This window comes from Pseudoliparis swirei, chromosome 10 (assembly GCF_029220125.1).
Source record: "Pseudoliparis swirei isolate HS2019 ecotype Mariana Trench chromosome 10, NWPU_hadal_v1, whole genome shotgun sequence".
In the NCBI taxonomy this organism is placed as follows: domain Eukaryota; kingdom Metazoa; phylum Chordata; class Actinopteri; order Perciformes; family Liparidae; genus Pseudoliparis; species Pseudoliparis swirei.
In genome coordinates this window covers 12099014-12170820 of record NC_079397.1, presented here as the reverse complement: position 1 = coordinate 12170820, position 71807 = coordinate 12099014, and the positions used below count along the sequence as shown (strand labels likewise).

The following is a 71807-nucleotide window of genomic DNA, read 5'->3' as shown; positions in this document are numbered from 1 at the left end:
GTGTAACACCGCAAAGATGCTATTTCCTTTTGAAGGGAAATGTGCGTATTTGCTTTCTTGAAGCCAGCTAAATATTAGGATGGACGCCACTCTGCAAGCCGCGGGGAGGAGCTGGTACGCTTAGCTTTGACTGAAGGCTGGAAACAGCGAGCAGATGACACATTATACCTTTCTTGTTTAATCTGAGTATCAATAAACTGTGGAAGATGAGAATTTGCATTTAATACATTTTGAATGCATTAGGACCAAACTTAGCAGACTTATTACGAACAAACTTGATTGGCCAACCAGGAAAGGAGAGGAGCAACCTGACGAGCGTATAGAGTGGTATATTAAATATTCAGAACCTGTTTGAGCCTTCAAAGTAATCCATGAAGCAAATAAGATCTTAGTCGTTAACTAAAATATCTCTGACACCAGTGTGGATGTCAATACTTACACATTCTCTGGAGATAAAGGCAGAGTTTCTCTGAATGTCCTCATACCAACAACCATCAGATCACCACGTCTGGTTCCTAAAGTCGCTTGTCCCAAAGCCCGGTGCAGAACCGGTCTGATTTACTGTCTGCCGCCTGTTTCAATTAGCTGCACGAGTTTATGGATCCACTGGGAACCAGTACGCTGCATGTGTCTGAATGTTTCCGTGTGTGTGTGTGTGTGCGGGAGGGAGGGGGGGTTGCAGACTGTGATAGAATAACTGACCCCAGGCATGAATAGAAATGTGGGTGCACGTGTGTGTGTGTGTGTGTGTGTGTGTGTGTGCTGTAATCCCCTAGACTGGGGGCCTCAGCAATCAAAGACAGCAGCTGCACACTTAACACACACCCTGACTGCCTGACCTCTACACACACTTTTACCTTCGTTGGATCCCATATAATAACACAAACACACAAACTAGTATATTAACATTCCCATTAGAGGTTCAATACACATCCTTATGCAGACTTTGAATGTAGTTTTAAACGACTAAGTGACCAAAATGTAATTCCAAGTTGAAAGCAAAAGGACTCTACAAAGTGAAAGCAGGTGTACACTGCCATCCCAATGGATCCGTCCTTATTCCTCTGGCTATTCTCTCCCACCAAGAGGAATATAATGTCACATCGTCTGCATTGCTTTGAGCCCACAGTGTCCAGGCTGCCATGAAGGAAGTCAGACTTTCTCACTCCTGAGAACGCGCTCCAGGCGCTCGTTGCCCTGGAGCTGGCGAGTGCAAACAGACGGAAACACACATTTGCGTCTTTAAACAAATATAGGGCGTCGGCAGCGCACCAACAAAGGGAAGAGGTTACAGGCAAAAGAGGGTTTGTCGTTCCATTGCCAAGCAACGCAATGCAAAGTACGTGCCGCTTGTGTGAGACATGGCGCGGTGGCTCGGTAGTCAGCTCCGAGCACCTGGGCAGCCTTGAGGTCGTCATCACGTATCAGACGTACCATCTGTGTGTGATGAGATTGTGATGTAGGCCTTGGGGTATTGTATTACTGTGTGTGAGTGTGTGTGTGTGTTCTGTGCCAATGTACATCTGTTGACATGTACCAATAGTCATAGAAGATGACAAATGACCCAATTAAAAGTGTTGCCAGATTGGGTTTAGTGCACCGCGTCGTTTCTTACGCCAACCCAAATCTTTTCCGAAACCCAACCATGCTTTTACAGTTGAAATAACATTTTCTATCGTATGGGCCCCATAAAAAGGGGCGAACAGTTTAGAGTGTGCACACAAATGGCAAACCATCTTTCTTGAGGTAAGGCTAGATAGAAAAATGTCAGAATAGCATTAGCAGCTTTTAAAATCTAACGAACTAAAGAGTCCAAACCCTCACATTCCCTTGTATTGTGTTTGTTGGACAGAGACCGAGAGGGAGGTTGGTTACCATGGATATTTGAAGGTTTTTATTTGATACGTCTGTGAGCATCCTTCAGATGACAGTCTCGTCTCACAGACGGAGGGAGCTGGTTTAATCAGAGAGATTTACTGCCGCCCCAAAGTTGTTTTTTCTTCCCTCTCTAGAGGTTAAAGGGACAACTCTCCCATCCCCACTGTTCCCCCTCCACAAAACACAATGGAGTCATCAAGAAAGTCACAGAGATGGTGTGAGCAAGCGGGACGAATCAAGCTCAAGGAACAGTCGGAAGCAGCATGCCTTTGCCGCTGAGCCTCTGCTGCGAGCTTCTCGCACCTGAAGGGGAGCGTATTGTAAAGAGTGTCCAGGTGTGGGAGCTCTTAGGGGATTGGATCCAATCATCAGAGACATTTCACAGCCCCAGACGTGAGAGCGTATGAAAGCGAGAGGAAACAGAAAAACGACGGGGACGAACAGAAGAGTGGGAGGTCTGGAGCGACAGACGGAGCAACGGACTGGAGAATAAGAAGACTTGTAAAATCTGTCACAGCGAGAGAGATGCCTGCCGTAGAGTTTGATTTATATGCTAATGCAGGGTTTCTGAAAGCTTTATTTTTGTATTATTAAAGTACTTTGTTACACGTTGTTATCCTGTCAAATCCAACTACCGGCCTCTTTCCATGAAGACACGATGATGCCATGTCACACAGGTGTAATAATACAAATAATTATGACTAAAGTCCATACAGCTGCATCAGTTTTTTGACATCGTGCCAACTGGCTACAGCGAACACAACAGTGCTGTCGTTAATGTTATAAGCAACAGCTACTATGGCGAATCTTGACTTTATCCAACAAAATGTGTCTTTGTGCTGTGGAAACTAGCAGCGGAACATTGTGTGGGCAAACAAAAAAAGATCTGATTCACATTTGATGTGTTGAACTCAGACTGCTGTATCCATATACACTCTATCTGAATTAGAAACCCTTTTGCATGAGAGGAGCGATGTGTATGTTGTCCTTTATGTCTTAAACTGGAGTCCTGATAGGAAGAGATCTGTTCACAGTAAGGAGAGGAAGAATTATTACAGAATATCAATTGTACATGTGAGCATATGATATATATGTTGAGAAAAGTCTTGAATAAATGTGCACATATCTTTATAAATAATAGGACTTTCCCAAAGATGAAAATATGAAGCTTGACAAAACAGCCCGGGGGGTTAAAGGGTTATTAATGTAAACAATACATCTCATGCAATGTCAGCCATTATAATGAAACACACAGCAGTGTTTGGCCTTGAGGGCATTTTGCATATATGGACACTGTAAACAATCAAGACAATCAGTGTTGGAGAGGAGATGGAGGAAGACAACAACAGGCAGCTATTGACACAGATGTCAGAGAATGATGTAAAGAGTAATTGGTCAAGACTTAGTTGTCATTGTGCATGTTTAGTAATTAGCGATTGTTTAAAAGTATTTCCCTTTATTCATTTCTCCCAAAAAGACAGCCAATAGTGAGAAAGATCCCAGAGGAGAGAGTCGAGCAGGAGAACGCCCAGGCTGCTCAACAGAACAGAGCTCAGTGTGACGTGACATGTCAGAAACACGTTGGGAAAATGCCCATGCAGCCGGCACCCGAGAGCCCATCTTACATGAAGGACCAACACAATGGGGGAGGCGAGGGAAAGACAAAGACGGAGACAGATGTAGTGTGAAGATGAGCGCAGAGCGATGAGAAATGGAAACGGGGAAATGAGAGTGCGGAACAAAAGGGGCTGGGAGGGCAAACAGTGGAGGGTATGGAGCTATAAGATGCCTGGGAGACGTCTAATATTGACTGAATAACTTCAACCGAACACAGGGAGAGGCAGGAGGAGGAGGAGGAGGAGGAGGAGGAGGAGGAGGAGGAGGAGGAGGAGGAGGGTTTGAGGCCTCCTAATATTAGTAACACCAGTGGAGAGGGATTTCTTTATGTGATCTCATTAATTTAGGACTCCTTCAGAAAAACCTTGTTCTCAGGCTGGAAGCTGTGACGAAGAAGCGCCAAGATAACACAAAGGCTGCTGAGACACACCACCAGGGCTCACTGCCACAGCGAGGTGTAGATATTACACCGGCTACATTCTGTTTGGCAGCAACGCTGTCACCAAGTGGGATTACTGGAAATAGAAACTCTTTTCTTCTTCTTCTTTTTTTTTTTTAAATGGTTCAACTCCACGTGGAGAGTGATGCCAGATTATCGTGTCAGCATACAAAATAAACAACTGTGCACACGTCTCACTCTTCTGCTCGTCTCACACCACACAAACAGAGCACGTGACCGCCGTGCGATCGGTATATCCTGCAGCAGTCGTGCGGCACAAGACTCTTTGAAGGAAGAGGAAGACTGTGGTGGCAGGCGATGACATTACTGAATGTGCTATTTTTAGAACTATGGTGTTTTTTTAAATCTTGGCTCTAATCGTCCCTCATGGTTTCTGTGCATCTGTAAATGCGTGTATGGATCAGGCATGTCCTCCTGACGGCACAGCAAACATTAGAGATGTTCTGATACCATTGTTTTATTGCAATACTTGAACTATATAGTGTATCATTACTGAGTTACGATCCCATGAAAATAGTACACACACACACACACATATAGGGTCCAGTTAGTGAGTGAAACATGTTGCTATTGGTATCAGAACGACCTGATATATTTTATTACACTCCAAAATCAGGACATATTGATAGAGCTTGATGAAAATTGTGTAACAGTTTAGCTCCACGCCTTCCTTTTTGTAATAGTTGTTTTCATCCTGTCACACCATCTCGTCAATCCAACTCCCCTCACCTGCCTCTGATCACCTCGTTAGTCCCTCATTCCCTTCACCTGGTCCTCACGCCCTTCTCACCTGCAGCCCATCCCCTCATTAGTCCCTCACTATTTAGCTCCCTCACTTCCACTTGTCCTCTGCCAGATTGTCTTGTGTTTTCGTGCCAAGTTCTCCAGCGTTATTAGAGTATATTCCTGACCTGCCTGTTCTGACCTCTGATTCTCTGCCCCGCCCCTTTTTGGACTTGTTTGGTTTTCGACTGATCTCCCGGTTGTGACCCGCCTGTTTCCAACCAAAGACAGTATTCTTTGTTACTCTTGTCTGAGTCGTGCTTTTGGGTCCACTCCAATAGCGCCGTGACATTTGCACATTATAACACAGATTCATTTAAAGTGAACCTCAGCCAATTGGGATTAATAGCATGATTTTTCAAATGGATTATGAACTGGCCACTTGAAAACTTGCCAAGAGAGGGTCTATTTTGTAGGGCTTAGGTTTGGAATAATTTAAATGAAAAACAACATTTCAGATGGGAAATCGTGAAACAGTTTGGTCACCATAAGATAACAGTGAGAACGGTGAAATGGTAATATGTGGAGAGTTCCTGATTGCAGCAGGATGTGATAACACAATGTGACTAATTACACTCCCCTTGGCAGTTTAACGAGATTGAATGTGAAAGCTCTACAAACACACACTTCACAAGACCAGCTAGACTTGATATTAACAGTCCACTTCTTGAAAAGGACTAAATGGAGCGCTACCCAAACAGCAGCATTATGCACCACTAGCCAGGGCTCTGGTGTTCGCTGAATGAACGCGTTTGTGTGCTTTCCTTTTTTGGGCATTTATACGTGCTGTATTTCTTTATGTCCCTTCAGGTCAAATAACAACTCAACAGCCCTTTGCATGGCTTTCTCCTGCCGAGCTTTTGACTTTGTTAATTGAGAGCTACGGAGCCAAGATTTAGAAGCCACACGCAAATGAGGCAATCCCGAACTTGAGACAACCATGATTCAGGACCTAACATGAGCAACACGAAACAAAGAGCTTGGTCTGATTCCCTTGGATGCTGCCATGGTTCAGTGACGTAGCGGCGTTGTTGCTTCCTTGCTGCGCTGCATCTATATGTTTAATATCCACGCCCAGACAGACTTCATTTGCATCCCACATTTGCCCCGATTTTCTTTAAACAAATTCCCAATGACGCAACATTGACCTGCAGTCAAATCGAGTAAACAAAACACGAATCTGAGAGGCTCAACGAGTCACATGTTTGCAATACGCTAATATTACTCTTGCTTTTCAAACCCTTCTGATAAAAAATATCTGTGAATAACAATCCATTGAGAAAATACTCTCTGTGTGCCCCATTGAACTCATAGTTTGACGCCAATGCTTACATCTATCATTTAACACCCTTACATGGCTTTTTGTAAGCCTGAAAACTAGACCCTCTAAAACATGTTTGATTACAATCAACGAAACCTCTTTCAGTCTAGTTTAAAGCCTCACTGTTAAAAGTCAATATGGATGTTCTGAGGAACAGACAGTAGAGATAAAGAACAACATTATCCCCTGTTTCAGCAGGCACAGACCTGCAGAATAAATGTGCCTCAGGCATGGAAAGAGATCTCTTCTTCCTTTAGACTTTAAAAGAAAGAAAAGGCATATGGAGGCCTCGGTCCAGGCTCAGATAACTGCAGCTTCACGTGTACGTAAAGCAAAGCTCTGAGACGGATCTACCAAAGTAGCAGTAAACACCAGCAGCTTGCCTTCACTTCATCTCTCATTGAGCTTGTGGCGGGCCGGACAGCATGGACCCGGCTGTAAAAGACGTTGCTACTCTAAAAACAGATGCAGCCTGTTATGTTCACCAGCCTTGTTTGATGAGTTTATGTTTGACTGTTATGTCATTGTTCATTGAAGTTAACAGTCAAACGATGAAGCCGAAAAAGGGAGGAAAACGTGATTGATGCATGAAAAGAAATCGTGTGTCTTTGTCTCATAAGATGTCCCTCTGACTGCTGGAACATTGGCAGAGCAAGATAAACAGAGTTAACCCACTCCAGTCCACGTTAATGAGCTGGTGAAAGATCACACAGCTGTCTAAAACCAGAGGCTTCTGCTTTCAGCAACACCGACGCCCTCCGGGCCCCCGTGGCTAACCCCGGGATCAATAATCTCATTGTCAACAGAACCCCGTGAGTTGACACTTGATGCCTGATACACACCATTAACCAACGTGTGTTAATGGGGATGCTCGTGGTGTTGGTCTCGGCCCTGTAAGGAAAGCCATTGTCATAGTAAATTATAAATCATGAAAAGGTGAAAGTCAGAAGAAATTGACAACAGCAGACAAATCCTGAACCTGATTCTGAGACAGTATCCCTTTATCGGACAGAACAAGGATAGTACATCCCCAATTATCCCAAATTCGACCCTCCTTCATGTAGGATTGTAAGTAAAAGTGACAAGAGCGGCAAAAGCACTCAATAATTCATCCCTCAGTATAGTATTTTGTGGGCTGACTTTGATACACAAAAGCAGCTGCAGGGCTTCTAAGCAAGAATATGTTTTATTTTATTTTCATGTGTGAGGGGATATAAATTATTTACTCATAATCTGTCTTCCTTGCTTGCAGTTGCACACTTACAAAACACCTCAGAATCAAATCCTGGACAAACATCTTACACTGCAGTGCTCAGCTATTTATTCAATGTGTGAGGCTTTATAAATTGTCGTTATGTACAGAAGCAGGCGTTGTCTATGCCACCTGAATTGTTGTACCGTAGACCTGAAGACCATAACCAGAGAAGGTATGAATGAAATACTGCAGGATATCTATGGGACCCTGCGCCATGGAAAGGGAGACCACTACGGGTCAGCAGTCACGTCTGCACGTTGAGTCGGTGCTGGTGTTACATGAAGCGCGTTCACATCCGCACACAATGTTTTTGTTGGCGTTGTAAAAACCCGTAGACGTCAGGGACACGGCAAAACAAAGTTGGGTAAAGTTGGAAAGATATTTACAGATTCGGACTTAGACAAAGACACGGGGACTATTTTCTCTCGGCTACTGAAATGCGAGACACAACATTTGCTCGCGACAACTATTTTGTGCTGAAAAGCAGCTTAATATTGACTTACTATTTACAATGTCGCACGCAACCGTATTATAAAAGCAATAAGGTACTCGAAGCAGTACTGTATCGTCAATAATGTCCATTTAGTATTGTATTTGAAAGCTGAATAATTTGTCTGAATGTAAGCTTCCAATCAAAATCGCCACGTCAGTATAACAACTGTCAGAGTTGTTTTGTTGGAGTTGTTGGAGTTGTTTAGTTTTTGAGTGGCACTCCAGTCTAGTGTTCTGGTTCTTCTTCCACACTTTTTTGAGAGTCTTTTACAGCTAATGAATTGAAAGCGTGTGACCATGTAAAACTACTTGTGTCACTGATCTCAAAAAACCGATCAGAAAATCTGAAAGAGAAGACGGAGTGTTCTCACAGTCCTGTTCAAGGGCCTAACTACACCCTTGAAGCGGACATTATTGACGATACAGTACTGCCTCGAGTACCTTATTGCTGAAATAAACCAATTCATTTAAACAAAACTGTTATTTCAGTAAGTCGCACAGGTGCATCATCGCCGGCCGAGCAAGTGACAGTTCATCCCACAGTTTTGGGACACTCCCTGAATACCCGATAGCTCGTGCTACCTGGTGAAGTGTTTATGTGCAGGAGACCAGCGTGGGAAAAGTATGTGATACCCATTTAAGAAAGTGGCAGCTCTCCCACTTATTAATGGGTCTTTTGTAGAGCGAATAACTTGCGGATAATATATCACAACGCCGTAATGGACGACCGGCTTGAATGAGCATATAACAAAGTGAAGGGGTTTCCTGTGCTTTAGAAAGGACACATTGTCGTCATCAATACCGGTGGTCTTTGAACCGTGTCTTCTCTTATTGTCTTCCCATCTGTATTTGCTGGCATATATTACCTGACTACATTATGTCAGAGGTTAAGGGGTCAAGTGATGGAGACAAACATGGACTGCGTCTCGTTGAAAAAGAACAAAACTCAACAGCACACAGACTGCCAATGGCTATACTCCCCAACAGTTCCATAAATCTAACAGAAACAACAACAAAAAAAGGTGAATTGTTGCTGCTCGTTGCCAGTGGGGTAGCAACCAAGCGCGGGGTAAAGGTTAAATGGGCTTTGTGAATCATGGATCAGAGCGGAGATTGGAAGAGAGATGGAGTGGGTTGAGGGTCAATACCAGCAGCGCGTCTATGGTGTGAAAATGCAGGGAAGCCACAGAGGAAAGTGCCGAGCCCAGAGCAGCCCATGGAAGTGATTGTGATTTATAGAACGTGGTGGATGTGTTCAAAAGTCATATTTGATAGCGTCATTTTACAATGGCACAACAAGCTTGTGTCCATGACATTTCAATTATAGAATTAAAGTGACGAATGTGTTTAATATCTTATGACAAGGTGAGTTCACATGGCTTGCAAACTTCTTCTTCTTTAAAGCTGTTCTAATAAAAAAAATTCTGGAATAACAATGGATCAAATGGCAATGTAAAATATGGAATGTGAATGAGTCAGTGACAAACCCACAGAGGTCAATCACCGGACAGGAGCTGATATGGTCATGATGCATTCAGCATTTAGTGTTTGGTTACATGTTTGCCATATTAACTATATAAAGGTGTTTACAGCGTGTTACCCTGGGCCCAAGTGGAACATAAATCAATTAATATAGGTTTATACATTTTGGTATTTAAAATAAGGAATCGAGACCCTTATTATGGGTGCAACGTGTCACACGTACAGACACTTTCATTCAATTTGCCATGCCCTTCGACATGAAAGGGGACAAAAAGACATCAGAGATTCATCTATAAGTCATATGGCGGTCTTGCCAAAACTATAGCTCCTGGCTCTAGGCCAAGTCATTAAAACTGTTAATTATCTGCAAAAGGATGTGAGGAAACAGCTCTATTATTAAAACAAAGGGTTAAGCAGAATGTATTTTGTAAGAGAGACAGTTAACGTGGCATTACAAATTGAAATAAATGATGTTCCAGCTTCCCCGGTGATCAATGGTTTTGACTAACAGATAGCACAGTTCTTATTGTCACACATACTGATACTTTTGAGTTGATTCATAATCAGGTGTAGTGTAGCAAGTGTGCCAGAAAAGCGCAAAAAACCTACGAATAAACAAAAACAATTAATAGTAAAAGACAGGCAGCAGCGTCGGTCATTGTATCCTCTCAGGCCCGACGTCTCTGTATCCCTTTGGGCAGGTGGTGTCTCTGAAGGACATCTAGCAGTGTGAGTATCAACGCTGTGGATCTCAGCAGTCTGTGCAGGGACATCAGGGTTATCTCTTCCCCGCAGATCAGACCCCGGGAGAACAATCTGTTCCTCCATTTGATCAGTAACAGCCGCAGAGTTTCAGAGAAGAAGAGAAAAAGATCCCTGAACGTTTGCTTCGTGCTCAGCTGGTATATCTACACCTTCAAATGATGTGCGGTCGGCTCATATCTCACGACCAACTGGAATAAGCTAAAGTGCTACAACGGCAGCCTGGCTCTGATAGGACAATACAGAGTGTCTGGCAGCCCCCCCCCCCCAAAAAAACCAGTCCGCTCAGCAGTTTTAGAGGTGAAAGAGATCGCGACAGAGAGGACAGAGTGTGTGGGGGGGGGCGGCATTACCACTAATGTGAACCGCCATTGACTTTTATGGGCCAACATCCAGAGGCATCAAATGATGCTGAGCAGGAACTACCAGGAAGGAGTACACAGCCTGGGCTGCATCAGGGTCTGTTGCCTGGTAACATATTTTGGCACATTGTACCATGTGTGTGTGGATAAATGTCGCTCCAATATTTATCAACGGTTCCTCTCAGCAGCATTTGTGGATTGTATTCTCTTCTCTGCTGAATGCGAATTCAAATGGATCGATGTGCCGTTTACAACTGAAGAGCGACTCATCATCAAACTGCCTCTTAAATCAATGCACTTTTGTTTACTCTCCCTTTCCAGTAATTCTGGCTGTCAACAATCTATACACTTTATGTTTGGCTCGCCACACATGAATGAACTCTCACTCATTTATATAACAGACGCAACTATTATTTAAATATTTACCCTTTGCTGTGATGGATTTTTTGTTGTTGTTGCATCAACCTAATCCACCATGGTAGTTGTGTGTTATGCAATGTCAGTGTGGCTTATCTTCTCAGTCCACACGCAATGTATGTACATTACATTTCATCTCTTTATATAACCCATTGAATCATCATAATTCCCTGGAGCAGCACTTTAAATACATGTGTGTCATGTGGAGGTTTCCCTCGAGCCTGCACCACACATGTTGATTATGCAGCTTAAATGAGATGAACAGGAAGAAACAAGGCAGATGTTGCACAACTCCTTATCTCTCTTCAAGGCCCATAAAGACGAGGATCTTTCCGCCTTTTAGTGGTCATCTATCAGTTAACAGACACGTCTGAAACTGATAGATGACTTTTCCGCTCTGAGAACCGCTTCTGTTATCCGTCCTCATCGTCCGCTCCCTGGCAAGTTCATTTCCCCACAAAGACGCTCATTCAGTCCGACCAGAGGGCTCTGGAGACGAGCCGGCCTCCGAAAAGGCCTTCTCTGAGGGGTCAGACGAGTAGGATCGGGGACACATGCGGGCTCCGTTGAACTGGAGACGCTTTTTCCCACACCACGCACACATTGACGATGAGCAGATGCTTAATAACAAAGTGTCCCGGGAACAACTGAGGCCAGACTGACGACTCGGGAGTTCCCCTGAATGACTAGAAGACGAGAATAAATGCTGCCGGGGGCAACTTTTGCTAAATATTTGGGAGACATTTATCGAAACACATGGTACGATGCGCCAAAATATGTGTCCAGCCTATTCTGCAGATACAAATGCCTCCTGAGGTGAGGGAAATGACACCAGATTTGAACCCAGTCTTGCGACAGGGAGCATTAGGGGCCCCCGTGTGGGTGTCGGCTTTGGGCCAATGAAAATACCTGAAAAAGCAATACATAATTACACACTCTACAAATCATGTGTAAAGGCTCAAAAGATACATTTCCATCAAACTAATCTCTATTCTCATGGCTGGGGTTAAAATATCTTCTACCGATGAAAAAAGAGAAGAAATCTGTTGAAGTGAAGATGCAGTCCTCCACAGAAAAGAAAAAAATATATATATATATACAGTATATTCCATAACTGACAGATTCAATTATGCCTCGTAAAAACATCGTTAATAACTATTGTTACGGCTGGTTGGCTCACACCCGTCATGTGCTGCTGGTGCCCTGAACCAATTGGATGTTTGGTTTGATAAGCGGAGCTCTTTAATGGCTTCTTTGACCCAAATCCTCACTAATCATTTTAGAGCTGTGACAAAGATTCTGGTGCATGGGGGGTACTATTATTTTTTTAAGCCTACTGTACAATGAATTAAGCTTCCACCACTGGGATTTGAACATTCTTCCTTTGTTACGCGTGTTAAAAAAAAGAGGATATATACACGTGTCGATACATAAATACATGAACCATATGCCTTTGATATCAGTGTAAAAATCATCTCTTTTTCTCCTCAAATGTCCCGTATAATCTTTTTTTTTTTTAACTATGAGCGTGTTAACGTGGTTGGGATCACCTGGCATGTTGAAAACAAATAATCTAACATGAAATCACCCGTTCAGACGGATATTTCCGATACGGTTTAACACTCAGCAAGTGACAGATACTACCAGTCTGGCAACTGCTCCGCTCCGGCCCACTCGCCCATCTGTTGTCCACCTGATCCACAAGCAACTCCGCCATCCAGCAGGCAGCCTCACACCTACCGACGCTCGCTGTTCAAAGGAGAGCGATAGGACTTTTGAAGCGTATATCATGTGTGAGTGTGTATGCATGTAGAAGGAAGAATGTGTGTGTGTGTGTGTGTGTGTGTTATGGGAGTGGCATGCCATGTCTTCTTTTATTAATCTCCAGTCTCTTGCTCAACAGATGCGGCCTGGCACAGCTGGTGATCACAGCTTCTCCACTCCTCTCCTCTCCTCTCCTCTCCTCTCTCCTCTCACCTCCTCTCCATTCTACTTTACTTCACTCCCCCTCACTTGAGCTCTTCTCCTCTTCCTTAGTCATTCCACACATATTTTTCTAACCCTTTTCCTAAGTGCTTTTCTGTCTTTATGTTCTGTCCTCTTTCCTTCACTTTTCTTTTCTCTCCTTTTCTTTTCTCTCTCCTCTTTCTTATCTCTGCTTTCCTTTTCTCTTATCTTATCTCCTCTCACACTTTCTGTAACTTCCTTTCCTCTACTCTCTTTTATTCCCTTTCCTTTCCTTTTCTCTCTTTTCGATTGCTCTCGCCGTCCCCTCTTCTCATCCCTCCTCTTATCCCTCCTCTCTTTCCCTCTACTAGTTTATAAACCTCCATTGGTGATTTAAAACACAATACAATACACCTTATACGTGTACACTGAGATACAGTGTTTAGTCAGGTTGGAACTTGCTTGCAACTTTTAATTTTATTTCAATATCAATTACCGTGATGATTATTACATTATTAAGATGATCTATAAAATGTGACACTTTCCAAGAGCCCCAAGGGGAAATATTTAAAATCATGTTTTATCCGACCAAGAGTCTAAAACCTAAAGAAGGTCGGTTCACAACGATATAAAACAGAGAGAAATGCTCAAATTGCAGTTTTTGCTTGAAAGATAATTGAAACAATCACTCAATACTCAGAATTGTTGCAGATTAATTCTCTATTGACCGACAACTTGATTACTCAACTAATTGTGTTAGCTTTGGCAGGTGTTTAAAAATCCCATTGGCAGGAACATACCTGGTATCATAAACCCTTATGCTGACACAGTAATGTGCAAAAACTGCCTCAGAGTCCTTCATTGTGCAGAAGCTGGGTCTCCAAGCAAAAACATCAACGTCCAAAAAAGAAACACACAACAAAAAGCCATCTGTCTTTATGGAAGAACAACATCTGCTCTTTCAGAAACCGACAAGCAGCAGAGTGTCACACTCCAAGACCGGCTTTAACTTTCCCCCATTTTCCAATTCATCAACCCTCAGCCAGTAATGCTAATTTAATGTGTCCCGGTCCCTTAATGAAAACAGCCACCCAAACATGTCCAGCTGTGAGCCGAGGGTGTGGGGGGGCGTTGATGTGCCTCCCGCCCCCGAACCCACCATCGTCGCCGCAGGGTGCTGATGCTATTAACCCAAAGCATACAGAAGAATATGATGCTAATTGTATTCATTTGGCTGCAGCCTCCACAGCGGTCTCTTTTTTTCTAATAAAAAAAACAGGATGGCTTCATTAACACGTGCACCTGCAGACTTCATTGGCGTTTGGTTTGAGTGAGCTTAACAAACTCTGGGGAGGAATTTAAAAAAAGAAGCATTGTGTCCTCGTAGCAGCAGTGCCTGGGGCTAATAACCAGATTGCAGCATTATATGAGGCGTTAAAACACACACAAAAATAAGGTATATTATGCGGCTAGAAAATTCAGCCGTGCAAACTGATTTTCTCACCTCCGTTAAAGTGAATAATTCCTCAATTAGTCAAGAAAAAGAAAATATTTGCTGGCTCCAGGTTCTCAAAGTTGGATTTTTTTTGTTTAACACTATTTAATGTATCACTGAATATTCAATATGTATCAGTTTGGGACTCTTGGTTAAAACAAAACATTGCATTTAAGCTCATCACGTTGGGGGTTCAGTACTCAGGATAAGCATGTTCCACTACTTAATTTTACACAGGTAAACAAATAATAATAAAAATATTTTGGATAGAAGAGCTGAGACAATTAATTGATTATTAATTCAACAGAACTGCTTTAATACTCGACTAATCTTTCGTCATAATTTACGGCATGAATGCCAAAATGTTTTGTTGTGGCTGGATTACTTCCTTTTTGGTCCATTCTGACTAATCTCTTAACCTGATGCATATAAACTTGTATCTCTCTCCTATCTGACTGCCACAGGATACTCACCCTCTGGACCTCAGTAATCAAACACCCACAGGACACAGAGAGTTTGGATCAGAGTTCAATTCACGTAGATTTATTTGTAACCAACAGTTTCACAAATAAACCTGAGCTGGGTCCGGCATTAAAGACAACGACCTCCCTCCACATCTGTCTTTCCCAACCCCCGAACAAACAAACTTTTCTATGCTTTATATTATTGTAAACTGAATATCTTTGGATTTTCAGCTTGGAAAAAACAAGCAATTTGAAGGCAGCACCAGGGGGATTCGGACATTGTGACGAGCCCAAATATGGTTCTAGATGTATAGAAATGTAACTGTTATTCTCTGTGTGGGTGGTGCTGTACTAACATCCTGGGCTCAGGTATAAAGGTATAAATCACTATTGTCTACAGCAAATGGTTTGGACCGCTGAGGCTTTAACGGACTGTTGTCGGTGGAAAGCAATGGACTGGGTTTAAAAGGTTGATGAAGCAAAATAAAAGGACTCTAGTTCTACAAAAATGTGTCTGTAAATGTTGTAATTAAACGCAACATAAATGGAAACCTTCATGTTCAACCATGTCAGCCAAGTCCCTCCTGGGAAAGAAAATAATGTCCATAAAAATAATGAATCTCATTAAATTAATGAATATGTTCATTTACTTTGCAGACACATCTTTATGGTCTGAAATATCTCGTGTCAATCTCCTCCCGAGTGAAAGGACAGAAACTTGAACTCAACCCTAATCTGTGAACAGACATAACAAAACAATATAATGCATCTCCCGTGTCCGGAAAATTGTGTCATCACTTAAAACGACAGAATGAGAATGAGGACCCGCCGTGAGCTCCATCACCTGACTTGTGTCTAATGGGCCGTGGGTAACTGGGGGAGCGGGAGAGTGACGATGACACTGCATCTGCCATGAGTAATGACGCGGTGCTGGCTCCCAAGTCTGGGGACTTGTCTCGTGACGTCTCATGGCATGCCACGGCATTGCATCACATGATGGGTCACGCATGATGGGGCGACTGTGGCTCAGAAGTGAGCAGGGTCGTCCTTTATTCAGGATCGGCGGTTCGATCGGCGGTTCGATCCCCGACCCCGCTAGCCCATGTCGATGTGTCCTCGGGCAAAATACTTAACCCCAAAATTGCTCCGGCAGCTGTTACATTGTGAATGTGAGTTAGTAGATGGGCAGGTGGCTCCTCCCATCAGTGTATGAAGGGGTGAATGATGTCATGTGGTGTTAAAGCGCTTTGAGTGGTAGGAAGACTAAAAAACTCGCTTTACAAGTACAGGTCTATTTACCATTTATTTTCTAAATTTGATGCAGTCCTTGTCATACTAATTGATTTATAACCCGTTTTGTTCATTTCAAATAAAATATACTGTATATTATACACTTTTCTTTTCTGTGATGTGTCTAATTTGATGAAGTATGCTTGAACGTTAAGTGATTTCTTCACACCACACATCTTTTGATTCGTCGTAGAAGGAAAAGCACAGCTGTTACTTGTTATATTAACGATGGTGCCGCTCAAAAGTCTGAATAGGATTCACCTTCAATTATTTTGATTGTTCACACCTGTGCTCGTCCCTCTGTGGCGCGTCACGATGTCGTCCGTGAGAACGGGCCTGTGCTCGCTCCGTGTCTGTCAATGTAACTTCATCCGACGGTTTCACGTATTTTTTTTTTCGAGAGGAAAACATAGGAATCAGTGAGAGTATATGGCATGCCTCCTCTCATGTCTCAGCTCATCCTGTACAAAAAAATACTGACCGGAACTTTGTGAAAGTCAACAGGCTGCACCACACAACAGCAGGCTCCTATAAAAGAGTATAAATACTTCATAATAAAGGGACCTATTTGCATAAAGTATGGCTGAGGGTCAAAGTCAACTCGCTGCAGAATGCCATCTCACCACATTGTGTTACAACAACAGCAGATGCTGGCTGTCAGATGATGGGATTCTTATGACATCACAAAGAGTCTTCCTATAGACTGATTTACACACTGGTCACATACCGTATACTGAAACTAGTTCACACTCAACACTGCGCTTCTTTTAGTCTCCAGCAATCCACCTGCCATGACATAGTTGAAACAATGGAGAAATAGGCAAACAGTCTGGGTTAAGAGGATAAGACAGCAGACTTTAGTTTTAATAGGCCACCTGGGCCTGGAACCTAAAGGGTCGCATTCAAAAGCCCCACACATCGATGCATGTATTATGATCATTAGATGTGAAAAGTATTAAATTATGTTACCATTCTAACTCATGATACCCTGAAATTACTTACAAATCACTTTAAAAAATCAACTCCGCTGTGTCGGCTTCTTCTTACTGTATACCTCAGAAGAAAAGAGAGAAGAAAAGATCAGCTGTAGTGTTGTCCATCATTAATTGAGCCGCTATAGCCGGATCATCCAGCAGCAAAGGGGAACTACAACGAGCCTGAAGAGTCCAGACGCTCCGCCCCTGCTGCTACACAGAGGGCTGTGAACTTGTTTCTTCAAAGTTATTTTTTTAACGTGTCGCGTGGCCAAATACAAATGGCTTCCCCGGCAATAAACCTGCCAAGTGTGAAGTAGACCAGAGGAGCGGTTCTCAAGATATGTGAAGAACACACGGACGGACAGGGATTTGTTTATCGACAATCAAACCAACAGCTGTTCTGCAAACATCCTTGTGGGAATTAAATCACCGGTATGTTTGTTGGAACGTCTCTTCCACTGAGCAACAGCACAACACAATATGTATTTCTTTAAATCATAATTTGGAAACAATAAAGGCCTTTCTATGTCCCATTCATATCAACTCAGCTTCTATGACACTGATTATAGATACATCATTTTGTCTATAGGCCTCGAAAATGTATGAAAATAGTCAAGTGAAGTCATCACAAGATGCTTGAACCAGAGACGTTTGGGCATTTGCTTGAAGATTGACTGAATTGATTTATTTACCAATCACTTCAGCACCAATACTGCACACACTGATGATTCGGTGAATCCTTAGCAAATTTTTGTTTCTTTTATATCCAAAAGATGAATCATCTTCTTTGAAGAAGTGTAACCAATCCAATGTTGACTCAAACTGCAGAGTATGCATCCTAAGTGTTATCCACTCCGTTCTGCCTGTTCATTTGGAGACAAGAATTTGTGAGACAACATTTCGAGGGGGAAACCCTAAAAATATCACAAAAAAATCTTCCATCATGGAACCCCCCAAATGTTTTTTTTATTTTTTAAGGATAGAATCGCTAAATATATTGATCAACAATGAGAGAATAGAAGGCTGTTGCCTCCACCCCATATACCGATCATCAACAGGCTCCTGCTGACTATTAATATCTCTACATAGAAAATATCTGCAGACAAAGCCTTCGTGCTGCCCGCCTTGAAGTCAAAAACACTTGGATTGACAGCTCGAGGGGCTGAGCTACATATGGCAGCATCCCCGGCAGACATCGCTGCTCTCAGCCCGTGGTGGGCCCGACTGCACCGGCCGGCGGCAGCAACAATAAGCTCAAACCCTGCTGCAACCTCCCTCTTTACATTCACTCAGCACAACAGCCGATCAACACATTGCTCTCGCCTAGTTGCTTTGATGGTTGCAGTGTGCAGTAGATTTGAGGCTGCACCGGGCTGCCTTTGATGCACAGCACAATCCAGATTTTTATTTATTTATTATTTAATTTGGTTTGTCTCTATAAACACGACAATCGGCGTCCATATTGCTATATAATTTGCACCTGGTCATCCTCGTGAAGCAGCACACCGTGCACATGAAGATGCAGACTTGATACATCCACTGCACCATTATTCTCCAGCTACATATGTTCACACTGAAGACAACGGTGGGGGAAGAAATGCAATCTCCATCTTCAAAAAAAAAATGAAAAAAGAGAGAGGCATATTTTAAACTCACCGTCTGCTGCAAACCGGCTGCTGCTTCCTCTCCCGGCAGTGAGGGTGTGTGTGTGTGTGTGTGTCGATGCTGGAGGAAATGATGAGGTGTGTGTGTGTGTGTGTGTGTGTGAGGCACCGTGCTTGGTCAGTGTGTGTCTGTCCCCCCTCAGCCGCTGCAGCAGCAAGCTGTGGTCCACACGGCTCCTCCGCTCTCCTCACGAGCTCCCCCGCCGCTGTCAAAAAACCAGCAGCCACAAAGATCGCTTATGCTTTTGTGAGGATGACGCACCCCTGAGAAAAAACCTTGCTCATTTGTCAAGACCGACTCGATATGTGTGTGTGCGGTGCCTTATTTATTCCTCGTTCCCCCTTGAGGAAAACAGACCAATAGGTACATATTTAGGACTACACGTTTTATTTTTTTAATGTTTTTATTTTTATTTTAGTTATATAATTACTCAAAGAGAAACTACATGCAGCTAACCATATGATGGCAGTTGGTATTAGACGTCTTCCAAGTATACCCAATGTACCACATTGTAAATGTAATAAATACAACAAAATATCTAAATAAATAAAGCAATATTTCTGTGGATCTGAATTAATAATAATATAATATGATTGGCTGGAAAACTCTAGTCTCTGATTTATTTCTGGTAGATGGAGATTATGTCAGAGTGAGATCTCTGTATCCCACTATCTGTCAATCGGTGCCAATCCGGTGCAGAAAGACAGAGGGAGAGAAAATCTCAACGACAGCGACCCCGTTTCAACAAGCGGCAGCAGCTAGACCTGCAGACCGAGAGGTGTGAAATAAACAATAACCCCGCAAATTCTCTGGTTGTTCCTTCCTGTATCGAATAAAAGATCTCAGTGTTGTTGAAATAAGTCCCATGTAGCGCTGTACATGTGGGGGAAGCGTGAGCACCGCATTGTGTTAACTAGTAAGAGCATGGACGGATTAAGAAACCACGGGCCCCTGGGCCTGGACGTGTCAAGGGCCCCCCCCCCCCCCACCCGCAAAAAAAAAAAATCAAATTTAAAAAAAATATATATAATTGTTTTTTTTTACATCGCTAACAAAACAGTCCGTATGGAACACCGATACCGGAGCTGAGCAGACAACATAACGCGAATTATATGACCATGACATGAATGACTTAAGCCTAGCATATACCGGCTATGGCGCATCGTGTCATATCATCATATCAATACAAAGTTAATAACAGCTACTTCACGCAGAGGCTCTGGATTAGGGGCCCCCTGAGCTCATGGGCCCCTGGTGCCGGTAGGCTCGTTCGGTAATCCATCCCTCAGTAGGACTATTGGGGCCCTGTTACTGACATGAATGACTTAAGCCCAGCATATATCGGCTACGGCGCATCGTGTCATATCATCATATTCATATCAATACAATGTTAATAACAGCGACGTCACGCGAGGAGGCTCAGGCCCAGGGGCCCCCTGAGCTCACGGGCCCCCTGAGCTCATGGGCCCCCTGAGCTCACGGGCCCCCTGAACTCACGGGCCCCTGGTGCCGGTAGGCTCGTTCGGTAATCCATCCCTCAGTAGGACTATTGGGGCCTTGTTACTGACATGAATGACTTAAGCCTAGCATATACCGGCATACGGCGCATCGTGTCATATCATCATATTCATATCAATACAATGTTAATCACAGCGACGTCACGCGCGGAGGCTCAGGCCCAGGGGCCCCCTGAGCTCATGGGCCCCTGGGCCTGGGCCCGGTAGGCCCGTTGGTTAATCCATCCCTGCTCACACCCCTCCCCTGGGAAGGGAGGTTTGGCCGATTCACAGAATGGCTTAATTCTAAAATGAAAAAAAGAAATAATATAAAACAAATGAAATGAATAAAAAAGGAATTAAATACAGTATATATATATATATATATATATATACATATGGGGGGGGGGGGGGGGCAGCGAGACGCCGGCCGGGGACGCCGGCGAGACGCGATGCCGGCGAGACACGACGTCGGCGAGACGCCCCCGGCCGGCGCAGATGAGCGAGGACCGAACCAGCGGACAAAAAATTCAACCAGCGGCAACACTTCAAAAGTAGCCCAATTCCGCGGGAAAACCGCGGACCTGGCAACACTGGTCGTCTCTCACTCAAAGGGGAACATACGGGGTCTCTTTGCCTCGTGTCCAGGGGGGAAACAGCGCCCCCAAAGACTTGTGGCCAAAGATATATCGCATCGGAACTACCATAGAGACGTCTTTGAAGCGAGCATTGTGACGTCACTCAACCCACCAGTTCTAACTGGTTCTGTGCTTTGAAGTCGCCTGTGACGTCACGGAGCAGCGAATCAGACTATGTAATACTAGTGATTTCTAGCAGGCGGCACGGATCTGTGAGTCCGTAGGAGGCAGTAGGAGAAAGTTCTAGGGATTTGCCTGCCCTCCCCTGAGTGTCGGCCATTGCCCACACACGTGGGGGGGTTTGTAGGCAAATTTCCTAAACTTTCCCGGGTGTAGAATCGCCTACACCTTCTGCAGGTGTGGGGGGGGGGGGGGGGGGTTCGGTTTTATTCACCTCGTGTGTCTCTGCCATAAGAATCCTTCACACCCCCCCCTGGGAAGGGAGGTTTGGCCGATTCATAGAATGGCTTAATTCTAAAGTGAAAAAAGAAATAATATAAAACACATGAAATGAATAAAAAAGGAATTAAATACAGTATATATATATATACACATGGGGGGCAGCGAGACGCGATGCCGGCGAGACGCGACGCCGGCGAGATGCCCCCGGCCGGACTTGACTCGGGCCGTGACTTGTGACGTGTCAAGCCCCCCCCCCGCAACAAAACAAAAAAAGACCAACAAATGTAAAAAAGAAAAAAAGATTTTTTTTTTTTAAAAACATCGCTAACAAAACAGTCCGTATGGAACAACGATACCGGAGCTGAGCAGACAACATAACGCGAATTATATGACCATGACATGAATGACTTAAGCCTAGCATATACCGGCTACGGCGCATCGTATCATATCATCATATTCATATCAATACAATGTTAATCACAGCGACGTCACGCGCGGAGGCTCAGGCCCAGAGGCCCCTTGAGCTCATGGGCCCCTGGGCCTGGGCCCGGTAGGCCCGTTGGTTAATCCATCCCTGAGTAAGAGGCCTATCTTTTAATCTGTATTGATTGTATATTCACATTTACCTCCTTCAGCATATAGGTATATACTTTCCTCCTCATATATATAATTGGATTACCGAGTTTGAAATGTTTTAAGCAAGCAGATTAATCACCGGTCCTTCTGCTATCTTGGAGGACTCGATTCGGGAAATACCTAATGCAGAAATGACCTTTGGCCACGGGTTTGGGGCACCTGTTGCCCACTTCCTGTCATCTCACAGGTGTTTCTCTACCATCAACACAGGACAGGTGCGGACACGGTGCTGGTGTCAAACGCCCCAATGCACATTATCATTACCGGCTCAGAGATCACCGTCACATTTTGAAACGCAGAACTCACATCACAGCTCTTTGTGTGTGTGTGTGTGTGTGTGTGTGTGTGTACACACTCCTAACCCCTCCCCCCTCCCCCATCACTCAATCCCAACCTGGGACAGACCAAGCATGTCTCACACACATTGGGGCCCCATCATCAACACCCATCAATACCAGTAATGTCCACTCTCTCTCTCTCACACGCTCTTTGTCTACCGGAGCAACTGAGTGGTTACAAAAATAATCTACCTGACATTTGTTTAAACTGCTTATTTTCACAATCATTTGGAATGAAACGTGACTTTTACTGCCACAGCTTATTCACACTTCAGGTCAGTGTATACGTGTAGTTTATTTGTAAAAAAAAAAGCATGCTACACTCATACAGGCCGAGGGCCATTGGCAGAGTAATGGTGGCAAGTCATGGTGGACGTCTGGGATTTAATGATATGAAAATGTGTCGGGGTTATGCAGGTTTCTGTAAATGCAACCTTTTTTTCCACGGGTGTGACTTTGAGAACTTTAGATTATCTTTTCAAACATCTTAATGTCAGAAGACTTTAAGTTTGCACAGTACAGACGTGTACAGGTGTTGTTTGACATTCACGCAGGGCTGTTGGACAAATAGGGTGTGTGTGTGTGTGTCAACACTAACCTGCTGCCAGAGATCTGTGGAGATCCACACCACTGTGTAAACTGTTCTAACGTTTCTTGTCAATGGGGAGACGGACAGATGCATTTATCTTTTTATTTATTTTTACGCCGTGACGTTCCAGGCTGTGGAGAGGCACTTTATTATGTTCATTCCTCCGTTTTTGAAAATGGTCATCTACTATGTATATTCCACAAGCTCATCATGCTGCATAAAAAAAACTTAATTGTGAGCTGAAGCGATTGTTGTTCCAGTATCATTTTACATTTTTAGGCTCTCCGCCAAGCTTTCCCAGAGCACTGCACACTTTAAACACAGTTAGCGAAGGCCAGGATATATTATATTACGACAATGTCTCTTTGACGGATACCAGCCTCCTCGCTGTTCTCATTGTCACACGACAGCCTTCCTAACTTGGGTAAGAGAGCCTCATATCCTGAGATGACCCAGGTAAGAAGTGAGGGATCAGCAGGAAGAAAAAGGGTACCGGATTGATTCTTCCTCGAGCCCTTTGGGGGATTTTGTCCTCTGCGATAAAAGAGGGTATGCTTGGGTCCTGTGTGAACTTCTCACACACACACACACACACTTCTAAACCCTCAGGGACTTATTTGCTAGTTTATTTGCATCATTGGAGCTTCTGTATCCTCCACGATTAAGATCAAGGTTTCGGGGTGGTCGCTTGTTACATAACCGTTTTCCTATATTTGCGTCCAAAGCTCATTTGGGTGAGGTTCTCACACGGCAGTGCATAAAAGAAAGAAGGAAAGAAAGAAAGACGATCAATATTTATGGAAACTTGAACATGAAGATTTTTTATTTTATTTTTACATCGACGAAAACGAAGAAGGGAAATAAAAAGGAGGTCGATTGCGTAACACATTTCTGCCAGATCAGGGACAATTTTAGGCAAACGTGGGCAGACATACATTTAGAGCATTGTGAACGAGAAGGGAACGATAACGGTTGCTAGGGAACACCGTAAGACCAGACAATCTAATTCTGCTTGAGGAGGAGCGACTGACAACTCTTGCCACAACAAGCAACTAATAGTGCTGTGGTATCTATCTATATATAAATCCCACTCCTTACGTAAACACAGCATGGCAGACCTCACGTTCACGCTCAAGTTGACTGCCAACAGGATGTACAGCGTGTGTTGATCTCATTCACCTCATTTTCCTCATAAATACAGTCGAGACGAAGAAACTCCAGTCTCCACACAGCCGGAGTGGAGACTTGAATAGTAGTTTGTGCTTTGTTTGTGCCGACAGTGGAATGTAATTCAACTTTCAGATCAACACCAATATCACCGGAAAAGCGAGCCGTAATACTCGGTAAGTGTGCCAAATAGACCCTTACCCACTCGGTGCTTCCTCTATCGAGAGCAGGGTCTGTTCCTGGAAGTCACTTCCTCCATGAGGCGTCTCGTCGCTCAGTTTCAGCTTTGCATGCCCATGTTTCAAAGTATACTTACTTTGAAAGTATCCGCCGTCTTGTGCCAATCCAAAACAATGTCAGTGAAGAGAAATGTGTTTGTGCTCCTTATTACCGTCGCATTGAAAATGCGGAAGGTCATGTTTTGATCGCCGTGTATTTATTTATTTATCTGTATGAGTATTCCTCGCATAACTCAAAAAGTATTAAACCGAATCGCATGAAATTTGGTGGGATGATTGGTTATTATCCGGGGACCATTTGATTGGATTTTGGGATCGATCGGGTCAAAGGTCAAGGTCATGAAGAGGTCAAAATCTTCTTTTTACCATAGCGCGGTCAATTTTTATCCAATTGGCATGCAACTAATGCCAAAATGTTCATAATTCAATGCCCGATCTTGTGATATGCGAAGGTATGCGCTCTACCGAGTGCCCGTTCTAGTTGATTATGCATCACTTCAACCCAACTCGTTGAGCTAGTGAAAGAAACCGTAGACTCAAACTACCAGCATGGTGAGGGAAATATATGTTCTTTTTATTTGGGTGAACTGACTTCAAAAAGGGTCAGATTAAAAACAAAAAGATTTACTCTTGCATCTTAAGCAATGCTGTTGGATCCAAGAAGTACCTCCACACACCGAAACTAAAATCTATTGTCACATGTGCTGCCATGTTGCCGGTTCTCAACCCAGATGCTCCAGAATCCAGTTTATTCACCCACTGAACAGACCCTGCTGGAGCGAGGTCAAGTGTGAGCAACACAGCCGTACATCAGACGTGTGGGTGAAGCTCAAGCTGGCATTGGGAAAATAAATGTGCCATCAATCTATCAGTCAAGCCAGTTCTAACGTTGACCGTTTGACACCAGGAGAGAGGCGTCAGTCAGGGCGTCTCACTCTCGACCTTCCTGACAGCCGTCGTTGTTGCGTGAGGGGTGGGTGTGAAGGTGTGCCTCCTTGTGGCGTATTGTTCACGTTGATTGGGGTAACAACTGTGTGACTGGGAGGAATGGCGCTGTGGAATTTGAGTGGATCTTGAATGGGATCAAAACAATAAAAGCAGAGAATCAATGTGTGGGATCGGAGAAAAGAAAATGCAATTCATCAGAGGACGACACTTGGCATTCCTTTGTGACAACTCTATTGTCGGGCTCTTTGAGAAGTGTGTGTGCGACGTACATTCCTGTGACGCATTCTATTCTACGTGCACTCAACTTATATGCAGCATTTTTAAAAATGAAAGAAATCATACAGAGGTCGAGAGAGAACAATATTTTATCAAGGTTCTGCAAACCCAAACTTTGATTTATTTTTTACATCGTTTGATTTCGCATTCAAGGAGGAAGGAATCAGGACAATTGTGATTCTCACAATGGAAAACGTCTGTCAAATGTATAAAGTGTGTGACAACTAGAGCCAGGGATGATGAAGTCAGGCTTGAGTCAAGTTAAAAATCAAAAGCGTGGAAATGAATATTTGACCAGAAAGGAGAACATGCTTTGTATCATAAGCAAAGCATTCTTTATCATAAGTATCTGAAACAGATAGTGCGTCTGCATCAATACAACACAGTGACTTTAAGAATCAGCAGGAGTTCTTTTGTCGTATTCTTAAATTCTAGCAAGACCAATCAAATAATCGGTTGAAATATTTGAGTTTCAAATATTATTTGACATTTTCAAAATTAAGAATTAAGTGCATGAGCTCTTTCTTCTGTACAATGTTAGAAATAGGTAGTCATGTATTAATTACATCGTAATGTATTCAAGTTACTGAAAATTACAATCAGCCATTTTTACAAAATAGTTGTATTAACAAAGTTCTTCATAATAGTCAAGTGTCATAATACCGTCATTGAAAGTTCAGTCAACACTTAACCATCTTAAAATTCATAAACGTATGAACAGTCAAAACTTCCTTAATTATTTTCAAAAGTATATAATTCAGGCTCAATTTTATCAACATTTTGTGCCACAATTTTTTTTTTTTTACATCTCACTATTATTTACGGTATAGTATAATCTTGATTAATAAATACGGTTATACATTTCTCAAATGACACTTTTAACGCTCGCTAAATGATGATCAAAACGTGAACAAAACGTGTGTCCAGTTTGCCCCGTAATGTTCCATGTGCACTCCATGTCTTCTTATCTTAAAAACTCACTTGTGGCCAAACTGTTGGCGAGTCCATAGCTACAGCTTGGAGACGAAGGGGAGGCCCTCGTACATGTTCGCCTTCAGCTTGACCCACTCGGCCAGCCTCTGGATGGCGCTCTTCTCCTGGCCCAGCACGCTGGCCGCCATCCTCAGCTTGGCCTCGTTGCGCTCCAGGTAGCGCTCGCCCTCGGCCTTGAGGAAGTTCAGCTTCTCCGGCCGGCTCTCGTTCATCGGGATGTCCTCGCTCAAGTAGGGGTTGAAGCGGAAGTACGTGTCGGGGGGCAGGAGGGCGTCCAGCATGGTGTGCACCTCTGAAAGAAGGATGGAGGCCTTTAGCGATCCGTGTCGGACACGAGCTGCAGGCATTTCCTCTTCTGGTTTATACAGCAAGAGACTTCACTGAACCAGAGGAATCGCGGTGCATCACACAGGGTTCATGCACATTTTGACCAATGGATTTCCATGACTTTTCCATGACTTTAAACCAAATTTCCACGACCAAACTGAAATCTCGGTATGAACAAGAACAATTTAGAAAATGTTGTGTGTTTTTGAGCGTCTTTTAAAAAAAAAAAAACATATTAATTACTTCAAACTCGGCGTAAATGAACATGTGAATATAAGAACATTTCCATGACTTTTCCAAAACTTTTATGATTTAAGTTTTTTCCATGACTTTTCCAGGCCTGGAAATGACCATTTTAAAATTCCATGACTTTTCCAGGTTTTCCATGACCGTACGGACCCTGATCACACTGCCTGTGACCACACACACACACACACCTCCAATCTGGGGTTTAGACATAAATGTGTGTGGGGCGTCAAACACATGCAAAGCACATTGTTGTGCGGTCCTACCCTCGGTATCTGTAGCGCTGCTGATGACGTGGCTGAGCTTGGTCTTGAGGCTGGTGTACGCCGTGCTGTTATTGCCCGTGGTCTCGTACCGCCCGGTGCCCAGAGACAACACGCACTGCAGCGGTGTGTTGGGCCACAAGCACTTACACTCATGGATGGCGAGAGCTGTGGGGTTGTTGATTAGTAGTCCTCCATCCTAAAAAAGAAAAGAAAAAACAGATGGAAAGGGAAACGATAAGAACCACCAATGTCATTCAAGAAGACGGACAATTTCCCCCATGATCATGTCTTCTGTCCACCGAGGCAGAACGCCACTTTGGTTGACGGGATTCCAGAAACTGTAAAGTCACCTTCAGCGCTGCATCAGTCAGGTTTGCTTACGAAGCAAGGTGAACGCACATGGAGGACACTTTGTACTTATAGAATGTACCTCAAGGTAGAATATGTGTGTCGTGAGACAAACGAGGGGAAGTGGACAAGCTTCCCCAGAGTGGTTCAGCTGCCGGGCCACAGATGTGCCGTTTTGGTAAACAAACCCTGTTTATTCAGAAGTAAACAAGTTGTCATGTCAGCGGCAATCAGCAGCTAAAATAAGTATTGTTTTTGGAATTTGGTCTGGGATTATGTTCAAAAAATAAAACAATAAATATATTACATTTGAGAATTGTAATCTTCATCACTTACTGTAATTCAGAAGCTAAACACAAATTCTGTGATTTTCCTCTCGATACTGTTGCTGGATTCATGAACAAGTTGCTGATCTCAACGGTGCCAACAATGACCCAAAGAGGACAATCAACCTGAATGGATGCCTGGACCAATTTAGTGCTAAGCGGCGCGCTCTTTCAGAGTCTTTCCCCGGGTCCAGTTTTGGACTATATCCAAGCACTGAAGGGCTTTGAGGCGGAGATTAATAGACATGGTGAGTGTGGCACACAAGAGGTCCGACCCTCCCCAGTCGAGCTGGGGTAAAGGTCAGTTCCCGCCTCTACAAGGGGGTGGGCAGTAGACAAGAAGATGAAAGGTAATGCATTCCTTGTTCAGGGATAAAGCGAATAACCAGGCTCACATGGATGCGTACAAATACCTGAAGCAATATTACACTACGTTTGATTTCATCTTGTTAAACGTATTTAATTAACCTTGAATAGTTAATAAATACTAGAATATGCTTAATATGTTGTTGTCAGTCTAGGGGAGACAAGTCCACTGCTGCCCTGGTATTGATCTGGGACAATACTGCCCAAAACATATCATTCTTAGCCGAATTGTAAAGCTGTTCACCCTCAAGTACCCTAAAGCTATTGAAACAGCGGCACCGTTTACATGTTTGAGACAGCAGGTTAATTGCACAGCTGATCCTCAGCTCTGACCCTCAACCTCTCACCCTGGGGTCTAACCCAGCCGAGTGGCAGCTCGCCTGCATCCAATGGCAACACAAACAAAAAGCAGGCAAAGGATTGCTACTGTCGAATAATGATGGTTGGCTCTGATTAAAAACTCCAGCTGCGGGAGAATATTTGAATTGTACCGACACATCGAGTCCGTGGGAATACGTCTGCTGGCCTGCAATGGCAGACTTCTCCTGAGAAATACCGCTGCTAGTGCTGAAAACTAGAGGAGTGGTGAGATGGTGGGTGGCAACGGGGGCTCATACTGTCGATGAAAAGCTAGGCAGGGAAATACAAACACACAGAGACACACACACACACACACACACACACAACTCATTCTCCATCTTTCCATCCCTGCTGACGTCCCATCCCAGTGCGTGGGAAACAACTCAAAACTGATACTTTCTGCAGACGTGTGAACAGGAACAGAAATGTGCAAACAAGTGCTCCTATGAAAGGAGACATGGCCAGAAAAGATCAGCATGTTATTTACCATGACAATATAGAATATCATAGGATGAATGTAATATTAATACATTAGTAGCAAAACTTGCAATGTTAGAGGTTTTTTTAAAAACTTGAATTACATTAGAAGCTTGAAAAGCTTAAGCTTGGTTATTTGTTTTCATTCTAACTGCAGATCAGAACTAGAACGGGCACTCGGTAGAGCGCATACGTTCGCATATCACAAGATTGGGCATTGAATTATGAACATGTTGGCATTAGTTGCATGCCAATTGGATATATATTGAATGCGCTATGGTAAAAAGAAGATGTTGACCATTTCATGACCTTGACCTTTGACCCGATCGATCCCAAAAACTAATCAAATGGTCCCGGGATAATAACCAATCATCCCACCAAATTTCATGCGATTCAAGAAGATTTAGAACTTTTTCATGACCTTGACCTTTGACCCGATCAATCCCAAAATCTAATCAAATGGTCCCCGGATAATAAACAATCATCCCACCAAATTTCATGCGATTCGGTTTCATACTTTTTTAGTTATGCGAGTAACACGCATACAAATAAATAAATAAATAAATAAATACACGGCGATCAAAACATAACCTTCCGCATTTTCAATGCGAAGGGAATCAGGGCGCAGGTCTATAAACATGCAGAGTGGGACTGTGGATTAGGATCTGTGAATGACTAGAACATTAGGATGTCTACCAGAACTCTAGCATTAGGAAATGGCAGGGGAGGGAACGACTTGTTAGAAGCAGGGACACGGCTAATTCTGCTTAAGTAGGTTATCGAAATACAGCGAAGCCGTGAGCATAATTGCTGCCCATAAAGACCATCTAAAGATATCTGGCCTAATAATCAAATGTCACTGTGATAGGCACCCGGGCATTATAAAAGTGTCCGAAAGAAAACAAACATTAATGCTACAAACACTGGAATCATTTATCGGATGCCTCAACAGCCTCATTTTCATTAAATAACCTCCTACTTCAGCCATTATTGAACCTAATAGCTTTCATCCATAGCTAGCAGCCAATATCTAATTCACGATGTCATTACCTTCGCATTGAACATGCGGAAGGTAATGTTTTGATTGCCGTGTATTTATTTATTTATTTGTATGCGTGTTACTCGCATAACACAAAAAGTATTAAACCGAATCGCATGAAATTTGGTGGGATGATTGGTTATTATCCGGGGACCATTTGATTAGATTTTGGGATCAATCGGGTCAAAAGTCAAGGTCAAGGTCATGAAAAGGTCAAAATCTTCTTTTTACCATAGCACGGCCAATTTCTATCCAATTGGCATGGAACTAATGCCAACATGTTCATAATTCAATGCCCAATCTTGTGATATGCGAAGGTATGCGCTCTACCGAGTGCCCGTTCTAGTTAATCACTGTGTGAATGCAAAAGAGGCATATGAAGCTTATTAAGGGGGAAAAAACACTCAAATGATCTTTAATCATGAGACCTCTCTGCCTCCTATCAGATACAAAGATCCACTAATAGTCATTGCTGATAATTAAACATTGATCCAAAAAATATGAGACAATTTATCCAGACTGCCTGTCTCTCTTTGACAAATAATTTATTAGGTAGCCAGGAGAAGCGGTATTGTCTCCCTCAAACATATTCCAGCAGCAAGATTTATACAATGTCTTTTTTGCCATTTTGGACCACCTGTAACGTGGTTTTTAAAGGTGTTGATCTGACAGCAACCCCCTCGGATATTTTATTTTATGGGGAATCCAATCAGGAGCTTTCCATTTCTCTAGAGGAAGGGGCACTCTCTCTCTACCTCCATCACATAAGAGTGCTGCAGGAATAAGTCCTATAACCCAGACATTAGTTTGCATCTTTGCGCTCCCGATTCCCTCGTCAGTAAATAAAGGCCAGTGGCCAATCTCTTTGGCTTTTTGTCGAGTGAACTGGGGCAATACTAACGTCTGGGTTTGGCCCCTCAGAGATATCACAGCAGCTCTCTATTTGGTTCAACAATTAAGGGACTGGCTTTAAGTTTATGGGTTTGGAAGAGTGAAACAAATCGTCACACGTACCCCTTGATGTGCGCGCGCACACACACACACAAGCAAGCAGAGAGTGCTGTATAAACCCAGTGCTTTTGTCCTTGGCACTAGGCAACGCAGCGCCACAGCGGAAGTGTATTGATCGGTAAGATTTTTCTTTTTACCCTCTCACACTAAACTAAGGCTCTATGGTGATCTGTGCCGCTGCTAATGGACATTTAAATAGAAAACACTCCTTCAAGGACAATGTCACAACATTATTGATCATGTTGCTGCAATCCTCCAGTTCCCAAACGCATCATCTGCTCTGCAACCTCCAATATGCCAAACAGAGGTGAACTTATCAACACTTCTCAGTTCCGTGTCATACCTGATGCAGATCTTTTCCCAGGACAAATTCTTTGAAGTACCCCGGAGCGGCAGAAGAGGCCCTGATGGCCTGCCACATTTTGTGGTTGCAGTCTCCAATGTAGTGGGATCGCACTCCTGGCATGAAGCTGTAGTTCCTAAACGCGTAGGCCTTCAGCGGTAAACCCCTGTTCACAATGGTGCTCACTGATGACACCTTGTGGACATACAGAGGAACTTGTCAAGTCGTTTATATTTTTAGAGCACTTCAAGGTGCTGAGATGCTTTCCTGAATCCTTTGTGGTACAAGAGACTGGAAAAAAATCGTCGCAAACTTGTGATTGTCTGTAAGGTTATCCTGCAAATGAACTCATGAAGAAATAAAAGCATTGGGCTTACTTTAGGGCAGTGTGGGTCCCTGGCACTCTCGATCATACGCCCCTCACCCAGGCGTTCCCTGAAGAAAAACAGATTAAAGATAAAGCCAACTATTAATACACTACCCCAGTGTCTTTGAAATCCAGGATGGCAGAACGTGTTAAAGGAATGAAAATACGGAGGGGGGGGGGGTGGAAGAGCCCTGCAGACTAACTTGAGGATGTTTTCCCATATTTCGCTGTCATAGAAAGCATGGCTCCAGCTCATCTTCACGGTTCCGACGATGACGTTCTGTTTGAACACATCCGAGCCCAGCTTTCTGTACATCTCCTCGCACTCATCTAAGGGGATCTGAAAAATTCCCAGCATGAAGGCCAAAATGGCACCTAAAAGCAGAGAGGAACCACTGTGATGTGCCAGTGCGGAAGGGAGCATCAGCTGTTGACATACATTCCCGTGTGGGGTTAGTGTAAGAGGAGACTAAAGGAGAAAGAAGACAAACGCTAAACATTGATGACAATATACCTGTGCTGACTCCACAGATGTAGTCAAACAGCTGGTGGATTGGTTTGCCAGTCAGGTTCTGCAGTTTCTGGAGCGTTTGCAGGGCCAGCAGTCCCCTGTAACAAAGCCACACGGTTTACAAACCTGATCCACGACAATAAACGTATAGAAGTGGTCTTTTATAATTGGCATGCAATGAAGGCTAACTTTGTATTTCTCGGTCGTGTATTAGAACCATATTAGTTCCTATCATTTGCAAGTAAAAAATCCAAGCAGTTAAACCAGATCTATAACTTAGTTTTCCTCTGAAATTTCTGGTGGTAGATTTTTATATTTTGGAGGTGGCGCTCACTACTCGAGCCACGTTAATAGTCCTCATGCATTTCTTATAGAACAGCAAATGTAAACGCAGGGAAACTGAGGTTTAATATTTACAAAGGTAATGTGTGTGTGTGTGTGTGTGTGTGTATGTGTATATATATATATATATATATAAAGTATTTGTAGCATTTTTATAGATATATATTAGACTCTTAAAGATTTTTTTTTAATAAAAATGCTACAAATACTTTCTTTGGTATAGCTTTACCTTGTTCCGCCTCCGTCTATGGCCAGGACCCGGATTCCTCGGCCTTTGACTGGTTCAGCGTAGCCAACCAAGGCCAGTGCTTCCCTCACAGCGGCCTGAAGAGGCAGGTCTCTGGCCTGGCGCAAACGCAGCAGGCAGGGCAGCACACTCTCCTAAAAAAGGTCACAATTATACACAAAATATAATCGACTAAAATGTCCCTCTTTAATTTTTTTTTACAGAATAAACACATTTAAAGACTATGCAATACATCTGACATTACACGAAGCTGCAGGGTACATAGAAAATCCCTGCCGCTCACCATGATAGCTACACCTCGCGTCTCGGGGAACGTCAGGAGGTGACCGCTGAGCTCCTCCACCCGACTGGTGAGAAGCTTGACATCGGTGACTCTCTGCAGGCCTTTCACCAGGGCTCTGGTCCGGTTGTCTACACTCACCCTGGCTATTATCTGCATGACAAATAGATAGATAGATAGATATATACTTTATTAATCCCCAAGGGGAAATTTGTCGTAGCAGTAGCAGCACCAATAAACCAAACACACATTAATAAAAAATAAAATATAAAAACAGGGATGAAAGATATAGAAGCATACAAAGCAAAATATGAAATAATATATATATGTATATATACAATATATATGCATACACAATACTAATGACAATTAAACTAAATATAAAAACACCAAATAGACAGTGTGCAAAATCCAAAGTGTATGTATGTGTGTAGTACACACCATGTACAAAACAGTAGGACCATCTGATTCATTTCAAACAAGGCATCAGACACATTTTACTTTTTAAATGTCTTTCTCACGGTCTTAAGTGCGTCCTCTGTCATTCGAGCCAGACTGAGCCGAGGGCCTCACCTTCTCTCTTTGAGTCAACAGCTGTTTCTTCACTTCATCCGCTTTCTCCTCTTCTCCGTCCTTCTTGTCCACAGTGGGCTCTCCCACAGCGACCGCTGAAGACTTGACTCTTTCAGCTGCGATGCTCTTGGAGTCGCTCCTGAATTTGGGGACCAGGGGTGCGAAGTAGCTGCCGACGAACGCCTGAACGCTGGGCCGAGGGTAGGAGAGATAACGGGTGAAGCCTTTTTTCGAAGCGGGAACAGGCACGGGGAGGGACTCGGCTGCACTTTGAGTCGCGGGGATTTGAGAGGAGGGCATCCCTGCTGGAGAGCTGAGCTCTTCTGTTGGAGACGAAGAGGGAGGCGAGGTCGCGGGTGCGTCAATACTTTTAGCCTCCGCCACCGAGGACAACATAGGAATGTGGTCCCTAATCGTCTGAGTGACGGCACTGAGAGTCGGCCTAGAAACAGGATCACCCCCTTTTCTGTGCTCCTGCTGCTGCGGTGGTTTGTCGTCTCGTCCTTCCTCTTGTGTGCTGGTGCCAAAGTAACTGTTGATGTGCTGAGATAGAGTTTTGTAGGCGTCGTCCATGTTGTTGGTCAGAGCTGCTGGGTGAAACGGCTGCGTCGGATGTTTCGCCACGGCCGAGGAAGAGCTCGTTGCAGACGCATTCGCTGCTGAGGCCGAACTGGACGTGGAATCTTCTGGAACTTGCTGCCGTCGCTTGTCCGAGTCTTCCCCCGCTGAGCTCCTCTCACCTTCTTCTTCCTTCGCGGTGGTTTCAGACGGCGAGGCCGTGGCCGTGTCGTCAGGGGCGGAGGTCTCGGCTTTGACCAGGACCTTTTCCGCGTGGGGGCCGTCGACGGCGGCGCTTCCAGGCTTTCGGCGGGAGAACTTGGAGATGAGGTCAGTGCTGCCTACTGCCTTGGTGACATTGTCCAGCGTGGCCCTTATTCGCGACATGTGTTTGCGGGCTCACTTGGAACAGCGGCGGAGAACTTGACGTTTCTCAGGCAATCGGCTGCTCGGTGTCCGTGTACGAGGAGGAACGCATCACTCTGGCATCGGCGGGTGTTAAGCAGACATTTCATTTCAGTGGGCCATTTTTTTCTGCTTCTTTGAATGTTCTCCTGCAAACAAAGATTGAAAACAATGATTAAAATTCACACGCTGCAAAAATAAAGTGGGCCAACAGAGGGCTCCATTTTGCCACCTAGAGCATCCCGGTAGCCATGGAAACCGTTACAGCGACAAAAGCAGACGCGGACAACGGCTAGCACAGATAAACAACCTCACTAAATCCTGCAGGTCATCGACACAAAGACGGGATGGAAGAGTCGGCTCAACTCGTGAAAACGTGGCTGGAGAGAAGACACTTCGCCGGGGAGCAGGCGGACGAGTCTCCAGCCTGTAAGGTGGCGACTGTCAACTGGGTTGCGAGCAAAGACTTCTCAGTCGACGTGGGGCTGAATCAGATCGGAGAGTATATTCAAACGTGGGAGATGCACGGCGGCTGGCGTCACAGCCTGGTCTTCCTCTCCTCGACCGAGGAGGAGGAGCAGCACACCTTCTACCACTACCAGGTCCGCTTCCAAACGACGACGGCGCAGAGACCGATTCAGGGGACAGCGTGCGTCTATTTCGTCGCGGTCGTCTCTCAAGTCAACCCCCAGACTCTGCCCGTGGAGGTGCACTTCGTGGTGGAGTCGAACCGGCTGGTGCACACACCCGGAAGGACCAGGTTCAGAGAAAAGTGGCTGGCGGACGTCATCGAGAGCAAGGCGTTGCTCCTAAGAGAGATGGACCTTTGGCTGACGTTATAGGAACCGCCCGGAAGAATGTCTTTGAAATAAAAAAATGAAGTCACGTTTTCTAGCTTCAACAAAAACATGACGTCGGCACGTTTTTGTGGGGACGTGTTAGTTTATTATTACCCCGTAACGCCAACCGCTGGTAAAGTGAAGCTAGCGTCCCGTATTTTCCACGTTAAAGCTAATTCAAACCAATCCAAGATGTTATATAATGTGAGATAATGAGTGTGACATAACACGTCCATGACGTTTGAGCGATGACTTGCTCGGCAGAGACAAATGCAACGTGTACACAGGAATTAGCTGCCGTTAGCTAACGTTAGTTCGGTTCGTTTATTCATGGTTTATTGTACGTTTTGTCGAATTGTACGCGATGCGGTGAAATAAGCAAACGTCTTCTCACCAAACGAAACCAAGAGGCTTAAATGTGTTGTCTGAACATGTCATTCAATGTGGTCCAGCCTCCGCCTGGTTAGCTGTTTGTGAGCAACAGGAAGAAGAGCGGATGTGACGACATTGGCGTGGTGGAGTGTAATGCTCTAGTTCGGCCACTGGGCGTCGCCAAGAAACCTCTTTGGAATACAATATTTCGCAATTGCCATTAAAAGGGATCAAGAATCCACAGCACAATACGTCCAGTGTGTTGTGTGTTATGCTTTCAAGACCACAGTTGGCTTCAAGTAATTCTTCATCCCTCTAACGTATTGTTACTTGGGAAGCGGTATCTTTAAAATGAGTTAATTAAACTCATGTTCAATACCAAGTTTGAGTATTACCTAATGCAATGCTGCACAATATGCCTTTATCACAGCAGATATTTTGACTTGTCATACCAAGAAATGCACAGGTGTTACTAATACCCTTAATTATGGTTCTATTGAATGCAGGTATTTTTGTACTTTCATACTTTCATAATGTAGCACTGGTTAAGGTTTGATTATTGCAAAATGTCTCATCAAGTAAAGTCTAATCTCATTTTAATCTTCAACAGCTGCACCATCAGATAGATCTCTACTAGAGCTAGTAAAAACAAAAACATGGACCGTTACCATTAATATTCTTCAACCTATGTTGTTGTGCATGAATTAAACCGGTTTTGTATCAGCATTGCTGTCCACGAGTATGGGCTTGAATTTGTGTCGACATCTTGCAATATTCTGCCTGTTACGGTTTCAGTGTTCTCATGAATAAAACGCCCATTAGACATGAGAGAATCGCTGCGGCACAGTGCTTGATGCATGTAAAAACATAACCCTTGTACAGAGTGCAAGACCTTTTCTTATTCATGGAGAAAATAGGATTTTCAAAATAAACCTGCAATAGAAAAAGCAGTCAAGACATGAAGCTGAAATGTCTTTCACATAGACAGAGAAACATAAATACATCGTCCACTGACATGTTTGATACATTTTTTTGTATATTTCTGTAAATGCTACCCAGGACCGAGTGGACACAAACACAGCCCCCTGCTGAAAGACGCACATTTATGATTCACTTTATTGGACTGCAAAATAAATCCATAGAGGATTTTTTCTGTAAAGCAGAATCTCTTTGGGCCGGCAGGAGACCTCCCAGAATGAGAGGCTGGTTTCACCAACCAAGGGCCGCACAGAATCAAAATGAGCCTCCGCACACATGGATATTACTGCAAGGGAACAAAGTCAGGGTCATTACACGTCTGAATGAGGTGGTTCGAGGACAGTCGAGAATGGATTTGATGTGATTAAACAGAGCCGACAGCAGCTGTTCCAGTCAAGTAAATACCAGAGCTTAAGAGGAAATCAATACAATTCATCGTGAATCATTAATACGCTGTGATAATGTATTGATCACAATTGAGATCCAATAATGGCAACTGTAAACATGTGATTATGCATCAGTGAAGCACAGCAACAAGCAAGGCTTCATTGAAGATGGTCATCAGGGCCAGCATGTGGACCAACACGGACATGAGAGCAATATTGCAGAACAAAGAGTTTTATAGGACTCGTTTTGTGCAACGTTGCAGCAAGCAAGTCAATGTTAACAAATCTCTCCACTCCCACTAGTTCAAACCGGAGTTTTTAGTTTTCCGACCAATCAAAGCAATGTAACACTACATTTCGTCATTCACCCGTTTACACACTGAAGGGAGGGGCTGCCATTCAAGGTCAGGGTTCTTACACATTTTGACCAATGGATTTCCAGGACTTTTCCAGGACTTTAAACCAAATTTCCATGACCAAACTGAAATCTCGGTATAAACATGAACAATTTAGAAAATGTTGCGTATTGAGAGCGTACACCGGCTTATATTTTGAGCGTCTTTCTTTAAAAAAATATATTAATTATTTCAAATTCGGCGTAAATGAACATGTGCTTATAACAAATTTCCATGACTTTTCCAAAACTTTGATGATTTAAGTTTTTTCCATGACTTTTCCAGGACTGGAAATGACCATTTTAAAATTCCATGACTTTTCCAGGTTTTCCATGACCGTACGAACCCTGAAGGTGCCACCTGCCCATCAGTCCACAAACTCGCATTCATACAACGCTCAAACACCGTCGGCACAGCTACGGGAGCAAAGTGTCTTGCCGAAGGACAGATCGACATGGTTTAGCGGAGCCGGGGAATCGAACCGCCGATCCTCCGATTGAAGGACGACCCTGCTCCATCACCGAGCCACAGTCGCCGGTTCAGAATCCGGCGCTTGAAAAATCAGCGCAACGTCGAAGATGTGTGATCTTCCAAAGTGTTCTGCTTCTTTTTGAACACAGCGCCGTCTCTCTTCAGGAGGGCCACCTCAGTCTCCAGCGCACGGACTTTGGCCAAGGTGCTCTCCTCTCGGTGATCCAGTTCCAAGATCTTTGCATGCAAACTCAAGATCTTACGCCAAAGCCGATTGCCCTCCGTGTCCGATCTGCAGTACGAGTGCTCGTAAACAGAAATGTGCTCTCCCTCGCAGGGTCCCCTCTCCTCCAAAAAGGAGGCCGTGGGCTCGTTCGTGACCATTCTGATGGGGACAAAGCTGTACGTCTGGTGGCCCAGCGCTGCGTCCACGTTTTCTTCTCCATCCGAGGAAAGACCCAGTGACTCACAGCACAGCTCGGTCCCAATAGAGTCCGTCTGCACTTTAGGACGGGGCTCGTTGCACGAGGACAGTGCAAGGCAGGACACAGTTGGCCTCCCACTGTCACCTGGTAACCCACATGGAGCCGTCTGCATCTCGAAGATATCTGAATGACGGGAGATCCCGGTGTCCGACACCAGAGGAAGTTCAAATAGCCCCTCTGGGTCTTTGGCAACGACGCAGTTTGTTGTACCCAGCTGGACAATTCTACAAGTTCTGCTCAAAATGAGCGGCCTCTTGCTGAGAGGAGAGTCAAATCCTGTCGACTCGATGTCAATAGTCGCGGGTTTGGACTTGGGTCTTCTATTAATGATTACAACTTTATTCTCACCATCCTGGAATGGAAATAAATGAATATAGTCAATAGCATGCAATGCAAAAATAAACAGTACATGTTTCAGTTCAGGCTTGTTGCACACCAACAACTTCCTCAAGAGTCTAAAGTGCATACTTCCACTACTTCTTCCACATTCTACTTGTGCACTTCCGGCTTTTAGATTCATTTTTTATAAATACTAGTGAAGTTGGTCCAGAGCAAAGTTTATGGCGGAACTGTGGATGGGTGCTGAGACAAATACATACATCCTGAGAGGAGGGAAACATGGTCGGGATGGCGGTGTTCTTCAGGTAGCGGATGCCCCATCGAACATCGAAGCAGTCCTCTGTAAAATGTTCGCTGCACAGGTACTGATGTCGACTCGGGGTCCACTCCTCCCGCTTCATGTTGTCCACCCATCTCTGAAGCCTGGACTGGTCTTGCAAAGGAAAGCTTTGGAGGGAGAGAGGAAACTTAAAGTAAAGGCCGGTTTGAAACAGAAGCTATTCGTGGTGTGTTTATCAAATGGCACTTAGATGTGACATCACCTCAAACATTGTCATTCTTCCACATTGACTCCAACAGTCTCAGTCGTGTACCATTACAATAACATAACCACATACATTAATATGCTACAGACACGACATCACTGTCAAGTTCTCACTGCCTCTAAAACTAATATTACCTTTGTCTGAATTAAGATGCTAATGACAACAGAAACAAGGTAATGGTCGCAACGCCAAACAATCGTACGAACTCGGAAACACTTAACACATGAAACCAGACAACTTACGGGTAGAAGCTAATTCTCTTGTTGTCCTGTCGAGATGCAGTTCCCCCGCGGTTTCTGCACACTCTCACAGCGCAGTACCGAGGCATGTCTGCAGTGAAACGACATGAAAACGCGATTAAAAAACACGTTTGTTGATTTCCTTTTTAAAAACACAACCCAGCTCGTAAACGGACACTTCCGGGTCGTCGTGCTCACAGCGGAGATGACGTGTGCTCTGGTTAATTATCAAGACATATAATACACTATTCATATCACAAGCGGTTGCACAACGACGAAGTATAAATCATAGTAAGTTACGTAAAACGAGTCTAATGTAAGCGGTCACCGCCTATTTGTTGCAAAAAGATTGAAGAAAGCAATAAATAAATGAAATTACATTTGCACCGTTTAACTATCAAGATAGTTACGTACTATCTATAAGGACAAACAGCAAAAGGACAACTACAAAGGGGAATTTATAATACGGACATGTCTAATGAAAGCATTCAACATATATTTAATGCAAAAAATCAAGAAATTAAACATATTAACTTAATGATACAAACTACGGGGATGTAAACAAGTTTAGGTTTCACACTTCACTCGATAATGTCAAAATGTAAGAGCAAAGCGAAGACGGAAGTGTTTGCCGGTTACACTCTTGTTTTGCTTGTATTCTTTGCGGAAATCCCTCCATCTCCACGTGCGCACTGTTTCGACCAATCACAGTGACAAGAGTCATTGTGTTAAGAAATGGACCAATAGCGTTGCGAGTCGTGTTGTTATTGCTCAGGAATGCAGCTCGTCAACAATTGCTAGCTATCGTTTCATATCAGCTGTGGCTGTCGGCGGCTGAGTGGAGGATCCTCTGGCTGTGTGTCACCTCGTCTCCAGGTAATCCCTTTTTTCCAAGACGCATTCACTTTATTTGTCACGGGTAGTTTATGTGCAACGGAGGACAAACGACGGAGTCCAGTTTACTGAAGGCAGAGCTGCTTTCACGTATCTCTTCCACAAAAACCCGCGAGTTGTTCATTCCTTGAGCCCGACTCCTCTCTGTCGAAACTAGCAAGCAAAGTGACGTCAGTTAATAATGCAGGGCTCTCAAGTGTCACGCATTGAGCGTGAGACTCACGCATTTCGGTCTTAAGTCACGCACTCTCACGCTGAAAAAAACTAGGCTATTTAATGTTTTAATGTGCCGCAGCGCGCAAACATGAGCTGGCCGCGCTGCCCTCACCGTGGAGGAATCAAGCGCTCCCCTGGAGTTCTGCTGTGAGGAGCCACTTATCAGCCAATCAAAAAAAAGAAATGGGCTACACAATAGCCAATCAGAAAAAACCCCGTATCTGTTGTATCTGGGTAAGATTTAATCCAGCAACCAATGAAAATAAAGCATCCTGGAATTGCGCGCGACTGACTGATATCCGAAAATTTCGTTCTGCGGGGGGGTGGTTGGGGTGCTGATGGAAATGTCACTCTTGCCTGTCTTCAAAACTTGAGAGCCCTGATAATGTCATGTACCCTACATGCTGGCTTTAAAAAAAATAATGTTATAGTGAGTTAATCTTAGTGTTTTAAACCGCTTTCAAAGTATATGTACATGTCCAACATGCTCTCTTTACATCCGCAAAGGTGTGTAAATCAGCAGTATGGCCACGGCACAGTCGGCGTTGCTCCTCGCGGTGCATATCTTGATGATCTCCGAGTTCATCCTGGCCAAGAGGGACTACTACGACATACTGGGGGTGCCCAAAGATGCCACCGACCGCCTGATCAAAAAGGCTTTCCACAAGCTGGCCCTGAAGTACCACCCTGACAGAAACAAGGGCCCCGACGCTGAGGCCAAGTTCAGGGAGATGGCAGAGGGTAAGTTGAGTCACCATTCCTGACCCCATGTCTTTGAAATGAGAATATGTTTACTGACTGGGTCAAGGTTCACTCAGAAATGTCAGTGTCGGTCCTATTGAACATGGCCTATAGGTTAGAATCTAACCATCTACCCATTAGATAACGTAGTATATACATGTGTAAGTTTTGCATGATGCAATGTATCTTCAAAAAGAATGACTTTGATTTATATATTGTCTACTACAGATGCCTAACTAGAGTTGTTAATGTCAACGGTATTGATGACCTCCATGTATAATTGTTAAACAATAGATGATTGATAAACATGTCACTACATTTCTTCGTAACCTTTTCAGTAGCAGTGTCATAGCAACCAAGACAGTGCGTGACGTAATGTGTCTGTGTCTCTACCAGCATACGAGACGCTATCGGATGATAAGAGGAGGCGAGAGTATGACCAGTTTGGCCACGGCCCGTTGCCAGGAGAGGGTCATAGAGGAGGAGGAGGAGGAGGCAACTACAACTTCAACCAGCACTACCAGTCCTTTAACTTTGACGACATTTTTAAAGACGCTGACACTTTCGGTCAACAACAGCGACACCACTTTCACTCCCAAAATCAAGCTCACCAAAACAGACACTTCGACAGACACTTCCAGGCCCACAGAGAAGCGATGGACAGACAGAAGAGACCGCTTCAGGACGGGGCCTTCGGCGGGGGACTCTTTAATGGCATGTTTGAGGACTTGGAGAAGATGTTCTCCGTTAACGCGCACGGCTCCAGGTTCCATGGCTCGGGGAAGCAGCACTGCAGGACAGTGACCCAGCGGAGGGGCAACATGGTGACCACCTTCACTGACTGCTCCTGAGAATGGGCAGTAAACGTTTCCCTGCACTGCACAGCCTCCTGGGACACTCCAGGGTTTTTCTGTTGCGGTTTTGGAATTGAATGCTAATTTATCACTCGGTGGAATAGAGCATGTCGCGTGGCTTTTTTAATTTTCTCATGTCATTTTCCCAGAACAAATATCCAAGTTGACCTGATAAAGGGGCTGCTTCCAAGCAATAACTCGCTCACTTACTTTATTGCTCACAGGACAGTGCTTTATTTAGCTTTCCAGGAAAATTTTGTTTCCTCGTGATGGTACAATCTAGTCTTGGGTATGGTCTCAGGTTAAGATGGTTTAATTTAAAAATATTAAGTGTTCTCCTGAGTGCAATACGATTCATCAACGCAACAGAGACATTCGTTCTACAGCTAATCCACACTATTAGTATTATTATTATGAATGAGCCCTTTGCTAATGTAAAACCAGCCTCATCCAAGCATAGTGTACCCAGAACTTGCTTTTTCTCGGTTTTTAATAGTTATCTTAAGGATTGCAAAAAAAATAGCTTACCTTTCACAAATGTATTGCATCAAATACACGCTTCACATCCTGAGCTGTGTAGGTTGGCCATCATCAACTTTTACCTCGTTTTATCTACCTTCCCATGGAAATTAATATCAGTCCCATGACGAATGCTGGTGAACCGGTGTTTGTGTACTCGCTCACAGCGGCTTTGAAACCAGTTGTTTTGATGGTTACAAAAGCCATCTCCCAGTGAAGCTGAAGGGTCTGAGAAGTTTCCTGAACTGATCATAATGTGCAATATTTAGCACCGTTGCTCTTCATGTTGCCTATCTGTCATAGACGGTGCTTTGTAAATGTCAGTCTTATGTTCACACTTTGTGTGTGTTCCGAGTGTGTGTGTGTGTGGCCTGAATCTGTTTGATTGGAGAATGAATACAACATTTCACAAGCAAGTCTGTTTTGTATTGGTGGGTGGGGGCGGGGAGTGTAAAATGTTTTCAAGTAAGTAATTGGACTCGCTCATAAATACGACGTATTGTTTCTACTAATATTAATCACAACGTAAATATTGGTGTATTTGCTTCTGGTCCAAACACTCCTGCAACATTCACGCAAGATGATGAGTTGCCATGGTTCCTTTGCATTCAATTTGATTGAGCTTTTCAGACTTACATCCCACTGTTGTTCCAGCTGCACTCCAGCAGGGGGCGTACTGTCCGAATACTGGAAGGCAGGGTGGAGAATCCTATTGACAGCCTGCAAAAGGGAAGAGCAATCTGACAAAAACAAAGCTATTGTGGATTAGAATTTTTTTTCTTTTTCTTTTCTTTATGTGCAGCTTGACCAGTTATATTATGGCACAGAAAGGATACTAGTAGGAAACACAGCAATAAAGAGAAATGGTATTGAGCCACTTGAAACCTGATCATATAACCTGCCAGGTTGCTCAATGTTTTTACAAAACCCATGAAATTACATTTTGAGTTGTTGGAAGGCCTGCAACAGTCACATTTAATGAATATGACTATCAATAATTTGTTGTAACTTGTAAGCTTGGACAACGATCCAGTCCTCCACAATATAAATAAAGTAATACATTAATAAAAAGGGATAGAGTTGCAAGGTTAATTCTAAACTACTATGAAAAACAAATAGTGACTTAAGTAATTTAGGTTGTACGAGTCTGCGTTAATCTGGCCAGGTCAGTCGGGAGAAAAGGCTGAAAGACGACAGAGCGCGAGATCTGGCACATTCAATTCAATTCAGTTCATTTGTATAGCCCACTTTCACAAATTACAAATTTGTCTCAGAGTGCTTTACAATCTGTACACAGACATCCCTGCCCTAAAACCTCATCGGATCAGGAAAAACTCCCAAATAACCCTTCAGGGGGAAGGGTGCAAAGGCTAGTCCCCAATTAAACACATTTATTTAGCATTGATATGCACACCCATCCATCCATTTTCAATACCGCGTCATCCTCATCAGGGTCGCGGGGCACTGGAGCCGATCCCAGCTGACATAGGGTGAAGGCAGGGGACACCCTGGACAGGCCGCCAGTCCATCCAGGGCTCACAGAGACGGACAACGATTCACTCTCACATTCACACCTATGGGCAATTTAGAGATCAAATAACCTGCTGCATGTCTTTGGACTGTGGGAGGAAGCCGGAGAACCCGGAGGAAACCCACGCTGCCACGGGGAGAACATGCAAACTCCACACAGAAGGACCGGGCCGACCGGGAATTGAACCCACGGCCCTCTTGCTGTGAGGCGACAGTGCTAGCCACTACACCTCCGTGAAGCCTGCACACCATCTAACCTAAATAATATAATAAATGAAAGTATTCCTACATTTTGTGTTACACCCTTTAAATATAAATATCTTCACTTTTGCAATTAATTTGAAACTATATTGTGTCACCTCTGAGAAGGGCTTGAATAGTTTTTTTTGTGTAATAAGGAGTTGCAATAATCTAGTCTAGAACAAATGCGTGAACCACTTTTTCTGCATCTTTTTGAGACTAGATGTGCCTGATTTTTTAAATGTTACATACGTTTCATATGGAAACAAACACCCAGAGTTGTCCTATGAGTTTTACTCTTATCGATCATACGCTCACTTGAAACGTATTGGAAAAGAATTGTATGAAACCATTATGTCAGGTGTGCCCTGTCTGAAAGGCCCATTAGGGTTTTACGACACCAGCTCCCACGTGAAATAGATGAGACTATCATTATATGGCTAATGTACACAAGATGTTAAAGTTCCATCTATGACTCACAAGGAAAAATGTGAAACTTAGTAAAAAGCAGAACAGACTGTGACTCATCTCAGGGTGATAGATTAGTGAGTGTTTTTTATTGGTATTCAGATTCCAGGCAAATACACAAGTGCTGCTGACATTAAGGACAAATTAGGTTAGTTAAGTGCTAACATGATCACATTTGTGCTATGAAAAAATCACCGATAATACAGATTTACAACTTTTCTTACCTCATACGTCTACTTTCGTGGAGACAAAATAGATCACTATTGAAGCCAATATTTCTCCTGAAAAATGTACGTGAAAATAGAAATCTAATGCAAGGCCTCATTTATTTTGCAAAAAGCAAAAGTGTACCAAAGTCCATTTCAGAAATCAGCAGCGAATGGATAGTCCTTGTGCTTCATGCTCCTGCGGAGAGAAAGACAGAAATAAACATTTAAAAACTTCACGACACCTTCAGGACAATATTTGAAAAATAAAACAAGAAAATATGATCTCACAATTGCATGCTACAGACTCTCCAGTTCCTGTTAAATCCGACGATAGTCTTCATTTCCTCCTCAGATAGTTCAAAGTCAAACACCTGCAGAGATTTGAACAACAGCCTTCATGCAAGAGCCAAGGAAGTGAGGCACTTTGAGGGCTAATCCTAAAAAAAATCTGAAAAATCCCTCAGACAATTACCTGGAAATTCTCCTGAATGCGCTGAGGGGTGATCGACTTGGGGATCACAATCACGTTCCTCTGGATTTGGAAGCGGATCAGGACCTGGCAGTGAAGGAAAAAGGGTATTAACATGTGAACCACAAGTATAAATCACAGTGAGGGTCATGTGCATGGTATTTGCACATTATTCTTTAAGAGAAACTGGCACAAAAATACAAAAAAAAGCTTCTTTTGTTCAGTGGTGTACCTGAGCAGGTGTCTTCTTGTGCTTCTCAGCAATGACTTTAATGTTGGAATCTTCCAGCAGTGAGGGGTCTTCAGGTTTAGCCCTGTAATAATAATGAATCATCTGTTATTATATAGACTATAGAGGACCTGCACACATTGCAGTTTTGCTGTCAATCAAAAAGGTAGACAAAATAATGGCGATACCTCAGAGTATTAACTTAAGTAATTCAAACATCATTACACAGGTGGGTAGTTGTGAAATCAATTTGTTTAAATTCACATTTATGTGAAATTGTTTTCAAAGCCCGTTCAGAAGAATAAGAGAGCTTTATAAAGACGGCAAGTTTTCTATGCATAAAAAAACTAAACAAAAAAAGGAGTCATTACATAATGTCTAAATCACAACAAAGAGGAACAACAGTCACAAGTTGAAACCAACCAAAGGGATATGAAAGACGTACTACTGAATCAGCATTCCAACAAAATATGATCATGATGTTGCAGCAGTGCGGTTCTAGAAAAGGCTTTCGGTTACAAGTCCTGTCTCGTGTTATTTTGACACAACTGACCAGGGTCTGTCCGGGGAGCCCAGGGGGCTGTAGGCCGTCACTGCGATGCCGTGAGAGTGGCACAGGGGGATCAGCTTGTCCTGGGTCAGGTACGGGTGGCACTCCACCTGGTGGGACAAACACACTCCTCTTGGGACGCGTTGCAAAAACCATGGAAGAGATGCGTCAACCAACTTTGTACCTCGTATGTGCTTGTATGTTTGGCTTTCTCTTAGAAATGTATTTCTCACTATAAGAAAGTCTTTTTTTGTGTGCATGGTGCCGTCATCAAATAAACAAAGAGACCAGAGAAAGCAAGACATTGATGGGGAAGAATACTTTCCAAGAAACAGAACAGGAAGTCCTCTCAGCTAACAGGTGCAGCCTGGGGGGGGGGAACTGCTGGGGCCCCGATACGAATTAACTAGACATTTATTTTTTCTCAGACCTGATAGAAGGAGACAGTTGATGCCATTATGGCCTCTTGCTCTTTTAGAATAACAATCTTGCAGCTCAGAGGGGCTTACTGACAGGCTTACTGCCCCATGGAGGAGACATTGACACAGTGTGTGTCGTTCATCCTAACAGAAACTCAACTACTTGATCACTAAATATATACATTTTTATGATTCATCGAGTAGTTGTTGCGGCACTACTGCTCAGAGATCTCAGTTTAAACATTTTATCTATAAAAAAGTTGCCAAATCAGTTAAGACTGGCCAATGTAATTACTAGAAAAATGGTGTTGCACAAATCTGTCACCTGGTTGACGGCAGGCTTGTATTTGAGGCCTGGCTTGTTGAGAATGGCTTCAATCTGGTCCTTGTTGAAGTTGGAGACACCGATAGCTTTGACCAAACCAGCATCCATCAGCTCTTCCATTTCCTGAAGAATTGACCATAAAAAAAAGAAGTTTTTAATCGATCCTATTTGTGCCTCTTAAAAAAGCCGTAGCTCTAGTTTGACACCACTCATCTAAAAATACCTGCCTTCCAATCTGGCAACGTTCAGTGCATTTAAAAACTGCCCATTTTTTGACTTGAAATGGACATTTATGAGCTATACATTCAATCACTCTGGTATTGTGTCATAACACGGGAAACACAGAGATTTGTTATTTAAAAATTGTACCCGTTTAAATTTGATGTCTGATACAAGCGAACGGTTGGTCCATGTAACTCACCTCCCATGTCTCCAGGAAGTAAGTATCATCACTGATCGTCTCTCCATTGCTGTCCAAAGGAAAAAGCCCAATGCCAGCCTGCAACATGGAAAAAAGGATCAATAGCCCTCAGGTTCACACCACATCACTACAATGATGACAATATGAAGGCTGCACATTCCTGCTGATAGCCAGACTTCAGTTGAATCATACGCACAGAGAACATATATTTTCACAAATTGCTCACAAGACTGTGCCTACCTTGAAACCCATGGGCCAGTGCACTAGATAGAGGTCTAGGTAGTCCAGTTTAAGATCACTGAGGGTCTTCTGAAATCCTTGCCTCACCAGAGACTTCTCATGAAAATTGGACCACAACTATTAAAAAAATGTAAAGGATTGGGAAGTCAACGAGAAAGCGTGCATGTTCAGTATTGACAGTGTTTAAATACAGCAAATAGACAGGCAACATCCGTTCCATAGCCTTTTAGTGGGAGAAACAATAAGGATGTGTACATTATGAACCCACAACTCACCTTGCTAACAATGAAGAGATCCTCTCGCTTCACCACGCCATCCTTGATCATGGCATGGACACCATCTCCCACCTCTGCCTCGTTCTCGTAGACATACGCTCCATCGATGTGCCGGTAGCCTGCTGAGATGGCTGCTTTCACCGCCTCCGTGACCTTGCCAGGGGGAGACTGTAAAGAAGCAGGGACGGTTACTTAATGTGGTCCAGACATACTGTGCCATAACAATATCACAGATTTTTTTTTTAAAGCATGTAGAATATGAACGGTTCATGATTTGCATTATCTTTGCTTTAGTTTAACTCAAACACAACATGCCGTTGTCTCTCAGGTCAAATAGTTTTAGTGCCCGATTGTGTCCCCCAGTTTAGCCATTGGGACCATTTGATTAAAGACGAGTTACGTTACACTTTAACAATGTCCTTGGTTGCCCTCTGTGTTCCATATATCCTTTCCTGTTGAGGAGCAATCTGACCACCATGGATTGATTGTAGCGCCCTCTAATGTTCAAATATTATGAACAAATTAGGGTATGTTTAGGGATTGTCATGTTGACATAGGCTAGCAATTTGGTGAGATTAGGTCAAGTGATTTGGAAGTTGTGTGTCCTGTAAATATTGGGCCACAACCCTTAGATGTTCATTGGTCAATATCTTATGAACATGATAAGGTATCAACACGATTTTGACAAGTTATTTTCACATCGAAGCAATTATGAACCACAGAAAATTTTGTATGAATTGGTATTAGCGTTTTGGAGAAAACTGAAAAAAAATGTGATTTACTAAATTCAAAATGGGGGAAAATCTAAGTAGGCGCATTGTATGGCCTTCATTAACTTATTTGTAGAGCAGGTCCAAGTGAACATGGAGACGAAATTTCAAGTAAATCGTTCATTATTGAAAAAAGTATGAGCTTTTCCAATGAAAGGGGGCGCTATAGAGCTAGTTCGTTCGACACCACAATCAGATCGGTATTTTCGCGGATTCTGATAGGTGTGGACATTTTGAACGTTACAGTTTTCGGCCAATACCCTCCTTTCTGTATGGAAAACGGTATCACAATAATATTACTAATAAACATTAGAATAACAATATGTCCTTAACCGAATTCGTCGGGTCTCAGGCCGTAATTACATTTTATCATGGAAAACAACACGCCTTGAAACAGGTTCAGCAGGCTTGTCAACACTTTCAGACTCCTCACTGAAACAGGCACGCCGCACGAGGGAACATTAAAAGTATTTGTTGCATCATTGTTGGCGTCTATAACAGCCCTTCAATTGTCTCGAATTCGGGTTACACTAAGACAGTAAAGCTGCATTGGTCACGGCTAACGTTAGTTAGCGGTCAGTCTGCGAAGCGTAACGTGAGGCAGCAGATTTGCACACGACGGTCGTGTTTCCATCAATCTGCAGCTGGAACGCATTAGCCACGGTTATCTAGATCATAAACGACATCACACACTGAACTAACATAAAGAGTCGATAAACAGCATGCAATTACTACCGAAGCTATCTCGATATATCGGCTGGCACTTTGAGGAAAAGTTTGCCGTGGTTGTGCCGACTCGTTGCTTTCTGTCGGCACGTTCAGCTAACTAGCTTGACCTACTTCACAAGTTCATATTGAACTAAGGATAGATAAAAACACGTTGCATATTATCCAAAACGTACCTTCCATGTGCCCAGTCCCACAATGGGCATTTGTGCACCGGTGTTTAGTGTCACGGTTGTTGCCATTATTCCAAAAAGACGAGCAGACCCTGAACGCAGCGGGAGCAGAGAGCGAATGCAGAGCGCAGGCAGCAGACCAGAGGGAGAGGGAACCTCAAAAACCAGTCCTAAAAAAGCGAATCTAATCAGGGGGGAGTGGTTTTAACCTGCATTATTTATAACAACCAACAGGGGAACACTGGTCGCAAACATATGTTAGATTGTATCAGACTAACTGAAAAGGTCTCTAATTCTCACTTGATGTCATACCTTAGTAGATATTGTTAACATGAGTTTATGATCCCAATAGATATTCAAGTCTTCATCAATACAGCATGTTGTTAATTTGGTAAATGATGGTCCCATTTGGAGTAAAATGGATGATAAATAAATAAGCTAAACCTGTCAATCTCCTTACATGACTTACATAAGTATTACAATAGAAGTTTACATAAGGTAAAATAAAAAAAATATATTTTAAATTAAAATCTGCATGGATCCTATATTAGGTTGTATTAGGATGTAATTAGATACTTTCCACGTATCATTGTATTAGTACTGCTGCCGCTTGCCAGGGATGCAACACCAGCCAGTGAAAAGTAACTAATGTAATGCTCTTTAAGATCATTTTAAGACCTTGATAAATCATATTTAAAACCCCTTTCTACAGCTAAAGTAATGCAACGAACAGCTGGTTTATTTGACCCAGTTTATTTCTGGCCTATATAACATATGTATGCAAATACAAGTAAATAACAATAACCATGCGTTTTAATGCATTTCCTACCTGCAGTGAGTGTGAATGAGCTATTATTTATTTGTTTACTCCTCGATGCGTCCTGTAGGGTGGCAATAATTTATTGGAGAGCCCTGGAATTTCAAAGGACCTAAACTGCAGTTCCCATACCGTGAATTGAGCGTGAGGTCTAACAGTAACACCTCGGCTCTTGCATATTTTTACCCGTTTTTGATGATTATGTCATTGAGCCGCTAGAGGGCACCATTGCCACACAATGAGCCCATCTCCTCAGAGTACACAACGGAGGCTCCCAAGTAAAATAATCACATATTTTCATATATTAGCTCACCAGTAATTACGGTAATTCAAATTATTGATCAGTTCTGTTAATTTTACATAAGCCTCTAAAAAACTCATATATATGCACATATATTTGATTTAACCTCATGCATAGAAACAAATGCTCCAGTAACAAGCCTCGGGTAATTCATTGTCCAACATGTAGGAGATAATATTATTTTCAATTAGCCTTTACTATTTTTGACGACAACTTCTTCATGACATGATTTTAATACTGTAAAAGAGATGTGCACCGTTGTGAATGGGCACACACACACACACACACACACACACACACACACACACACACACACACACACACACACACATACCAGCCTTAAAACCCAGTAGGACACCAAAAAAAGGGAGCAAATACAAGGTGTCTTCATTGTGAAAATCAGATAAAACCTGACAAACCTTTAACTGAGCCATTCAACACTCGGATCAGAAGATAAGAGAGGGAGAAGAGAGCAATATGAAAAAAACATGCAAAAGGAAAAGTTATGGGAGCCAGCGGCCGCTGTGTACCTCACAATGGCTCTCGCTAAAGTTTGTGTCTCTTCTGATCTTCTCCCAGCTGGACGCCTGCTTTTCAGGGCCTGTCTCCTCTGATCTAACTTCAGACACTAGAGGGCCTTTTGCCAGCCTGCAAACTGTCAAAGTACCCCAAGAATCAAACACTGTCGCATGCTGTCATGATCAAAGAACCACAGGTAAACCAGACAAAGACACAGCCACATACAATTGGCATCTCAAAGTTTTCATTTCAGAGGCTCTTATTTTGCGTCTGAAGGCGGATACCTTTTGACTGTACCGAATAAAGGAACTCCGGCATTTGAAGGTACAACAGAGGCTCGGAGTAAAACCAAGTGCCTCTCAAGGAAACTTTTGGACAAAGATTTTAGACTTAGGTGAGCCATTTTTAGAGTGTGTTGCTCAAAGAAGTTGGAGCCAAAGGAGGGAGACACATCCAGTCGCTGATGGAATGGAGAGAGAACGGTGACTTGATAAGTAAATATTTACACCACAATGAATATCCGTCTCCTTTTCTATTTTGTGCAGCCATAATGAATGCTCAGTGCAGCCGCAGGCGTCCATTCCTTCATAGGCTCCTCATTGGATTAGACCCTCCTCCAGTAAGACCCGACCTGTCCCGGGGAGATCAAACACCCCATTTCATTTCATGGCCTGTGCTCCATTCTCTCCACCTCTTGTCTCTCCCATTGGCATTGGCTTTGCTGTCTTTCTTTTTTTTCCGTTTCTCCGCCAGAGTGCCCTAGGTCATAATCTTCACCCATGAATCTAATGTCGAGTGTCAGCTCCTGCTGAGTTCACTCACACACTCTCATTCCACGCATTCCCTTTGTCAAACAATAACCAGATCAGGGAGAGAAATCCCTACGTCATGAGTAAATCATGGTAATAGATAGATAGATAGATAAATATATACTTTATTAATCCCCAAGGGGAAATTTGTCGTCACAGTAGCAGCACCAATAAACTAAACACACGAGAATAAAATATAAAATATAAAAAACAGGGATGAAAGATATAGATGTATACAAGTAAAATATAAAATACAAAATGAAGTATATATATGTATATAAAATGAAACATATATGTAGATATATATACACACACACAAACAAATATAATACAATGACTGTGCAAAGTATACAAAGTAAAATATAAAATACAAAATAAAATATATATGTATATATATACACAACATATATGCATACACAAATATAATACAATACTAATGACTGCAGTGTAAAATTAAATTAAATATACAAATATTAAATATAGACAGAGTGTGCAAAATGCAAAGTGTGTGTATGTGTGTAGTGTAAATTAAAATGAAATGTGTGTGTATGTGTGTAGTGTAAATAAATGAAATGTGTGAAGTGCAAATCAACATCGTGTAAATATGAAGTTATTATTACAGTTATTGCACTAGGATCTGGCAAGAGGTGATCTGTTATAGAGCCTCATAGCCGTCGGCAGGAATGTTCTCCTGTATCTGTCCTTGTGGCAGCGGAGCGTGAGGAGACGTCTGGAGAAAGTACTCCTCTGTCCCTGTAGGAGGTGGTGGTAATGAGCCAAGTGCATTGCATGCTATTTGGATACACTGAAGATTACAGAGGCTGATTTTAAGCCCTGCAGACATCACGGGAAACTATTCTTTAAAAATATGATAATTCCACCAATATTTGTATTAGGTAGACAGGTGTATAACATTGGTAAACAGCATTGGTTTATTTATGAGCAACGCTTTTTTAAGTCGCTCAACCGATAACAACATTTTTAAGCAACGAGGACAAGAGAATATGTGAATATTTGTCGGGTTTTCTTTGACTTCTCTGACAGTAAATGTAATACTTTGTGGATTTTAGTCTGTTGGTCAAACAAAACAAGCAATTTCAAGATGTCACCTTGGGCTCTGAGGAGATGTGCTGCGCATCTTTCAATGTTTTATCTACAACTTAAAGCATCGATTAATCAGGCATAACAAGAATGGTAAGTTACAGATCTTCATTTATTATTATTGCAAACAAATATCATATTAATTACCAAAAAAGATTGTACAAAATATGACATTTGTTCATAATCCAATGCCCAATTAGTTTAATGTAACGCTGTTCATTCCTGAACTTCAGCCGCATGCCTCTCATATTATGTAAAGTCATGGTAATTTTTTAGCCATGCCCCTTTGTTCCAGACTGTTGGATGGATTGCTATGAAATTGTGTACAGACATCCATGGTTCTCAACGGTTTGTTGTTTTGTGAAATGTTTTAACAACTATTAGACGGTTGGCCTTGAAATGTGATACATCCGTTTGCCTTGGAATCAGAATCACAACTTTTTATTGAAGTACGTTACACATACCAATAATTTTTACCAAAGGTGCAGGACAATAAACAAAAACAAAAGACAGTACAGTAAAAATGGTAAATAAACAAAATAATAACAGTACTTTAAAATAAGAGTATTAAATTCTAAAGTAGTGTTACTATGGTAAGGATGGCCGCGGTGGGAGGTTAATGTCATTATAGTCTTAAATAGTGGCAATCTGGCTCGCCTATATGCTACACAATGCTACACACTGTCCCTGTAACGTGTCATAAACCTTTATGAGTAAATACCTGCAAAACTTATACCATTCACTTCAGCCTCTGTAAATTGTGTAAAGAGCAAAAGATAGAATTCTGAACTCGGATGTTGAACATGATAAACGTTATACCTGCCAAGCGTTAGCATGCTAGAACTGTGAGCATTTTAGAATGCCAATGTTAGCGTTTCGCTTAAAGCAGTAGTAGCGCAGCGTCAGGGGCCGTTCACATTGCATCTAAAAATGTGTGAGAAACATTCTTTTTTATTCCAAGGTGCTTGGGAGGTTGCACCCCTGTTAACTACACAATCGGTTAAAAGACAGGAACTCGTGGGTGTGAGTGAGACGCACAGCGAGAGAGGTCGACTGAAAGCTTCAAATGTGTTTGATTGGAAAGCACTCCGAGACAAATTTGTAATTTGTGAAATTGGGCTATCCAAATAAACTGAATTGAATTGAATTGATAGATTTTTCATTTCTCACTGCTCAGTAACATCTGTCCGTTACGTCTCCATTTGGAATAATGCAATGAAACTTTGTATTTTAAGCTCCCCGCTCGAGTGAAACCATACGCTTATGGTTTAAAAAGTGATTTCACAGTAGATTAACAATGGATTATTTCATAATAATTAGTAGAGCATGGGAATGATCTTTTAGCCACCTAGAGCTTTCTGATCTGGTATGGATCCAAACCACACACACACACACACACACACACTATTGTGTATTTTCCACATGTGCCGTGGCCTTGTCTGTGAGCAGAGGCCTCTCCTCTCCGGCCCCTCAGACACCGTTTGGTTTTTGGCTTGATTAACCACTTAGTTCGCTCTCTCAGACACAAGATTGCAGGGAAAAAGCAGGTAATGAAGTGCTTTTGAATTTGCATTCCCGAGAGCTTTCACAGACGCCTTGATTTCAGTCGGCCTTCGCTGTTTGTTCTTCGTCAAGAGATGTCTGCTATTTTAACGGTAACGCGTAACAAGTGTCCATCCAACCTCCTCCATATTGCTCCCTCATCAACCTAACTGCCATGAATAAACACAATCAACATGCATCTGAAGGGGAATTTGGAGGCTTTTTCTCTCAAATTGTCCCTGATGGGTTGTTCATCGTTGTCATTATGCAGATTACAGTGTGACCGTGAACGCAATATCACAGCCCCTATCCTCTGAAACGAAATGACACCGTTCCGTAAAGCGGACCAAAACACTTGTGTGTTTTCTTCCTTCAAGTTGAGCAGCGCTGATCAGATATGGACAAACTGTCTCAAGAATATGAAATTAACAGCATTCAGTCTCCGCTTGAAAGTCAAGCCTTTATTTTTTCTTATCGACCTTGACAACAATATCGGAGTGCGAATGCTGCATTATCAGCTAAAGTATCCTCTGTAATTTACCAGGTAACTACCGTGATTTGGTCGAGAGTATTTCCAGATAAACCTTAGAACAAAGTTATATACAACAGACAGCTTTATAACCCTAAAACTTTTTAATTTGAATTTTTCTTTGTTTTTTAAAAATCTACTTGATTCATTTATGAGCTACCAGGGTTATGTAAGACGATGACTTGACAGAATCTGTGATTATTTCTGTCTGTGATTTGGGGCAGAGCTTCCCTTTGCACCCCGCTCCTCGCTGCAGGAAAAGAGGAAACTGAATTTGGTTTAAATTTGAGGCCCTTTCACTGGTCTGTGCTTCCAGGATTGATGAAACATCTGGACCACCAAGCAAGTTAATTTAAGAAATTTGAAGTTGGACGTAGATAAGCAGATCTAGAATATATCAAGGGGACCTGTCTTCCTATAGCCTTCAAGTAAAAAGGTAATTAATTTGAGATTCCATTCATTTCCAAATGCAAATAATATTGTCCTGCAATTGTTAGAGCAGTTTCTAGATCAGTGGTTCTCAAATGGGGGTACGTGTACCACTGAGGGTATGTGAAGGCCTTCTAGGGGGTACGTGAAGGCCCTCTAGGGGGAACGTGACATTGACTTTTTTATTTTTTAAATGAGCATCCATCAGAAAATCCTTTTAAAATAGTTATTTAATGTATATTCAATACAATATAAGTGTAAGTTCATTAACTGAATTGTATATATTGTATATCTAATCCGACACGGATGGCAAAATGCTGCATATTACATCTTTTTTTCAACCCAAAATGCTTTGCACTGCTCAGGGGGTACTTGGCTGAAAGAAGGTGGTTGTGACCTAGACAACTGGCAGGCTCATTATTTTCCAATTGAAGTTCTATGTAAACACACACTTTTCTAAGAAACATATTTTTGGAGATGACTCAATGCTTCATATCCTGACCCGCCGACTGGTTATATTCATACGGAAAAAAATAAGTCATATAATTGAATTAGTGTATATAATTCCAGACATCTAAAATCAATATTATCATTTATTCTAACTACATTATTATTCTTTGTCAACATTATTTTTGTTCAAGTAGTTTTAGAAGAATCAATGCCATGTATGCACTATTATTAAAGAAAATGTAGATGAAAAAGAAAATATACTTCAGAGAACGAAGCCTTATCACAGTGTAGAGTTAATGGTTATGCATTAACATGTGTACTTGAATAAAAGTACAAATGTATTAAATGCTATTAAAATACAATTAAAGTAATATATAATGCATAATACATCACTGAATTATAATTATTGAACCATTCATGCATCACTGTAATATTACAGCTTGGCTTGTAAACTTTTATTATCTGCAATGTATCAATTACATTTTAATTTTCAGTTCATTTGTATAGCCCAATTTCACAAATTACAAATTTGTCTCGGAGTGCTTTACAATCTGTACACATAGACATCCCTGCCCCAAAACCTCACATCGGATCAGGAAAAATTCCCAAATAACCCTTCAGGGGGAAAAAAAGGGAAGAAACCTTCAGGAGAGAACAGAGGAGGATCCCTCTCCAGGATGGACAGAACAATAGATGACATGTGTACAGAAGGACAGATTTAGAGTTAAAATACATCCAATGAATATGACAGAGTGTATGAATAGTTCGTAGTAGGCATATTCCACGATGGAGACCTCCACGATCCATCAGGCAGATGGAGGTAGAGAGGAGTGGGCGGAGTCTCAACAGTGGGCGGAGTCTCAACAGGGCAGTGGCGTAGTTGGTAGCAGGAATTCCATGATCCAGACGATCCATCAGGCAGATAGGATCTATGCCGTCTCATAGGGTCCGATGACGAAAATTCATCCTTAAGGAGAGAGAAAAGAGGAGATAGGTGCTCAGTGTATCCTAAACGTCCCCCGGCAGCTATAAGCCTATAGCAGCATATCAAGGGGCTGGACCAGGTGAACCTGATTCAGCCCTAACTATAAGCTCTGTCAAAGAGGAATGTCTCAAGTCTACTCTTAAACGAGTTGACTGTGTCTGCCTCCCGGACTGAAATTGGAAGCTGGTTCCATAAAAGAGGAGCTTGATAACTAAAGGCTCTGGCTCCCATTCTACTTTTTAAGACTCTAGGAACTACAAATGTATGTATCATATATACATGTAGGGGAGTAAAAAGGGCAATATTTACCTCTGAAATGTTGTGTGGTAGAAGTGTAAAGAAGCAGAACATAAATAAACTCAATTAAAGTACAAGTCACCCCAAATTGTACTTAAGTACATCACATGAGTAAATGAGTGATAGGTTACTCTCCACCGCTCAACGTGTCATCTGTTGTTTCCTTGTGCCGCCCTGGCTTCTCCTCCTTGTGGGCGCATGATGTCTGTTTGTTTGAGCTTTTCAGACATCAGAATGACACAGCGGAAAGAAAGTTCCTCATGGGTTACTTCCTCATTTTTAGTCACCTGATATTATAGACAATATATCAAGAAAAAAAACGTCTCTTGCATCACGGGAATGTTGTTGTCAGTGCGTTGCGCGTGCAGGGGGGAAAACACGTATGGACGGAATGAGCCAAAAGGACGTGGACGTGAGGCGATGAGTCATATCCAAGATGACTAAATAGTCACTTTTCTGAAAGAATCTTGAATAAAATGTCTCACATATAATTTGAGAGAGCAAAAAAAAAAATGATTTCACGATTGGATCTGATTAATTTTGGGATAAAGGACTTCAACGGTTTATTAAAACTTCAAACAGGTATTTTTTCTTTCTTTAAAAAAGAAAGAAAGATGAGCCCAGGTGAAATAATGTGTGTCGGTGCTGTAGTGTGTAGTGTGCAACAGATAGATGTGTGCAGTGCCACATAGCTGGTGTGTGTTCAGAGGATGGGGTGCACACTTCACCAAAGTGTGCAGCGTAGTGGAAGTGTGCAGTGATATTTTGATATTTAGGTTCATGCAACACTCGAGTCAGTAAATGCAAATGCACCGTTAATGACACAAACACACCTCCTCAAATGTTTAGGGACTTTATTTTTGTTTAAATTATTTTATTTTTATTGTAGTTTTCAGGGGCATAGGTTGCAGCTTCAAGAGGGAAACACAAGTATGAACAATGTCTTCTTTGAGAAGGTGAACAGATGCATACAGCACCATCTTGTGGTCAGTCTGGAAATTACCACTTAGATTTAATTTACCTTTCGTAAGAAATCGAATTACCTTAGCTTTTTAAACCATAAGACAATAAATATTATTGAATAAATACAACCATGTACAAAACTATTAATAATACTAATAATGATGATAATAATAGAAATAGTGATGTTAATTATATTAATATAATAATAATAAAAGCAACACCAATAATAATCACAAAATAATAATTATTATGACCATCATTAGTATAATAATACCAATGATAACAATCACAACACTAATAATGCTAATAATAATTATACAAATGTAAATGATGATTTATTGAGCATTCGATCAGTGTGATGGAGAGATGTATGATAGGAGAAGAAGAAGAAGAAGAAGAAGAAGAAGAAGAAGAAGAAGAAGAAGAAGAAGAAGTGGGCTGGAGGGACTAACGGGCTGGAAGAATGTAAACATTGTTCCCTGACTTCAAAGTGAGACTGTGGCTCCTGGCAGCGGCTGACCGATGAGAAGAGAAAGTGAATGTTCATCCACGGTCTGCAGGCTCTTTATAGTCACAACATGGATCTGATTGGCTTGTAAAGTAGACACATATTATACGTATAGAATGGAACAGAATAATATTTGACAATGCACATGCTGCCTGTGTTTCGTTCACAGTTTCAGCTATAGGTTAATTTTAAAAGAGCATATGACAGCTAACCTATGTTTAGCCACGCCAGCAATAACAGCAGTCTGCACAGGTTGAGAGGTGCATGTATCAGTCATGCAGATTTGTATCTTACAATTAAAATTATTTGTTTTTGCAGCAAGCTGCATAGGGATGAGGAAAATAAATGTAATGTTAGAAGCCCTAATGACTGTTATAAAATAATATTATACATGTCATATACATTTTTTAAAATTTTCTACTTGCTTTAAGGAATATCAATTGTAGAACAACTTGTTAAATATGTTAAGAATCCAGACCAGTGTTATGTTTGGTATGGGAATATTTCATACCCATATGCAGGGCTTGGATATTGTGACTTCTTCCATGTCATGTCTGCTGTTCAGTGACTCACAAGTAGTCGTCTTCCTTATCAGCCTCAAAGATAATCTAATACAAGATTATAAAGTATAATATCATTAACAGAGAAGCAATGTTAGCGATGTGTTTTAATTCTGAAAAATCATCCATTCATGAACTGGAAATATCAACTTTAATACAGTCATAGTGACGATAATAAATAAATATTACGTTATAGTGACATCTAAAGTAATGTATATAAAATTGTAATATATATTCTCCATACATATATATATATAGCTTCTCTAACAAGTAAAATCTCATCAACGCTGTTTTTAACTAATTGGAGTGTGAACAAACAGTCGAGGAACAGCTTAACCACACAAGGTTAAAACACAACTCTAAATGGTGAACTCAGCTCTTCACACAAACTGAATCCACTCTGTAATAATGACCTTGTGTGAGGGGCGTACGTTAAGAAGACTCTGCCGGTGTGATCAGTGATGGAGGCTGGATCTGCTGTGTGTCTGAGCTCTTCATCATTATCTTGACTCGCTGACTCATATCTTGAGCACAGGGAACAAAACTCTCTCGGCGGCCTTGTTCCCAACGCAACGTGACGCCGGGAGGGACAATAAAAGAGAATTAGCGGTGAAAAAAGCAAATAAATAGATGATTCAATACATGACAGACCAGCAACAAAGCCCACTGTTGATGGGAGAGAGAGAGAGAGAGAGAGAAAATAAATATCAGAGCTCAAAGCGAGGGAAGGGTTGAGCGGATTGGAGGTGATGATGAGTGGAGAGCTGTACAAAGTAGGACATCTATGGGAAAGGTTTTAATGAGGCAGACGTCGGTGTGTGTGTGTGTGTGTGTGTGTGTTTTCTCATCCATGAAACACTCAGCGATGATACTCCAAACTCCCTGTGTCCATGTGGGTGGTTGAGGGTTTGTTTAAGTGTGCAACACGGACAGACATTAGAACTGGATGTGTTGAAATGCTAAATAGTTGGTGAAAAAAATAAGTAAAAAGATGCCACGCAAAGTGGAATTTAGCAAGATGTTTTGTTTTTTTTACGAATTGCGTGGGACGTAATTGCAGCAAAAATCAGATGCAAAAATAAAAAAGAATGAGCCAAGCTACGAAATCAAAGTTCTTGTTCAGTGTCGCGAGTCCATCTGCTGGAGACACCGGCTCATTCTGGACGGTTAGACCCAAAGGACGCACAAATAACCAGCCCTGAGAAACCTTCTGGATTACAGTAACATTAAAAAAAGAACATTGTTTACACAATATTCACGACTATTGTTTTAGTGTTGCTGCAAAGTAGGCCGTGATTGGGCAGCAGCTGGCTCGTTCTGGTGAAGCTTGATCCGGCGTTACCTCGAGCCTCCGGATGGCTCACCGAACCAAACGGCATCCAGACAACAACTTGGTGGGGTATTCAAAGTATGAAGATACATGAGACATCGACACAATGAGTAAATCAGTCGGGGAGGTTCGCTCGCTCCTCGCTGCACTGTGAGCCCAATAAGGTGTGATCTTTCTCATCTAGCGAGAGCAGGAGGGGGTGCTCATTTATTTAGTGTGTGAGGCACTTTCATCAGCACACACACACATACACTACCGTTCAAAAGTTTGGGATCACTTAGAAATGACTATTTTTCAAAGAAAAGCACTGTTTTTTTCAATGAAGATAACATTAAATTAATCAGAAATACACTCTCTACATTGTTAATGTGGTAAATGACTATTCTAGGTGGAAACGTCTGGTTTCTAATGAAATATCTCCAGAGGTGTATAGAGGCCCATTTCCATCAACTATCACTCCAGTGTTCTAATGGTACATTGTGTTTGCTAATCGCCTTAGAAGACTAATGTCTGATTAGAAAACCCGTGCAATTATGTTAGCACAGCTGAAAACAGTTATGCTGGTGATATAAGCTATACAACTGGCCTTCCTATGAGCATGAAGTTTGTAGAACAAAATTAATATTTCAAATATTAATCATTATTTCTAACCTTGTCAATGTCTTGACTACATTTTATATTCATTTGATAAATAAAAGTGTGATTTTTCATGGAAGACACGAAATTGTCTGGGTGATCCCAAACTTTTGAACGGTAGTGTATGTACCTCCATTCCTTCAAACGAGACCATGACTATGGTCTTCTACATTATTAGTTAATGTAAGCCCTGCTATATTCGAACTGATGACATTATAAATGGTGATTAACAGATTATAGTTTTTTATGTCAATATCTAGATACAGACAAATAAACCAATCAGATCACAGAGACCGTGAGCAGCGCAGCGACGTTTCCTGTTGCCTTCCAAAGGCTGCAGGGCTCGTTGTGTCTCCGCTCTCTCCAGAGCAACAGGAGGCCTGGAGTGTTGCTGTCGGCTCTCGGTTGAATTAGAAGGCAGTCAAACAGGCTCCAATAGGGGTAACGCTTGTTAAACACCCAGGGACTCATATGGTGGCGGTATGCTGAGGACATCACAGTCACACTACACTGTCCATAGCGTTACGTGGCAATTCAACAGACAATCCACAATGAGCCATGTTTGCTCAGGTAAGATAAGATAAGATAAGATAAGATAAGATAAGATAAGGTAGGCGAACTACAGAGAGGACGCCTGAGACCTTTCGCTGAACCAGATGTGGGCCTTGATCTAAATTGTCTCCTAAAAAGTGTCTTTTTGAAACAGCATCCTACAAATGTTGTTAAAAACTACATGTCCGAGTGCTGCTAGAATTTTTTTATCGTTCTTGAATTATCAAATATATGTTGTCTAAATGTTCTTTGTTGTTGTTGTTGACTGTTTGCACTTTATTACCTCATCACTTTATCACTTTTTATTATTACTATTATTCACTTTATGTCAGACAAAAAAAGAGAGAAACATAGTTTTGATTTTCTGTATGTTCAACATTGGAAAATTGACAATAAAGATGACTTTGAATTTGACTTACATTTGGACTTCTGGTTATGTGTGTTTGCTGGTGAATTAAATGAGATTACCAACATCAAGATACAATTTCAAATTCCACTGATAAATTATATCATATATACAGGACTGTCTCAGAAAATTAGAATATTGTGATAAAGTTCTTTATTTTCTGTAATGCAATTAAAAAAACAAAAATGTCATGCATTCTGGATTCATTACAAATCAACTGAAATATTGCAAGCCTTTTATTCTTTTAATATTGCTGATTATGGCTTACAGCTTAAGAAAATTCAAATATCCTATCTCTAAATATTAGAATATCATGAAAAAGTATACTAGTAGGGTATTAAACAAATCACTTGAATTGTCTAATTAACTCGAAACACCTGCAAGGGTTTCCTGAGCCTTGACAAACACTCAGCTGTTATAAATCTTTTTTTTTACTTGGTCTGAGGAAATATTAAAATTTTATGAGATAGGATTTTAGAGTTTTCTTAAGCTGTAAGCCATAATCATCAATATTAAAAGAATAAAAGGCTTGCAATATTTCAGTTGATTTGTAATGAATCCAGAATGCATGACATTTTTGTTTTTTTAATTGCATTACAGAAAATAAAGAACTTCATCACAATATTCTAATTTTCTGAGACAGTCCTGTATATATATATATATATATCAATATATCATATACTGTCTATATATTATTTGAGATACAGCTTGCTGCTACTCATCAAGCCACAAAGGATTTGTATTTTCTGAACGACGACCTGAAGGCAGCTGCCCCGTCCGATGCTGCCACAGCAGATTATCATTCCTCACTTTTAACACTTCCACAGATGAACAGTGCGTATGACGTGAGGTAATGAACACAGGCCCAATTTGATGTCTGCATTTAACCGTTCGTACCAGACTGTTGGTTTTGGGGTTAATACGTTTGTGGCTGTCACCATTAACTAAAAGGAAACTGCAATGATTAACTCTGGAGGTGATGTGTGAGTGGTTAAACATCAAGTTATTATAAAATAACTTTACTTGTTCATAAAAAAGCTCACACAGATCTTAAATCTGATATAAAACCTTTTTCACAGGTTATTAGTTTTACATGAAGCCATATGTTAGTGGTCTTGACATTATTACCAAAGTCCCGTATGCTATGCCAAGATGCTCCGTCTGTGGAAAATGAGAAAACTTTATTGAAAATGTGGGTAACTGGCTTTAAAATGACAGCTAAAAATGTATTCAGCAATAGCCACATTCTACTTTCGACACCGCTGCAGAAGATAAAATCCTGTATCGAAAATAAATAATTTTAAAGTCAATGGTTCAGTTCCTTATGGGCTGCCATATTCAAATGTATGACATTCAAATATAATCCTAAACAGTTTTCATCTTTGAGCTGTTTGACCTAAAACCACACTTGTAAGCATCGGGGCAGGAGTAACTGGCAAAAAGCCGAGTTGAGTGGCATTCCCATAGCCATAAAACACTCTTCGTGTGTTAAGCCAGTTCATTGCTATTTAAGACAAATGCCTTGCTCATGGGCGGACAGAGAAGCATACAAATCGCAGACAAAGACTCAGGCCAAACCCACACAAACCATCCACTTGTTCCAAATGACCATTCTTGAAGGAATGCAGCAGCTAAAGGTGGACAAACCCCGTTCTCGACTTATTTACAAAAAACCTGTTTTCTGATACCACCGCCATCCACAGTTTTTTTTGCACAGAGCCTAGAACCGCCTGGCAAGTTCTGCAGCAAAAGTATTATGCAATGTTGGCGACAGAATAAAGGCAATTAAACACAGTTTGGACAGCCGGGCCGTGTGCCTCGCCAATTAACCTCCCACATAAGGAGGGAGAATAGAATCTAGACTCTGAGATTATAATCACACACGTTCTCTTTGTGTTCAATCAGTTCTGCATTGTAGCAAACGTATGAGTATCCTATTTTGCATGTATTCTCCATTAGTACTCTGGCGGCTCTGACAGCTAATTTACACTTAGATATTGTAATTTAGATATGAAGTACTTATTTTCTTTTACTCTTGTGCTCTTGGCTCCCACTGGGACCATCAGCTATTGAGTCGTCTTCGCCCATTTTAGCCACATTTGGGCATGTTTCCCCAGTTCGGTCAAGCTGTGGCCCATCACCTTTATTAAATAAATAAATAAATTAAGTGGTATGTTTTAATTTGTATGATGGTACCAGCGATGCTCAATGCTAGACCTTTTCATACATCTTTTGTAGGCTCGAAAAAGAACTGTAAGAATTCTTGAGTTAATTAAAAGCACCCTGCAAAGCGCTGCATGTGACGTGTGTGATAACATTTGTACATATGTGTCTATTTTACATTCTTATTTCTTATCTCAGACTTGAGCCTTTTTTGCACATGGTTGTATTTCCACAAATGAAGGAAAAGAACATTCATGTCTCAAGAAAACTGGCAAGATGGTTTTTTTTGCTTCATGGGTGATATTTATGTTACAATGAGTTGACAGCAATGCTTTTCCAATCAAATTGACTTTTGATTCGATATCAACTGATTGTGGTTAAGTCACAGCCCCCAAGTTGCTTTTATCTGGGGCAAGCCTCTTGTCAATTATGTCCATTCATTCACAAAGTGATTGAAATAGTAACATTTTATAGAATTAAATTCAATGAGCAGTCATTTGTTCATTTCACAATAATACCCAGCGGAAATACTATTCTCACTGGACTGAATAGATTTGAGAGAAATTAAATTAGATAATTTTCTTAGAACACTGACATAGCCGAAAGGAAATACAGCAATCATAAAAACAGTTTAAAAATCTAATAGGAGACATCGTGGCTCCCCCAACAAATTGTAAAAACACACACGATTCTGAAGCAAATTCTTTGGGAATCCACTGATGTTAAATATGTCAGTTGAAAGGATTCTGCTCTGGCGACAGAGAACATGACATGACCGACATCCAACCCTGTGACTAATATGTGCTAATGTGGTTGACGGTTGGCGTTGCTTTAATGATTTATAAGAGACTGTCCAGCTTGTGTAATCAATATGTATTTTAATGTACAGTGTTCTAAAATAACACAATCTTTTGTTCAGAAACACGTGCAAACCAGCAAATGCAAAAGTATACACAAGTAACCACATTCAGCGCTGCATCTCCCTTCTGCACATTTAGCACATAATGGAATCATTGTCAAAATCCATTATTGGTTCATGTTCTGACGAATCGTTTTTTTTCCCCTTTTCGTTTTTGATGCCCAGATTCAGTTTCGGATTGCCAGAAATGTTCCAGTCGTGCTCCGGCCCAGACAATCCGTGGGAGATTAGTCAGACAGACGACGGACATGTTTTTTACGATTCTGGACCACATCATAGCTGGCCTCAGATCTGCCCTCCCTGGCCCAGCGCCCCTGATCATCATGGTGGAGCCCACAGCAGAGCGCAAACCCCTGTTTGGTGCCAGTATGAAAACACATGGACGGTAGGCTAGGTAGCCACGACAGAATGTCACGGTGACACTGTACGAAAGAGAAGCAAAGCTTTCGTGACTCATGTATTGATACGTCTAAGTGTCTACCGCCAGCTTGGTGATGCTGTGCAGCAGTGCTCTGAGCTAAATAGTAATGTTAGCATGCTAACATGCTCACAATGAGAACGTCAACATGTAATGTTTTCTGCATTCAACATCTTAGTGTGTTAGTTTGCTAACATTTGTTAACACTAAACAGAAAGCACAGCTGGGACTGTGATGATGAGAATGGCTCCAGTTTTGCTGGTATTAAACCAGCCAAAACAAAGTAAACTAGAACGGGCACTCGGTAGAGCGCATACCTTCGCATATCACAAGATTGGGCATTGAGTTATGAACATTTTTGGAATTAGTTGCATGCCAATTAGACAAAAATGTATCGTGCTATAGTAAAAAAAAGATGTTGACCTTTCCATGACCTTGACCTTTGACCCGATTGATCCCAAAATCTAATCAAATGGTCCCCGGATAATAACCAATCATCCCACCAAATTTCATGCGATTCAAGAAGATTTTGACCTGTTCATGACATTTGACCTTGAACTTTGACCCGATCGATCCCAAAATCTAATCAAATGGTCCCCGGATAATAACCAATCATCCCACCAAATTTCATGCGATTCGGTTCAATACTTTTTGAGTTTTGCGAATAACACGCATACAAATAAATAAATAAATAAATAAATAAATACACGGCGATCATAACATAACCTTCCGCATTTTCAATGCGAAGGTAACAACACCCTTTGGACATGATGAGAGCACAAAATGAAAACGAATGAAAACACCAGTTTGCCCTACGGGAGCCGTGAACATTGCATTATAATACATCCAATAGCTGATGAAATATTTCAGTTTGGACCATAGCCTGTATATAAGAATGTCTGGACTCAAGAGTTGCAACGAAGTGTTAGCATGGCTAAAAAAATGCACTTATATTTCAGTGTTATACTAGGCTAATTTATGCTTGAGGGACTAATGTATTAATTATACTCATTCATATAAATGTAAATAAACATTAATTTCAAAATATATAGAACACATTTGCGTTTTATCTAAATCTAATATAGTTTAAAAGTACTGTAATAACCCACTTACACTGTTATAAAAATCAGCATGTACCCTATCTTGCCATTCTTCAACGGATCTCTAAATAGCTGTTAAGCATCTCCTGTGGTTTTGTTTTCTTTATATACATTACTCCCTCTTTGTTTCTCACAATCTCTTTACATTGCATTGCATTGCATTCATTTGTAGTCCAGACAGACAACTGTGATCACAATGCAAACAACCAGTTTGGTTTCAGCGATCCACCATCAACCTCCCCTAATAGCCCATATATCCCCACAGGCATATAATTACTGAACTGTGAGGTTAAATAAATGTCATGTATATTTACGGCGCTCCATTAGATGCATCAGCTGTCATAAATATGAAACCCAACCAAGTCATAAACACAGCGGGACTCCACAGGTGAACCTTCTCCTGCCTGCTACTTGAAGATCACTATTTCAAGTCTTATGAAATGGGGCTTCTAGCGGCAATGCATTTGTGTGATACATACGAGCCTGATTGTGACTACTGCTATTGTTCACACACGTCGCCAAACATTGGAATGAACTGTGTGTTTCAAGGGGCATTTCTTTGGAATTCAGTCTCTGGGGATTGTAGGACCATCGTCCAGGTGAAAACACCACACAGTGTTCTGACAGATCACTGAGCCATAACTGACTACTGCAACGACTGTATGCCACTCGATGCATGCGTACTGTATCTATTCATGTGCTCTTGCATATATGCCCATTTCCTTTAGTTTGCAGACCCCATTTGAGACGAGAAAAAATCTGACCTATTTTCCTGCTTTGATGCAAAAGTGAGACTGAATTTTGGATGTTGGGATACGTCTGGGCTATTGTGGAACCAAATGACTTTGAGATTGGCTGTAGTTGTCTCTTGGGCTTTAGGGAGGTCTACAAGGGAGATATGAATCAGACTGTCAGAGGAGGAGGAACAGAAAACATCCCTACATTAGATGGATGACTGGTAGACTTCAAAGCAGTTGTTGCATGATGTTTTCTCTCTAACGTAGGAGGCCTTTCATGTGCTAAAGTTGCTCCGGTGTTTGATGTGTGTGTTGAGCAAAAATAAATTGTGTGTTTGTGAGTCGATAATGGTCTCAAGGCACAATTTCCCCCTTCAATCTCTGAGGAAAAGAGGTGAATGTGAAGAGGGGGAAGATTTATTCACCAAATGAAAATAACAGCAATGCCTGCACGATGCCATTAAGAACAAACGGGTCGACTTAGTTGATCATTTGCCATGTAGCTGCTTTTTACTGTCTGTAAACAGTAATACCAGGAACTTCCCAGGCAACAAATGGTGAACAATAGACTATGTCCGATACATTTCCTAAAGATTTATATTTAGTGAATATTTGACCAAATATTTCTTATTTACAAAAATAGTCACCCGTGAAAATACACTCAGTTCAATCTTACAAAAATATCAGGAAAGGAGAAGAAAGACGAGGAATCCGTGAGACAGGGAGACGGCCCAGAAAAAGAGGAGGGTGTCAAGTTTGGACCACCCATCTGGACTGGCCGAGCGCCTGGGCTGGCTTGACTGCTGTTTGCCTGCTGGACTGGATGCATGGATGAATGGATGGAGGGATAAAGACGGACATAATTCCCATGTAATGATTCAGATAGACAGAAAGAATGATCTGCTGGAAACATTAAATATGTCAATGGAAAACACACATGCTTTGACCAGCAACCACACACAATTACAGTTCATCCCATGTACGGTATCTCAGTTCAGCAAGGCTCAGGTTCAGTGCCTCTTCTTGTGTTGTCCAGCCCTCTAAAAATATGTTGGCATGTAAACCATTTTTCAGATTGATGGGCCTAAAAGGCAGGGTGGTCAAAGTTGAGAATTTCTTATATATTTAATATAACTTCATAACGTTAAAATTAATTAGATAATGGATGAAAACTAATGATACCTGATTTAACTAACATAAAAGGTTACTAGTGTGACCACTATTTTTATGATGGTATCACACCCGGTGCAAAACCAAATGAGGCCAAGAGCTCGGCCTTCAATATAACCTGAATTCGAACCTGGATTGTTTCGTGACTGCCTCTTGCACTGGTTGTGATGCTATTGTCCAGTAACACAAATAAATACCTGGTAAAGTGTTCCAAACTGCTTCTGTGGTAATAGGTGTCTCCAGGACCGCATCTTTCCATGATGACACAAACACAGACTCTCAAGTTGAAAACAATACCAGCCACAATCATCAGCGCGGTACCCATCTTCACAGTGGGCGGACAGCAAGAAGACAGATTGATGTTTATTTGCTGATTAGATCCGTCGAAAATGCGAATTATTAGACGTCAGCGAATATTTTTGGGCCGTTCTTTTACAGCCCAACTGCACTAAATCTGTTGGTTTGACCCTCTCGGCAGGCTCAACTATAGGGCTCTCAAGTGTCACGCATTGAGCGTGAGACTCACGCATTTCGGTCTTCAGTCACGCACTCCCGCCACACATCGTATTTCTCACGCTGAAAAAAACTCTCGGCTATTTAATGTTTTAATGTGCCGCAGCGCGCCAACATGAGCTGGCCGCGCTGCCCTCACCGTGGAGGAATCAAGCGCTCCCCTGGAGTTCTGCTGTGAGGTGCCACTTATCAGCCAATCAAAAAAAGAAATGGGCTACACAATAGCCAATCAGAAAAAAACCCGTATCTGTTGTATCTGGGTAAGATTTAATCCAGCAACCAATGAAAATAAAGCATCCTGGAATTGCGCGCGACTGACTGATATCCGAAAATTTCGTTATGTGGGGGGGAGGGGGGGTGCGGATGGAAATGTCACTCTTGCCTGTCTTCAAAACTTGAGAGCCTTGCAACTAGCAGATTGATTTACACAGCATACTGTAAATGAAATTAGCTCATCAAATGATGCTTCAGACTTAAATTGTGTTTTCTCAGTGACCTGAGAATTTCATCCTTCATGGAACAATGGTCTCCCTTGTTTTTCTTCACCCGGGCTACGCAAGCAGAACTATAGATAGGTAATGTAGCGCTAAAGAAAGCTCTTTTTAAAGTTGTTGGCATGGCATGACATTAACGTGTGTAAAGGAAACATTGTTTTCTTTTTTTTTAACACCCTAAGCACACTGACAGCTCAGAGCCACTGTAGCCTACAGCTCGAGCATCAAGCTAGTTACTAGCTAGTGCTCGGGTAAGAGCAAAAGAAGCTACGTGAAAAAAGAAAAAATCCAAATCTTAGGTTTGGAAATGATTAACATGAATGGTTTCTCTGTCATTATCCAGTTTATGTATTATAATTCCAGGATAAACACTTACATATCCTATTTTGGATCAACAGCAATGAATATATCATTCATTTACTCAAGAAAAGAACATTTAGACACCGTTACGCCACGTTTTTTAAGTTGCCTACGACAGCAATTTGATCTTTTTTTTCCCGGTAGTGATGAAATGGCTCTCATTTGGAGAGATTTTCCACAGAGGGTTTTCCCCTTGACCACTTCTGATAAGGCAGGGTTATCTAAAACGCTAATCGGATTAGACAGAATTACTTTCTAAATGTTTCACGTTCAGTTCTTTCGTGTCTCATGCTGAACATAACTCCATCACCGTGACCCCTCCAACTCACCCCTGACCTCCTCATATGCCAATTGTTCTTGCAGCAGCAGAGATCAGGCCATTAGACTGTCTCCAAACTTGACACTGAGAACAAAAACACAGGCCAATTCTAGATAAAACATATCATAATCCCTCAAGGTGGGGCGGTGGGGGGTTTCAGGGCCACCAAGATAGCTATTCACAGCATCCAGACACTCACAGGGACCTCCGGGAAAGACATTGTGAGGTGTTGGTATGAGACGTGGTATGACACCCCTGGGAAGAATGGTGATTAGTAACGAAGAGGGTTGACTAAACTCTAGGGCGTTTGAGGAAATATACACATGGAATTGACTAATGCTTTCTTAATGCTAATAATGGTAGTCAGCAAGTAAATATGTTCTAGTTTATGAACAAGCATGTTCTTGTTACAGTTGCATACTGTACCAAGATGCAAAAAAAAAGCTAATTTACGCTGTGATGGGTTCATTTTCACCGACGCATTGTCAGGCCAGCCTGATTGGTTGATCCAACTTCCTGTCAGGAAGTGGGTTTCAAACAGCAGACACGAGTCTCGAATAACTGCAGAGGCGGATGATGACAGGAAGATGACTATGAAATAAAATAGACGTTTCCTAAAGTGTTGTTTGAAACACTATCTCTTAAAAATTATGTTCAAGTACAACCGTAGACTGTAGGATAAAACAAGTGGACGTAGTCGTCGTGACATCACACATTGGTTTGTGCACTGCCGTTATGAAGCCTTGAGTTCGGCGATTTCTAGGCTGCCTCGGTCTCTAGGG

General features: G+C 42.2%; 4 protein-coding genes across 5 annotated transcripts; 1 reads left to right on the top strand and 3 right to left on the bottom strand.

Moving 5' to 3' along the window:
- Window positions 1-24724: 24724 nt before the first annotated feature.
- pnpla8 (patatin-like phospholipase domain containing 8) lies at window positions 24725-36407 on the bottom strand. 2 transcript variants are annotated; one of them, XM_056424749.1, is made up of 11 exons: window positions 36015-36407; window positions 33819-34930; window positions 33249-33398; window positions 32948-33099; window positions 32380-32474; window positions 32069-32240; window positions 31876-31933; window positions 31499-31693; window positions 27229-27424; window positions 26378-26681; window positions 24725-25244 (listed from the first exon to the last, which is right to left on the bottom strand). In XM_056424749.1, exons 2-10 carry the CDS (start codon window positions 34761-34763, stop codon window positions 26407-26409), a joined length of 2238 nt encoding a protein of 745 aa, XP_056280724.1. In that variant the 5' UTR covers window positions 34764-34930; window positions 36015-36407; the 3' UTR covers window positions 24725-25244; window positions 26378-26406. The 2 variants fall into 2 exon arrangements, with proteins under 2 accessions (XP_056280724.1, XP_056280723.1); XM_056424748.1 differs by lacking the exon at window positions 24725-25244 and having other exon boundaries at window positions 25468-26681; window positions 36015-36406.
- Window positions 36408-36951: 544 nt separating this feature from the next.
- LOC130200447 (THAP domain-containing protein 5-like) lies at window positions 36952-40599 on the bottom strand. Its single transcript, XM_056424751.1, has 3 exons — window positions 39834-40599; window positions 39307-39493; window positions 36952-39059 (listed from the first exon to the last, which is right to left on the bottom strand). The coding sequence occupies exons 1-3, from the start codon at window positions 39917-39919 to the stop codon at window positions 38313-38315; spliced, it is 1020 nt and encodes a 339-aa protein (XP_056280726.1). The 5' UTR covers window positions 39920-40599; the 3' UTR covers window positions 36952-38312.
- A 9-nt stretch (window positions 40600-40608) lies between these two features.
- On the top strand, window positions 40609-43588 carry LOC130200448 (dnaJ homolog subfamily B member 9-like). The gene is made up of 3 exons (XM_056424752.1): window positions 40609-40706; window positions 41448-41681; window positions 42078-43588. The coding sequence occupies exons 2-3, from the start codon at window positions 41465-41467 to the stop codon at window positions 42530-42532; spliced, it is 672 nt and encodes a 223-aa protein (XP_056280727.1). The 5' UTR covers window positions 40609-40706; window positions 41448-41464; the 3' UTR covers window positions 42533-43588.
- Window positions 43589-45359: 1771 nt separating this feature from the next.
- On the bottom strand, window positions 45360-50245 carry akr1b1.2 (aldo-keto reductase family 1, member B1 (aldose reductase), tandem duplicate 2). The gene is made up of 10 exons (XM_056424844.1): window positions 50102-50245; window positions 48430-48597; window positions 48155-48271; window positions 47915-47992; window positions 47494-47616; window positions 46753-46859; window positions 46203-46284; window positions 45974-46057; window positions 45790-45872; window positions 45360-45697 (listed from the first exon to the last, which is right to left on the bottom strand). Exons 1-10 carry the CDS (start codon window positions 50165-50167, stop codon window positions 45655-45657), a joined length of 951 nt encoding a protein of 316 aa, XP_056280819.1. The 5' UTR covers window positions 50168-50245; the 3' UTR covers window positions 45360-45654.
- Window positions 50246-71807: the final 21562 nt, after the last annotated feature.

What these genes read in the sequence shown, in the direction of transcription:
- pnpla8 (XM_056424749.1), bottom strand. Translation starts at nt 34,763, where the DNA reads ATGTCGCGAATAAGGGCCACGCTGGACAATGTCACCAAGGCAGTAGGC. An exon ending in ATATGGGAAAACATCCTCAA is followed by an intron (nt 31,934 to 32,068) that starts GTTAGTCTGCAG and finishes GTTTTTCTTCAG; the next exon opens with GGAACGCCTGGGTGAGGGGC. An exon ending in CAGCGCTACAGATACCGAGG is followed by an intron (nt 26,682 to 27,228) that starts GTAGGACCGCAC and finishes TCCTTCTTTCAG; the next exon opens with AGGTGCACACCATGCTGGAC.
- LOC130200447 (XM_056424751.1), bottom strand. Translation starts at nt 39,919, where the DNA reads ATGCCTCGGTACTGCGCTGTGAGAGTGTGCAGAAACCGCGGGGGAACT. An exon ending in AAGAGAATTAGCTTCTACCC is followed by an intron (nt 39,494 to 39,833) that starts GTAAGTTGTCTG and finishes CTCCCTCCAAAG; the next exon opens with CTTTCCTTTGCAAGACCAGT. An exon ending in TGTTTCCCTCCTCTCAGGAT is followed by an intron (nt 39,060 to 39,306) that starts GTATGTATTTGT and finishes TTTCCATTCCAG; the next exon opens with GATGGTGAGAATAAAGTTGT.
- LOC130200448 (XM_056424752.1), top strand. Translation starts at nt 41,465, where the DNA reads ATGGCCACGGCACAGTCGGCGTTGCTCCTCGCGGTGCATATCTTGATG. An exon ending in GTTCAGGGAGATGGCAGAGG is followed by an intron (nt 41,682 to 42,077) that starts GTAAGTTGAGTC and finishes TGTCTCTACCAG; the next exon opens with CATACGAGACGCTATCGGAT.
- akr1b1.2 (XM_056424844.1), bottom strand. Translation starts at nt 50,167, where the DNA reads ATGGCAACAACCGTGACACTAAACACCGGTGCACAAATGCCCATTGTG. An exon ending in TGGGACTGGGCACATGGAAG is followed by an intron (nt 48,598 to 50,101) that starts GTACGTTTTGGA and finishes GCTTCTTTACAG; the next exon opens with TCTCCCCCTGGCAAGGTCAC. An exon ending in ACTTCCTGGAGACATGGGAG is followed by an intron (nt 47,617 to 47,914) that starts GTGAGTTACATG and finishes TCAATTCTTCAG; the next exon opens with GAAATGGAAGAGCTGATGGA.